This window comes from Rhinoderma darwinii, chromosome 1, assembly GCF_050947455.1.
Source record: "Rhinoderma darwinii isolate aRhiDar2 chromosome 1, aRhiDar2.hap1, whole genome shotgun sequence".
Lineage (NCBI taxonomy): Eukaryota > Metazoa > Chordata > Amphibia > Anura > Rhinodermatidae > Rhinoderma > Rhinoderma darwinii.
In genome coordinates, this window is record NC_134687.1 from 518296659 (window position 1) to 518368747 (window position 72089).

The following is a 72089-nucleotide window of genomic DNA, read 5'->3' on the forward strand; positions in this document are numbered from 1 at the left end:
TTGCCATCTTTAGTAAGGGTTGAGATTCTAATTGATCTTGTCGTGATGTCTTCATCATCAAATGGGGCTCCAGCTGGTTTAACCATATAAACATTGCTCTTGGTACAGATGTGGCCGCGATATTCGTAGAGATCAAAGCGGATGAAGATTCCCAAGCTCTTTTTAGCAGCCCCTCTGCCTTCAGGTCCATGGGGTCCTTTAACTGAGAGGAATCTTCAAATGGGATTGCGTTTTGTTTTTTTTAGCAACCCTGGCTACTGGGACATCTACTTTTGGGATCTCATCCCGAGATTTAGTTTCTTCTGGATGAAAGAGAAGTTGGTTTTTAAATTCTCTTGAAATGAAGTCTTTTTTCCGAATACTCCCATTCAGCCCGATAAGCCCCCAAACATCTCATCCTGGATGACTGGATTAAGGTATCGGACATCTCAGAAGAGAATAAAAATTCTCTCTTGAGTAGATGAGGTTTAAGGCAAGAGTTTCCTTCTAATTCACCCTCCGATAAGTAATAACAGTCCTGCTCCGAGTCAGACCCCTGAGATGGTGGGCAATATTTTGGTTCCACTTCAGTCCGGGGCCTTTTTGCCCGGGAGTGTGAGGGAGTCACTTGAGGAGGGACGAGAGAGGCTACTGACTCACTTCTTCGCCCTAAGTTCAGACATAAATGTCGGTTGTTCCTCTTTTAGTAATTTTGCAATACAATCTTGACACAATTGTTTTCTATGTGACACTGGCAATTTTTTCGCACAAAAGTCGCACATTTTTTAACCTTTTTATCAGTTTGTCTCTGAGGAATCTTTATCCTAAAGAAAACAGAAGGTAGGTAAAGTATGGTGTACTTCAAACGGAGTCATAACCCTTACCCCAAGGGTGAGACTTACGTGACCCTGGGACATATCCGGAGTTCCATCAGAACGAGGAAGCTCCATTACCGCAACAAGTAATACACAATGCAACATCCACAAGATATAAATCCAAGTTAGAGGTATCAGCTCTAACTACATACCTGTGCGTGTCCCTTTAAATGTGGGTGTTTTGAATTTCCCGCCTTCCAAGATGGCCACGGACCGGAAGTAGCCTGCCATTTCCGGTCGCGGCTATTTGGTTGAGGTGCGGCCGCGTCATAGCCGGCAACGGAGATTTCCAGCTATGTGGTGCTACGAGGAAGTTTTGCCGACGCTTCCAACCATATGGAGCAGCCGGTCCCCGCATGGTCACGCAGCCAGGCCGAAGCCTGCTTGGGTATCCCAAACCCGACATACACCAGAATCCTGCCTAGGACTCCTAAGGTAGGTGTTTTAGGTTGGGAGCTAAGAGACCTCTCGTTAGAGGGGTATTAGCCTAGGCTTTAGAAGGAATAGAAAGGGGAGTGCACGGACTCCCCGATCTTGCCCGAGTTTTCTCCTGACAGCACCACAGGAGAGACGTCTCTCTGCTCCTGACTCTGTAGGGACAGGAAGAACACTGGCAAGTGGGTGGTGGGAGGGGCCTTTTAACCTCTGTCTTCCTGTCCCTATAGAGGTCAATAGGGTAACCTGTGGTGCTGTCATGAGGGATGTACTGGAAATTGCTGCTAAACTTCTAGAAAAATAAAAGAATGTTCAAAAAATGATGCCAAACTAAAGTAGACATATGGGGGATGTAAACTACTAACTATTTTGTGTGGTATTACGATCTGTTTTACATGCAGACATTAAAATTTAGAATTAAAAATGGACATTTTCTCAATCTTAGTGAAAAAAACTTGGTGGATAAATTCAATATTTAGTTCTAAAAAACACCAACAAAGTACAATATGTCATGAGAAAATCTCAGAATCACTTGAATAAGTAAAAAGCATTCCAAAGTTATTACCACAAAGTAACACGTCAGATTTGAGAAAAAAATCTGCTTTGTCCTGAAGGCCAAAACAGGCTTAGTCCTGAAAGGGTTAATGTCGTGGCTTAACAATGCCTGCATACAAAGCCAGATTTAAATTAGAACATTTTTTTAAAAATTTGGTCTAGAATCATAGAAATGAATGAGTAGCTTAAAAAAAAAATCTATTACAAATTGCTCCACTCAAGCGAATTGCTAGTGATTTTTTCGTTTTGTACTCACTACATGCTGGGGATCTTCAGAGCAAATTAAAAAAGTATTAGCAAATTTTTTTTCCTCCACAGAGTAATATGAAAAGCTCTTGTAAATCACTTGTTAAAGGTATAGATTACGCAATAGAAAAAAATAAATAAAAATCTTACCACAAAAAGTCTAGATGTAGTCCTAACTTTAGATGTGTCTATAGGTGGCCCTGCTTTAGGGTATGAAAGCGCACAGCGTAATCTGGGGCGGATACACTGCGTTAAGCTGCGCAGCATATCCGTCCTGAACACCAGGATAGCCGTCCGAAATCCCGCACCACGCTGTGGTGCGTTATTTCGGGCGTACATACCGCACCGTAAATTATCGCGCATACTTCCCCCCTCCCTCCTCGGACGTCTGCTCCGGCCTCCCTGGGTGACGTTGCAGGCCCATGTGACACTGCAGCCTGTGATTGGCTGCAGCCGTCACATGGCATGCAATGTCATCCAGGGAGGCCGGACTGGAGCAAAAGCTTAGTCTGGGTAAGTATAACTTATTATTTTGTTTTCTTACTTGCAATTACAGCGATGCTCCGCAAAAATCGCAACACACACTGCTTTGTTGCGGGTTGAAGCACCCCATTGAATTCAATGGGTAAACCCGCAACAGAAGAGTTGCGTGTCCGCAGCATTAATTAACATGCCGCAGTTGAAGTAACCGCACCGCAGGTCAATTTGTGCGTTTTTTTTCGGCTGCATTTTTCTGCAGTGTGGGGATGAGATTTGTTGTAATCTCACCCACACTGTTGCTACTGTAATACCCTGCAGATTTTCTGCAATTAATCCGTTGCGGAAAATCCGCTGTGTTTACGCTATGTGCGTTCCTACCCTTAAGGGCTCCAACAGAAGCAATCACAGCAGGTAGAGAACCTTAATGCTCTCCATTCATTGATGCAGGAATCTATATACACCAGCTCTAAATAAGCTGCGCACGTAAGGGACACGTGCGCTCTGCAGTGACTATTTTGGGAAGAGGGAGACTCTTCTGTGAACAGGAAACTGTTGAGGACTTCCTGTGGATATACCATAAACCTATAAGGCTCCATGCACACGACCGTAGATTTCGCCTGTAATCACAGACCCATTCATTTCTATGGGCGACTGACACCTTCCAGTATATTTACGAGAAGGTGTCTGTGTGACAAAAGATGGGACATGGCCTATTTTTTGTTTTTTACGGAGAGTGCTCCCATACTTTGTGAGCTGCCAGTCTTGCCCGTAATCACGGACTGCGGTTACGGGCACGGTCGTGTGCATGGAGCCCAAGATGGGAAAAACCCCTTTAAAAACTATTTTTTTGTTACAGGAGGATTTAATTCAACAGACCAATATAAAAGAAACACTGAAAAGCTGAAGAATGGTTTTACAAGTTTGGTTTATTGCGGTTTAGTAAAATGTAATTTCTACACAGACCGAATACAACAAGGAGACAAATCATTAGCAATAAAACCTAGGTCTGCATATGTAAAACCTCACTAGGCAGATGCCACTTGTACAAAGCTTCTGACAAGACAAATACAGTTATGTGGCATGAGTAAAACAAAACCACAATGGGCAATCAATAGAACTTGTGTGTGTAGGTTTCTCAAACTTTTCTTAGTCTCTGTCCAATAAGGTAGAAGGCTTAAATCACACTACTATTGTCACTGCCACTTGGTTTTTTTTTATACCTAATTATTGACATTTATAACCAAACGCAAAGGTTAAAAAAGAGAACAGGGTAAAACAAGATGGTATTCCCTACAGGAAATATATATATATATATATATATATATATATATATATATATATATATTTTAGCGGGAAGCTAGTGATAAAACCAGTAAACACGTGTGATTCACTGCTGTTTCCTGTGCAGAGCAGCTTTATGCTAGAACTCTTCATATAGAAATGGATACAGTCAATGGGGTAAAGGAACTTCACAGTATCGCTATCCAACAAAATTAAAGAGTAACGCTCTAGATAATTACAAAGGGGCACTGCTGCCAGAACAGGCTTCAACAGTATAGATCACAGCACTTGATTGAAAGGTAATGCTGCATTTTTAACGTAGAAAATATAAAAAAAATAAAAAAAAAAACAGTATGGAGCAGCCACTGGCTCCAATGCCAAATGCTGCGGTTGATCAATCTAGGACAACTGTGGGTGGAGGGAACGTTCAGGACCACAGAAGGTAGCACTAAACCCATTATAAGGTGACCTCAGACAGTTTAAAGCCACAATTCACAGATGCCCCGACTCTCTCACAGGTCACATTCTACCCCTTTCCAGACTTGTTTTACAACAGAAGCTGCCTGTGCCCAGTTCACCATCTGGAAAATGTGAATGCACCAAGTAGAAGTGGTATTAGGGCACTGTGAAATGCAATCAGCCAGGCAGGCATGTGGAGAATGGACGCCTACACCACACATTCAGTGCACTAGAGAGATGTAAGCCGTTTCTGAAACCAATAAGGGTACAAAACAGCTAAAAGGGACATGATGTTAAAAAGGACACCTTGACTTCCACTAACCCAAGTAAAATCCTACTACTACAGCCACTAGGACGCAATGGGCTCTTTTATGCTTAAAGAGGCTCTGCCACCACATTATAAGTGCCCTGTCTCCTACATAAGGAGATGGGCGCTATAATGTAGGTGACAGTAATGCTTTTTATTTTTTTTTAAATAACGATCTAATTTTTACCACTTTATTAGCGTTTTTTAGATTTATGCTAATGAGTTGCTTAAAGCTCAAGTGGGCGTATTTTTACTTTAGACTAAGTGGGCGTTGTACAGTGGAGCGTATGACGCTGACCAGCGTCATGCACTCCTCTCCATTCATTTACACAGCACATAGGGATCCTGTTAGATCCTTATGTGCGGTCTTATACGAACACATTAACAATACTGAAGTGTTTAGACATTCCACGGAATGTCTATTCACAATCTCTGCACTTCGTTACTCTATCTGTGGTAGTTACAGCAGAGATCGCGAGATTACACAGTAAATGACAGGTTACAGCGAGATTACGCTTCCTCTGCTGTAACTACCATAGAAACAGTAACGAAGTGCAGAGGTTGTGAATAGACATCCCGTGGAATGTCTATTCACTGTCTAAACACTTCAGTATTGTTAATGTGTTAGTATAAGACAGCACATAAGGATCTAGCAGGATCCCTATACACTGAGTAAATGAATGGAGAGAAGTGCATGATGCAGATCGGTCCGCGTCATACACTCCCCTGTACAACGCCCACTTGGTCTAAAGTAAAAATACGCCGACTTGGGCATTAAGCAACTCATTAGCATAAATCTAAAACCGCTAATAAAGTGGTAAAAATAGCAGTGCTTTTTATTTAAAAAAGCGATCTGACACCTACATTATAGCGCCCATCTCCTTATGTAGGAGATAGGGCACTTATAATGTGCTGACAGAGCCTCTTTAAGTCAGGAGCGGACATACCATTGGTGCAACCTGTGCATCTGCACAAGGGTCCAGTAGGTAAGGGGGCACACTGTCACTTTAAAGCAGCCTTCTCTCGAATAGATTTTATCTAAATGCCTGAGCTAATGTATATTATGGCTAACAATTACTGATGGATTGTTAGCTCACCACCTTATGTCTCTCTATGACGAGATATTGGAGAACAAGGGCCCATATACGGTTCTTGCGGAGGGGCCCTCCGCTGTCTGTGTCCGCCACTGGCTTAAGTTACATAACTTACAGGCTATGTACACCTTTGAAAAAGGTTTTTTTGTTTTTTTTTAATAAATAAAACCATGTATCAGTGTGGTTATTGCAACTTGGTAAATAAATTGTATTAAATATTATTTGTACTTTTTGAGATACAGCTGCTTTTGTATACTTTAAACAGAGCAGCTATATCTAGCGCTGCAACCTGTATCCGTCAGGTTAGCGGAGCGGACGGGTTCAGTGTCAGCGGGTCATCGTGTCTCAGATGTGATGGATAACACATCGATCCTGTGTGTTAGAGACACGAGGACCCGCTGACACTGAACCCGTCCGCTCTGCTAACCTGACGGATACAGGTTGCAGCGCTAGATACAGCTGCTCTGTTTAAAGTATACAAAAGTAGCTGTATCTCAAAAAGTTAAAATATTTAATAACATTTAGTTACAAAAGCTGCACCAATTACACTGATACCCTTTGTTTTTTAAAAAAAAAAAAAAAAAAAACGGTTTTCAAAAAGGTGTACACAGCCTTACAGGGTTCCAAACTATATAAATTTAAACCCAAGGCTATGTTCACATGGAGTTTTTTGCAGGCAATCCGTCTGGAATTTTGAGGCAGATTTTGATCTGCCTGCACACCGTTTGCAGCGTTTTAATCCTGCAGCCATTGAGCGCCGCAGGCAAAAAGCGCAGCAAAATACGCTCTCTGCCTCCTATTGATGTCAATGGGAGGTCAGACGTAAAACGTCTGAAGATAGGGCATGTCGCTTCTTTTTCCCGCGAGACGATTTTTCTGCTCGCGGGAAAAACCCGCCTCTGCCTCCCTTTGAAATCAATGGGAGGCATTTTTGGACGTTTTCAGACGTGGTTTCCGCGTAAAAAAACGCATCAAAACTCTGTGTGAACTGGCCCTAAATTTCACGGTGCGTTGCTTTCCAGTTCTCTGAATGCAGCCAGTAAACAACGGATGTTTTCATTTTGGGAGCTCAGATCTTAAGATATTTGGAATTAAGTAGTGATGATGGGTACATTTCTGTCAGTCATCCCATCAAGAGCACTTTAAGGCTCCTTTAAGGCACAATGCACTTTAAAAAAAAAGTGAGTCACTTTGCAGAGTACTGGTTACAAATTACGAACAAGAACTGGAGCTTATTTATCAAAACTGCCTAAGGGTAGGAATACACACAGCGTGTTCAGTGCGGATACGCTGCGTCAAGCTGTGCAGCATTTCCGCCCTGAACACCTCAGGGAATGCCGTCCAAAAGAAATCGCACCACATTGCGGTGCATTTATCCGGCAGAATTTCCGCTGCGTAAAGCACCAGAAAAAATAAAAAAAGCATTCATACTCCCTCTTCTCTGCGTGTAGTCCAGCCTCCTGGGATGACGTTGCAGGCCATGTGACTGCTGCAGCGGTCACATGGGATGTGGAAGCAGGGAACTCTGGGTAAGTATAGGCTTATTTTTTCTTACGATTTTTGCGGCGGCATTGCTGTGATTCCGTCGCAAATGTTGCAAAACACACCACTTTGTTGTGGGTTTAAGCACACCATTGAAATCAAATAGGGAAAACTCGCAACAGAAGTACTGCGATTCCACAGCATTAATTGACACGCCGCAGTTAAAGACGACGCACTACAGGTCAATTTACTTACATTTTTCGGCTACTTTTTCCCCCCCACAGTGTGGGGACGAGATTTGTTGAAATGTCACCCACACTGCTTCTACTGTAATACGCTGCAGATTTTTTTTCAATTAAAATCAGTTGCGGGGAATACGCAGTGTTTAGGCCGTGTGTGTTCGTACCCCAAGAGAGAAACTGGTCTTGTTGCCCACAACAACCAATCAAAAAAACTCAGCTTTTATTTCTTAACTGGTTTAGAACCATTAGTTTAACAGCTATTATTTTTTACTTAATGTATTTTTTCAAAAAAGGTCAGAAAAATCCTTTAGGAAACTTTATTAATTTATTAAAAAATGTTTACACTATACTTTTTCGCTGGAACTAGGGCATGTTCACACGCAGTGACCAAAAAAAGTCTAAAAATACGGAGCTGTTTTCAGGCAAACACGGCTCCTGATTTTCAGACATTTTTGAAGCAACTCGCGTTTTTCGCTGCGTATTTTACGGCCGTTATTGGAGCGGTTTTTCAATGGGGTCAATGAAAAACAGCTCCAAAAACGTTTCAAGAAGTGACATGCACTTTTTCGCGAGCGTCTTTTTATGCGCCGTATTTTGACAGTGACGCGCAAAATAAAGGTTAGCGGGAAAAGAACATTGTAATTCCCATTGAAAGCAATGGGTAGATGTTTGTAGGCGTATTGGGGGAGTTTTTTCAGGCGTAAAACGGCCAACTTACGACTGAAAACACTGCGTGTGAACATACCCGTAGAGGGGAAAATCAGCCCTGTAATAATGTGACCAGTCACAGGATCACGGAGACCAATAGAAGCACTGGCGTTGCTGCTGCCTCTATTCTATACGCAACGCTCATTAAGCGCAGTGTACGTGAGAACAAAGACGACAGAAGGTATCTTCTCTCCAGGGTCCTCGGCAGTCTCGGAATATACAGTGGGCAGTAAAACCGCTCTGTCTGCTATTAGGCATAGGGCTAGTTTTTCCTCTTCGAAAGTTTGATACATTCTGCAGTCCTGTTACTACACTTTCTAACCAATGGACACTGCCAGAAGGGACACAAGCACATGACTGCAGGAAAAGTCTATACAGAGTTGGTCTGTGGTCTGAAGGTCTGTATAGAATCTGTACTTCAAAATTGTAAGACTTACAAAGGTAATACGTTCTTTAAATTTTACATGCACTGGAGCAATAAGAAAATGGTTGCAAAAGAGCCTTTAAGCCCTGTAAACAGCATATTTTGGTGCAGTATTTAATGCCTCTAAAACTACAATATCGCCATAAGCCTCGTTCACATCTGTGTTAGGGCTCTGTTCATGGGTTCCGTCGGACCTTTCTTTCAGGGGAACCCATGAAGAGAATACAAACTGAAACCATAGGTTTCCGTTTGCATCACCATTGATTTCAATGGTGATGGATCCGGTGCAAATGGTTTGTGTTTGTCACGGTTGTGTAAGGGTTCCGTTGTTTTGACGGAATAGCGCAGTGTACTACGGTACGGATTCTGACACGACAATTTGCACCAGATCTGTCACCATTGAAAATCAATGGTGATGCAAACGGAAACCTATGGTTTCCGTTCATGGGTTCCCCTGACTGAAAAGGTCAGACGGAACGCATGAACGGAGTCCCGACAGACGGGAACAGAGCCTTAGCCCTCATACTATAAAATACTAAAAGGTGTTGTTTCCCTTTAATACGGCAAAATGTGCGTGGTTACTAATCTTGACATATGCAATCTAGTAGATCTGATTATTCTGGTGAAATTGTGCTTACATTTCATATATACATAGCCCTGGACATAGACACATCCCAATTTACACCAGAAAACAACGCACAGCAGAAATTACGTTAATAATACAAGGTGATTTTTTTACTTCATGACAAAACAGCGAAAAAATATATTTGAGTTTAGAACTCGATTAAAAACAGAAGACTGAGAATAAATCATACAATGAGCAAACACGATTGAACTTGTAGTATTCATTCTATATAAGAAGCCCGTGCATTTACATCAATGATCGCTCTGATCAACATGTGGCGTCACGGAAGTCATGTCTCTAGGAACGTCCCTCCTCTGTAAAGGGAACCAAACAGTTCTTACATGGTCCTAAATCCTTTTGCATAAACAGGTTTCAAGTATTCTTTTTCTAGAATCATCTTATATTTTATTATAAGAGGCCATTTAACATTTCTGCAAAACTAACTAGGCAGTGGGATGCATGTTCATGTCATGTTACATCTCTATTTAGGCCAGGCCCTACCACAACGGATTTGCTTTTGCAAATGTCACTCCTATTAGGCACAAGAGGAAAAAGATCATCTCCCAATGTTAGTCCTCCCAGGTCCCACATCCCTACATAAACATCACAGTCCTGAGAGTAAGCAGGAAAACCTAGAAGATCACAAGTCAGCATGTAGTGCTGCAGTCCTAGTGAGCCTCAAAAGATATGATCAGAAGTTACTGCTGTTCTAAGATAGTACATGGCTTGCCAGTGCAGGACTTTCTTGTACGTCCCATTTAAGGGACAACGACATACATTAAAATAAGCCTTACTTGTCAAATTATACGGTCCTCATTTCCAAATTAGAAGTGATCACAATGAAAAGTGGTCCTGCCACCCAAATGAGTTGACTTTGGTTTCTGCCCCTTGATTTAACAAAGTAGCATTAGGGTCAGTTCACAGTGTTTTTTTGGCAATGATTTTGATAACGAAAAGCGCAAGGAAATCATCGCCATGAAACGCCCCAAATTGCCCTCCATTGCTTTCAATGGGAGGCAGAGGTTTTAGTTTTTTTTCGCATGCAACTTTTGGCCGCTCGTAGAAGAGAAAAAAAAAAGCGGCATGCCCTTCTTTCAAGCGGTCTCCACCTCTGTCTCCCAATGAAATCAAAGGGCATGGCATTCATTTCAAGCATTATTTGCAACAGATTTTTCAATTAAATGTAAAAAAAAAAAAATCGGCCAAGGACAAAAAACGCAGGGAAAAAAAAAAAAAAGCAAAAAAGCCGCTGGCAATTCAAAATCAGGTTTTTTTTTTCTGCATGTCATAAAACGCAGTGTGAACATACCCTTACATGCAGCATTTATTTTGCCAACACTAGAAAACAGTAATGAGGGAAACAAGGTCTGAAACGATTTCACACAGCAAAAATGAGATAGAACAGGAGAACACCGGCTCAGTCAGAAAAAGGTGAATAGTTAACACCAAAAACAACAAGAGGATACATATACCTTGAAATGAAATTGTGTAATGCAAGCAAAAAGGCATATAATCCCCTACTAAATACATTCCTCATAAAATCGTATTCACACCTCAGGCTGTCCAAATTATGAACGAGCAGCGGAAAAATGACATAAGGTAGAAGCCTGAGGAAAGCAGAATAGTGTGCTTACACATTAGCATGAAGCCTCTAAATTCTAAGGAATATCCCGTCCCTCCTTCCGTCGTACGGTTTGTAGACTTACAGCCACTAGTCACTGTAAATATGCTACAGTAGATGTCACTGCTAACAAGCTGCATTTATAGGGACAGACATTGAAGGACACAGTAATGCAAACCTTTCAACCCTGAATATTACGAACCCTTCAGACATGAAGGGGTTTAATTCGGGTAATGTGCAGTGCATACTATACAAGGCAACAAAAATACAGACGCCCAACAAGTGGTGTGCAGCAAGGCGGAAGTCAACGTTTGACAACGCATTCATATTACATTCAAGCTACACCAAGTAAGAGCTATATAGTAAACCAAGTGTCACATCTATGTCAGGGAGCTGAAGCCCGAGAACAGTTTGTTAAGACAAACTACATCTAGGCAATGCCCACTGAATCCGTATGACAGAAGAGTAACACTGAAAAGGTACTAGTGGGTAAAAAAACGGATATTGCAAAAACAGTGCAAGAAGGAAAGATAACCCCCTCCACCACATAAAATTACATAACATGAACAGAACCAAGTAGCAAGCCCTGTCCACAGGACAGACCTTCTCCGAACCCCCAGTAAATCCCTGCACGTCCTTGAAAAAAACCTGAGGAAGGTAAGGCTTGAATAAAACACGCTCTTGGCTGCGACACGGCAGCACCCATGAACCTTGTGCAGTTGCTGGTAGGTCAGAAATCCAAGGATTTCATGATGGCATCCCTGTCAAATTGGAAGCCCAGAAAGGCTTTGGAAGAGAAGGGGTAATCCAGAGTCCCATTGCAAGCTTCATCACCAGCGTGGTCAGACTGCTGTTCTTCTGAGGGGACGCCAACACCAAATTCAGAATCTGAGGGAAAAAATACATACATTTATTATATAGGCTTGACAGTGTATAAGTTCTGCAAGAAGGATTCCTTTAATTGGTTCCCGACCGCTGGCTGTGTTTTTACGGCTAGCGGTCAGGGTCCTTAAAACCCGAGCCATAGACTTTTTACGGCTCGGGTTTTAACTTGCTGCCCGAGCGATCGGGCAGCTGAATCTCGGGTCTCCGGCTGTCAGTGACTGCCGGGGACCCTGAGGAGAAGATAGAAGCAGCTTTCGCTGCTTCTGTCTTATCCGATCTCTTTACACAGCGCTCAATGAACGCTGTGTATAGGAATAGAGGCAGCGGCCGCGCCACTATCTCTATTGCTCCCGGTGATCATGTGACTGGTCACATGATCGCAGGGTGCCGTTACTGACAGACTGCTGCTGGGTCTTACTAGACCCAGGACTGCCCTATTAGTGACAATCGTCACTATGAGAGGGCTGATGTGCAGCTCCAGTTACAGTGGAAAAGCATGGTGTAAAAGAAAGAAAGAAAAAAAAAATATATATATATATATATATACATGTTCCCCAAAGGTCTTTTTTGACCTTTGAGGGATAGAACATAGTAATAAAAAAATAAAAAGTAAAGTAAAGTGCAAAAAAAATTAAATAAATGCACATAAAATACCCACGCCAAAAAAAAAATGCCCCCCCCCCCCCCCCGCCAATCATTGTAACGCTAGCCCGGACCCAATTACCCTAATATAGACATGTAATATATTAAAATTTACGATAGACAATGACCATCACAAATAAAAGGTCTATTTTAGGGTAAAAGTATGAATACCAAAAAAAATAAATTAATTAAATAGTAAAAAAATAAGCTTTTTTACGTTTCAGCTATTATTTTCAAACTTTAAGAATAAAAATTCTAAAATAACAAAAAGGATGTGTATAAAAACGATTAAAAAAAAAAAAAAAAAAAAGAAACCTGCATTGTCTACAGAAAAAACATCGCAAAAATCACGTCGTTAGCCCAACAAATAAAAAAGTTACAGCCATTTTACGAACACGTGCTAAAAAGGGCTAAATGATGTCGGGTCCTGAAGGCTCAAAATAGCCCGGTCCTGAACTGGTTAACCCCTTGGAGCCACAACCACTTTTACTTATTTTTTTTTTCATTCTCGTTATTTCCTCCCCACCTTCTAAAAGCCATATTGGTTTTAATTTTCAGTTGACATAGCCGTATGAGGGCTTGTTTTTTGTGGGACACATTGTCGTTTTTATGGCACCATATACTGTACTGGGAAACTGCAAATGAATTATATTGGGAATAGGAAAAACTAAATTTGAGGTTTTGTTTTTATGGCTTTTACTGTGCGGTAAAAAACAACAACAAGGTAATTTTATTCTGCGAGTCAATACAACTACAGCAATACCAAAATTATTTACATTTTTTTTATGTTTTACTAATTTTACAAAGAAAAAACTGAAGAGGTTAATGTTAAATTATACTAGTTCAGACTTACGGAACTAAACCTTGTAAACAGCTTAAGTACAGAACTACAACACAACATAAAAGGAAATCTAACATTTAGTTTTTATATTATGAAGTTTATTCAATTTCATGGGGTAAAAAAAACACATCGAAACCACAAGTAAGATACGAACCCACGTCGAAAGCTTCATTCAGCCTCCTGGGGCTCAGTTTTCGGTCAGATTTCTATAAAGAAGAAAAAAAATAAAAAATAAAAAGACAGCAAACACATTGTCATTGTATACAAAACTTCTTTGTCCGAATGCGATTAATTAAGCACTACAGAAACACGTTGGCTTCATTCACAGCTTTATATATTACCCAAATTTTATGTAAAACGACGTTTAAAATATAAAGAGGCCTCATGTATCAAAATTCTTTCAAGATCACTTTTTTTTCCCTGGGCCAACGTTGATACAAGAGGCCCAACCATGGCTGTGATGATGGTTTTTACAAGATAGCCTCACAGATAACGCCACAGCTTACCAGAACACTATTCTGCTGCTGTTTAACTGGATTGTGGACCCCATTTGCTTTCTTCTTCTGGTTTTGATTTGGAGAATCTTGATGTTGCTTCTTACCGTTACTCTTAAGATTTTGATTCTAACACATAAAAAACACTCACACTTTAATACAAGTCTGCTACATTGCATGTTCAGGAGTGAGAAAAAGAATGGCAGACAACTGAAGACACATGCTCTTATATTACGATACTGAGGTGGTGTTGTTCTTTAAAGGGGTTGTCTAGTTTAGAAAACAAGGTTTTTGTATTCATCGTAAAATCCATTTCTCATTTAATCCATTTAGAGACACAGCACCATGAGTATATTTGATCTTGCCACTAGGAGGCAACACTAGGTAGGACAAAGTCTTGGCTCCACCCCCAGAAAGGCCATACCCTTCCTACAGACACTAAATCAGTTCGTACAAAAACAGTAGAGAGAGAAAAAAAAAAACACCACAACACAGAACATATCCACGGCCCCAGAAGAAAACCCAACAAACTATAGGTCCCTTTGCCTAGAATAAGCAACACAAAAACACGAGGGCGGGAACTGTGTCCCCCAATGGTTTTAATGAGAAATCAAGATTTTCGTAAATCATTGGGGAACACAGCACAATGGGACATCTTAAGCAGCCCCAGAGGGTGGGAAAAAAATTATTATTAAAAGTACAGCCATGTGACCGGCCTAACACACCGCTTCCTGCAACACTCATTCTTTGGCTTCTGCTGAGTCACAATCTGGTAAAATTTTGTGGAAGTTTGCAACAAAGCCCAGGTAGCAGCCTTGCAGACCCGAGCAACTGAAGCTTGATGCCTATCCACCCAAAGACAGCAACACAAAGGGGGAGGAACCTAACCCTTGGACTGACAGGTTTCCAAATTCACAGACCGGATCAAACACGCAATTAAGGCCTTCGATGCTGCCAAACCCTTGCATGGCCCTTCAGGAACAACCAAAAATCGGAGAACAGAAACAACTGTCGGAGCCAGAAAGATTTGTGCTGCTCTTACCAAGTCAAAACAATGAAGTCCGAGGGAACGAGGTTGAGATGGTGAGAGGCAAAAAGAAGGGAGAAGAATCTCCTCATTAATAACGCAGAGACGACCTTTGGTAAAAAAAGGACAGACCATTTTTCTTATGAATGACCAAAAAGGTGACTTACAGGACAAAGCTGCAAGTTCTGAAACCAGCATGATGGAGGGGATAGCCATCAAAAAAGCTACCTTCAAGGAAAGGAGACGCAGCGAAACATCTCTCAAAGTTTAAAAGGAGTCACCTGAAGAGTTCTAATAACGAAATTAGGATCACAAGGCTCAATGGAACATCTGAAAGGAGGGACCGCATAAACAGCCCCCTGCAAAAAAAGGGCAGAGCAAAGATATGACCCCTAAGGGAAGGTAAATCAAGTCCCTGTTCAAGGCCTGATTGCAGGAAAGACAGAACTCTAGGTGTGGAACTTTTCATAGAATGGAAATAAGCCTTCCACAGTCGGTGGTACATCTTGGCTTATTCAGGTTTTCTGGCCTTCAACATGGTCTGGATGACGCCATGGCTCGTCTGCGAAGGTAGATTAAGTCTGGGTACCAGGCCCGATGGGAGCCCTCCGGAGCAACCAGAATCGCGGGAACACCCTCCCCCTCTTGAGCACGTTTGGCAAGAGTGGAAGTGGAGGAAAGATACAGGAGAGAGAACTTTCTCCATGGAGTGACTAGTGCATCGACTGTGATGTCCTTGGGATCCCCTGCACTGGCCACGTAGGTTAGAACCTTGTGGTTGAGATGGGATGAAAAAGAGATCCACATCCGGTTAGCCTCACCTCTGGCATAGTTGATGAAATACCTTTGGGAGAAGAGACCATTCTCCCGGTTTTAGTCTCTCTCGGCTGAGAAAATCTGCAGCCCAATTGTCGAGTCCTGGTAGGTGGACCACTGACCGTTCTGGAATATGTGGCTCCAAAAATGAATCCATGGGGAAGTAAAAAGACACAAATACAGCCAAAAAGCTGGCCTACCAGACCCTTGCAGCGGTGTACCCGTGTGAATAGAGACAGAGGGAGGATGGCCCCAGGAATTGTGCTGCAGCAGAGCTGAAGTCCTCAAGCCCATTTTGAAAAAAAAAATGCTCAGGAGAGGACGCCGGCGTTATAAAGTAGTAAGACCCACTCCAAGAAGAGTCACTTCCCAATAATAAACAGTCCCTAGAGAAGAGACTCATAGCACTTCCCTAGACAGCAGAAGAAATAGATGGGGGATGGGAACATACTTACCCTGAGACTTCTTCGGGTGCACGAATCTCCTCGGTAACCTCGCACATATAGTGGGATACTGGCAATCTGTCTGCATTAACAGAAAAGTTAGGTGACTGGCGGAGAGGGAGAAACAGAACAGAGGAATGCCTGGTTTCCTCACACCCACAGAGGGTTGACATAAGCTGTAAACAGATTGAAAACCCACCTGCAGGAAAGAAAAGAAACAAAAATAAACAAAAAGTAGAAGCAGACTCTTATCTTGTCAAGTCTGCTTCCTACACGCTAAAAACGGATTTAGCCGGTGTCTGTGGGAAGGGTATGGCCTGCCTGGGCAGAGTGTCGCTCCTTCATATAGCCATGCTGCTGTGTCTCCCAATTATTAACGTGAAAACCAAATACCCTATTAGGATATTCGGAGTTAACAAGTGGAGGTCCTCTGTTTAGGGCTCCTCTATAATCCAGAGCAGAGAGCAGCTACTACAAAAGCATCCATGCATTATACGAAGAGCCCATTGATTTCAAAGCGAACGGTGTAATGTGTCATCACTTCTATGGCAGCGATGCCCGGAAACTGAATACTTGTTGCAAGGTTTCCCCAGAGACTACAGTTGATTACTACGGGGTTCAGCAAAGAAGAACCCTGTGATCAGTTTATCGTGGGGACAGTCAACCTCTTTAAAGATCGCACTAAAGAAAAAAAAAATATATATATATATATATAATATAATGTACCCCGTGTATGAAATCTTTCATGAGATCCACACACCATATGCAATACTATAATAAAAAGCCATCTCATCTATTAGTAACGACAACAACTCACCATCGAAAAGTAACATCATGGATAGAAAAATAACCGCGTTGTATCCGCACATGCAGTACAACGGAAGGATATATTGACCCAATTATCTTAAAGAACATTTCCCCTCGAAAGTGAAAATTTGCCATGTGACTTCTGCATATTTACTATTGATTAGCGTTCATCTCCACAGGAAGGCTCAATAAATGACTAGATGACTACTGCTGTACCTTAGGCTTGGCCCACTGTTCCCCTGGAGAAAGCTCGGAAAACTGAGGCATACAGCGCATTCTGGGTCTACAAAGAAACAAGTGTTAAAAGCGTTACTATAAAATAAAACAATATGCATGTTGTAGAATTGCATTACACATACAACATAATATATCCCCGCCTCACAAAGAAGTCACGTTCTTCAAGTTATTAGCACATATAGAACAACGATTCTTTATTGCATTGGGAAAAGCCTTGAACTAGTTAAACACCGATCAGACAGATTTTAAATTAGCATCAAGTCCATATTAAATCCGTGATCAACTGTAAATATATGAACACATGGGTTATATGGGGACGTTAAAAATTATCTTCCCCCCCCCCCTTGTATTCACTGCTAATTAGCGGAGGTTAGGTTTTAATTAAGGCATCATTAGCAATTGTTAAGCAGGGGATTGTTTGTGTAGTGTCACCAGAACAAGTGTTCTAATATGGGAGAGGTCCAGAGATACAAATATAAACATCAGTTACAGGTTTTGGACATTTTATTAATATTCTGTAAAATAAGGCAGCCTAAACTTAGACGAGAAAGGCAGAAGATGCGCCAAATTTACAACAGTAGTGCACGCTGTGTGGCAGATTTGGTACATCTTGAGACATGTTAGACAGTTTTTTTTGTTTTTTTTTTAACTTCTTCCACCTTTTGGTTGGCTTACTATAGACCAGTATTTTGCAACAAAATTGTGGTGCACAGTATTAATAAATTTGGCGCATTTTAGGACTCCACTTAGCCACACCAAGTTTGCACCATAAGAATGTACTCCAATTCTTATGGTGCAATTTGCCATAAAAAAAATCTGTCCCAATTTTTATTAGTTTTTACATAGAGTGCCCTCCGCAAGGTCCATGAATAATGCCATATTTAAAGAGGCTGTCACCAGATTCTCAAACCCCTATCTCCTATTGCATGTGATCGGCGCTGAAATGTAGATAACAGTAAAGTTTTTTGTTTTTTTTAAACGTTCATTTTTGGCCAAGTTATGAGCTATTTTATATTTATGTAAATGAGGTTTGAAATGGACAACTGGGCGGTTTTTTTTCGTTATGTCCAACTGGGCGTGTATTGTGTTTTTAACTGGGCGTGTTTATGTGTATGACGCTGACCAATCAGTGACCAGTCAGCATCATACACTCATCTCCATTCATTTACAAGCAGCACAGCGTTCTTACTAGAACGATGTGCAGCCACATACACAAGTGTCCTGATAATGAATACACATGACCTCCAGCCTGGACGTCATGTGTACTCAGAATCCTGACACTTCTGAATCTTTTCTGTGAGATTTCCAGCAAGGGAAACAAAATCTCGTTTACCTCCGTAATCTCGCGAGATTGTTTCCCTTGCTAGAAATCCCAAAGAAAAGATTCAGAAGTGTCAGGATTCTGAATACACATGACGTCCAGGCTGGATTTCATGTGTATTCATTATCAGGACACTTGATTAACGTTAATCTCTGTATGTGGCTGCACATCGCTGCTGTGTAAATGAATGGAGAGGAGTGTATGATGCTGACTGGTCACTGATTGGTCAGCGTCATACACGTAAACACGCCCAGTTAAAAACACAATACACGCCCAGTTGGACATAAAGAAAAAAAAACGCCCAGTTGTCCATTTCAAACCTCATTTGCATATATATATAAAATAGCTCATAACGTGGCCAAAAATGAACGTTTAAAAAAAACAAAAACAATGTTACTGTTCTCTACATTGCAGCGCCGATCACATGCAATAGGAGATAGGGGTTTGAGAATCTGGTGACAGAGCCTCTAAGCGTAAATAGAGGAATATGGGACAAAGCATCTTGGTTATGATTCTGGAGCTGAAGCTACTTGGAGACAGGCTTCCTTATGTACTCTACAGAATCAAATCCGCTAGTGGCCTTTATATGGCTACAGTACATAGAGCTCAGTATGGACAAATCCATGTAGAAAAGACTCTCCAACCAATACCGCATGAAATGCATACAAAACACAAAGCCTGGGATCAGCATTCAGGGGGCCTAGTATAAAAGAAAATTCGAGCACTACATGTACGCAGATCATTTACCTCTTCACAGACAAACATTCTCAATATTCTACAGATTTTTTGATACAGCAACGTCATCTTACTTGGATTTCTCCGCATTAGGTTTTGATGGTGTACTTCCAGCAGAGGGCAATCCATTATCACTGTCAGATGACTCGCCTAGTCTCTTTTTAAGCCAATCCCGCAATGGCCTAAGGAAAAGTAGAAAGAATATCAAACACGAAGGGAAGTAAATGAAATAACTAAATAAGTGACTTAAGGAAATAGACCTATATTTTTGCCCTGTGTTGAACATGTATGTTTATTTCCATAGGCATTGGGAGATAAGTGACTGCCAGACACATCAGTTGCTGAACTTCTCATTGGGAATAAATGATTCGGCGTACTAAAAGCCAACATGCCTGATCCCGGTTTACTCTGATGGCAGACAGTTGGGCTGCTCCCATAAAGGACTAGATCAGAAGAACCCACCAACAATAATCCATTGTGTATAGCCAGCTTAAAGGGGTTGTCCGACTAGAACAACTTACCACTGCTGGGACCCCCACCGATCAAGAGAACAGGGTCTAAAACCCCTGTATGAACAGAGCAGCAGGTCACGCGTGCTTTGCTGCTCTATTCTTTATGGGACTGCCGCAGATAGCTGAATACAGCGCACAGCTATCTCTGGCAGTCCCATAGAGAATGAATAGAGTGGCAGCGCGCATTTGTGACCTGCCGCTCAATTCATACATGTCTTTGGGACCCCCATTCTTTTAATCGGTGCGGGTACCAGTGGTGGGAGCCCCAGCGATCAAACACTTATCACCTATCCTGTGGACAGGTGATAAGTTGTTGCAGTGGGACAACATCCATGTGTGTATTAATGCATACGTAGATCAGTGTTATAACTAGTAACCGAAGATATACATTTATACCAAAAAATGACATTTCCGGAGGGGATATTTTGATCTAATGCATCAGACAGATTACATGGTAAACCATGCACTGCCACATCTCCACTGAGAACAGGGCTCAAGACCCCTCGTTCTTAAGAGCTGTAGAAAAATCCAGCTACAGGCTTCTCAACTGCCCAATTCTTCTGATGTCTGACTGACCGGATACAAGGGACTAGCGCTTAGCTTTTATTTTCCAGAGCAGTTTAGGAAATGAAAGTGGAGCGCTCATTGGATGCTATGGGCAACAGCGCCAGTTTTTCCATAAGACAGTTTTAATAAATGATGCCAATGTCAGAAACCCACTTTATCGCTAAATGACAAATCTTTCTTTTTTCTCATTTTACTTACCTTATAAAAGGTATGACCATGAAAAACTTGTTTGGAGCCAGTCCTAGCTTTGACTTGGGGGTCATATCATTTTTATGGCAGGGCAGCTTTTCAATTGGAAACCATTCTATGTTCTAAGACAAAAAATAAACAAAACACACAAATAAGAAACTATCTCATAAAGAGCTGAATTAATGTGAAAAATAAGAAATTATGAAGTAGTAATTGGATTTATGAAGCTTGTTCCTCCTGAATTAAAAACAGGAAATATATGTTCATGAGGGATAAGTTAAAGGGATTCTCCAGGATATAATTTTTTTTTTTTTCATTTTGCCCTTAAAAGAATAAGAGGACCCTCCAACTTCAAATTTGTAAAAAATAAAAACGGACACCTATACATTGCATAGAAGGTACATTGTACATATGTGACACTGGTACAGCGGGAAAACCTCACTGCACAATGTATAGACTTTGTATGCAGGGACGCCAGTTCAAGGGGAGCAGTAGAGAGGGATGGAGGGGAAGCCCTCTTATTCAAGAATAAGGGAGATTATTATATTATATATATATATATATATATATATATATATATATACACACACATTTTGGAGAAAACTTTTAAAGGGATATACCAACGGATGCCCGAAATTATACTCTGGTTTCATATTAATTCCCAAACAAAAGAATGTCTGCATTGATCATTGGTAAAGAAACACAGATAAATGACCCATTCCAGATCCCAGACTGTCCTCCTGTGTTCCTCATCAGCACGTCTGTAGTGGGCAGGCTTCCTGGCACAAGCGCTGATGATTATACTGCAGTTCCCAAGGTTTGCACAAGGTTACTCAGATGCCATAACTGATGGGTCTCAGCTGAAAGCATTGCATGCACTGCCACCTTTGAATTGCCTACAGGCTGTACCCAGGAGCAACCATGGGTACACATGCCTATATGGGTTGATTTCGGTAGTTTTATAACTCTTGAAAATCCCCAAATGAGTAAGGTATATTGAGGAAATAGTTAACTAGTAAGTCACTGCTAATCGATAAATTTACTAAATAAGTGGCCATTGAGAGGCCAGTATACTTACTCTGATTTCTTTTCTTGTTTTTGGATTAAACTTTGTGTCTTTCGGGACCCCAGGAATGATATACAGACGGGCTAACTGGTCATTGATCCTCAGCTCAATGTAATCATTATTGCACATACGATCTTTAATATCAAAGCTAGTCTCTTCAAGTACCTGAAAGTAAATCAACAAATAAGTCAGCATTTGGTTAGAGGCCCTTTTACATAAGCCAATAAACGGGTGAACGAGTGCACGTATGAGAGCTCTTTTCCAATCATTGCCAGGTGTAAACTGGGCAAAGATCAGCCAAAGAATGAGCAAATACTCATTCATCAACTGATCGCATCTTTTATGCCACGCACAAAAAAAAAAAAAAAGTAACAATCACTTATCCCATACATAAAATCGACAATTGCGCCCTGTGAATTGAGCCGAGCGGCAATCGACGTGCTGTATCAATCGGCGCTCTTTTTCACGGCTAGTATCGGGCCGTCTAAAAGGACCTTACCACAACAAAATATAATTGGAATTATATTGGAACTTTATAATAGTACAACCTCAAGATTACAATAGTGGTGTATACAAGGCAACAAAATCTAATATCTAAAGTACATTTACAAGAACGCAGCAGATTAGTACCAAGGACATAAAAACAAAAGGATTGCCTTGTACAGTCAGATCATTACTGTGGTTGTCTACTTTAGACAAACCCTATAAAAATACTGTATTAAAGAGGCTGTCACCAGTTTATTAACTGCCCCATCTCCTACCTAATCTAACAGGCATGTTATGATCATTTTTAGTTTTATGCTAATTTGTTCTAAATCCCCAACTGGGCGTTTTTTTTACTTTTCACCAAGTGGGCGTTGTAAAGAAAAGTGTATGACAGCGTCATACATTTCTCTTCATTTATGCCCAGCCTGTTTCACTGCACAGCGTCATCTCGTGAGATCACGCTGTGAAGGGACATTGTTCCTTCTGTTCCAGTTTAGGATTTAGGGACTCGCAAGTCTGGGGATCCTTGTCGTGGATTGCGAGCTTGCGTCCTTTTGGCCAAAATGATTACCAATACCCCAGGTATTTTTCATTATTATGTATATTCGCTTCTCTTGGACACAGCCGGGTCTTTGATGCTGGGAGAGCATGGTGTGTTGTTGTTTGGCATAGCAAGCAGGGTAGCCCGCTCTATGAATTATCAAGGCGTCACAAATAGGCTTCTACCTGGCTATACACGTTGTGCCTCATGACGTACACACTATCCCTCCATGTTTCACTCACTTGCACCCCATTATCCATTTATTTCTATTGAGGCACTTCATTTATTACTGCCCCCTATATTTCACTTATAGTATTACACTTGCACACACACTATTCATTTATTATTTCTTACTACACATCCCATGCACCACACACCACTCCCCTCAAGACTAGTGGGAGTGGCTATTATTATTTAAAGCACCTGCTCGCCCTTTCATCAGCATTTCTGGCCTGGCTGTGTCCATTTGCAAGTATGGCCTTTTTCGGTGTTTCTGTATATGTCCCTGTGTTTTTATCGGTTCTGAAGGGACATTGTGAGCAAATTAGCATAAAACTAAAAATGATCACAACTTGGCTAAAAATAAACGTATTCTACATTAACGCGCCTATTAGATTAGGTAGAAGATAGGGCAGTTATAAACTGGTGACAGAGCCTCTTTAATGCATATAGATGCAGGGCCTCTTTAATTAGAGAGAGCACGAACCGGCACTAGGCACCATATAATGTGTCAACTCCACTGCAAAATGTACCTCAGAACCTGCTGAGGTGTCATAGGGAGAGGCTGTCCAAACCGGACATAGCCAGCTAAAGACAGCACATGAGAATGAAGTAAAGGAAGTCGATCAGGGCTTCACCTCTCTTGCAGCACAGTCATGAGGAGCTTCTTCTTTATTCACTTTTCCTTTTGGAAAACCCCAACCAGACTTTGCTAAATAACCTTGGACGAGTAGCACCTGGGAAAAATAAAATCCCAAAAGAGGAGTAAATCATTACATTGGGATGATGCACATTTATTTCAGATCGTAGAGCATATTTATAAAGACATACTCTTTATGGCACATGTACATTTTACTATTAACTATAAAACCAAAGCCTATCTGGGTATGTTCAGACGGTGCATAGAAAATCTGGATCAGTGAATAGAAAAATTGCAATTAAAAATCAGGTCATTTTGGATGTATATGGTAAAGTTCACAGCAAAACTCCAGAATTCATCCAGATCATCAAAGACTGCAGCATGCGGAATGAAAAAAAAGAAATAAATATATATATATATATATATACCTAAACTGCAAATGTTGGCCTCTAACTTTCACCAAGTAGAGTTTAAAAATATTTAGTATGTGTTACAGCAGAATGTTCATGCATTGACTATTCAGCAACTTTGATCACATTACGTACTCCCAATAAAAATAAATGTCAGTAAAAACACATTTTACTGGAGAATGATTGTAAGAAAAGAGATCAGAGCTGTAATAGTACTAGTGTATTTAGCAGCCTGCTCTGGGCAGCTTCTATTCTGGTCAGATTTACTAAAATGTCTAAGATTTAGGCAGCATAGACTTAGATCAGGCAGCCTGGAGATGTGCCAAATTTACAATTTTTCTTACACCAACTCTCGGTTGGATTAATTATCGTTTGGCGCCTATGCGTGATAAATTAGTCTAAAAAGAATGGACACCACCCACAGCCCCATATTAGCCCCTCCTCCTTCATGCGTTAGCAGGGGAAGACATATTGCCCTGCTGTAGTCCATGCAGGCGTCGGTGTGACATCTATACTGGGTTGACAGGACACGAACATCTCAGAGTAAAATCACTTACATTTTCAAGTGTCTCATCCAGAATAATGGCACCATAGGTGGGTACTCCCATCTTATATTCCTTCCACTCATCCAAAACCCTTTGTACATCTTCACCATTGGGAAGTAAAAACGGGCAATGCTGGAAAAGTGCAAGGATTGTGAAGGAAAATAGTGCAGCGTCATTGGGAAGACAATACTAAACATATCTTGTGGTTAGACTACAGGTGCGAAGTATTGTGCCCTTCAAAGGTCAATGAAGCAGTTACATATATGCTCTTTTCAACATGCCCTGGATTTACATATAAGTCCACCAACTGTCTTATATCACATTCTTAAAGGCTATGCAAACCTTTGCCATTTTTTTTATTTATTTATAACAAAAATATCAGTGTGATAAGTGCAACTTTATGAATAGTTTTTTATTAATAAATTTGTATTAGTTCTGGAGATACAGCTGCTCTGTATTCTGTATACAGAGTGGATGTATCGTTCGCAGAATAAACTGCACTTCTTTTTCGCGGGCATCTTTATGTGCCGTTTTTTGAAAATGAGGCGTAAAAAAACGCCCCGTCGGAACAGAACGCCGTATTTCCCATTGAAATCAACGGGCAGATGTTTGTAGGTGTTCTGCTTCCGTTTTTTCAGGCCTAAACGCCTGAGAACACTGCATGTGCACATACCCTAAAATTCTCACTCTAAATATTCCATTAGTAAAGAGTGATTGACATGAGCAAAACAACCATTTTTTTTTTCTACATTTATGGTATGCCAAGTAGTATACTGGTATAGATGATTTACTGTGCCACTGGGTGACCAATACGGCTACTTAAGTCTAGCCCCTCACCACTTTGGAAGCTGCCATGGCTCTAGTGAGAGGCAGTCAGCAGTGCCCACTAGGGTTGTCACGATACCAGAATTTGGACTTCGATACCGATACTTCGTATAGTATTGCGATACTCGATACCAAAACGATACTTTGGCAACAATAATAAAAGAAGAAAAAAAAAAAAAAGTTCTTCCATTTTCTGCTGTGAGGCACGTGGCGTGATTAATTTTGAACCTCCATGTGCCTCACATTAATAGTAATTAACCCCATCATGTTACTCAGTAATAATGGACAACATTGGGTTAATCTGTGAGGTACACGATTGGGTTAGTTACTATTAATGTGAGGCACATGGAGGTTCAAAATTCATAATACCTCGTACCTCACTTTAAGAAGAGAAAAAAAAGCAGATTTTATTCTATTTTAGAACAGTGTACACATCACACTATTAATTTGTTATTACGGTCGCGGCTATACCAAATATGTGTTTATTATGTATTGAGACTTATTTTAACCCCCTTCCCGACATTTGACGTATCCTTATCCAAAGACGGGTAGGGGAAGTTTTGAACGGGCTCACGGAGTGAACCCGCTCCATACGATGCCGGTGTCGGCTGCATGTTACAGCCGACACTTCAGAGAAACTAGCAGAATCACGCTCGAGTGCGATCCCGCTCGTTTAACTCGTTAACTGCCGCGGTCAATAGCGACCGCAACATTTAAACAGATAGAAAGAGGGGGCGACCCCATCTAACAGCTCATCGCCCCCCACAATACAATAGCGGGGTTGCGATGGCTGCCTGTGGCCCTAATGAAGGCCCCCAGGTCCGCCATCTTTGTGCTCCTATTAAGCGCTGCCTCCGGCAGGGCTTGATAGTTCCCTGTCAGAATCGCGATATACTACAATACATTAGTATTGCAGTATATCGTGCAAGCGATCGAATGATCACTGGTTGAAATCCCCTAGGGGGACTAATTAAAAAAAAAAAAGTGAAAATTGGTAAAATAAAAAGGTGTTTTTGTTTTTTTTTATGTAAAATGACAGAATCTCTATTTTTTGGTCACCTCATCTCCCACAAAAAATGAAATAAAAAAAGTGATCAAAACGTTGCATTTCCCCCTAAAATGGTATCATTAAAAACTACAGCTTATCCCGCAAAAAATAAGCCCTCATACCACTTAATCGACGGATAAATAAAAAAGTTATGGCTCTCGGAATTTGGCGACACAAAATACAATTTTATTTTTTACACTTAGGTTTTTACTTGTAAAAGTAGTAAAAAATAGAAAAAACTATATATATTTGGTATCGCCGTAATTGTATTGACCCGCAGAAAAAAGTTAACATGTTGTTTTAATTGCACAGTGAATTCCGTAAAAACACGCAAAAAACAAATGGAGGAAATCTGTTTTCCCATTTCCTAGTACATTATATGACAAAATAAATTGTGCTACGAAAAATCAACTCGTCCCGCAAAAATCAAGCCCTCATAGGACTATATCGACGGAAAAATAAAAAAAGTTATGGCTTTTGGAAGGTGGGGAGGAAAAATCTAAAATTAAAATCTGAAAAAGCGCTGCGGCCGGAAGGAGTTCATGTTTATTGTTAAAAAAATGTGTGTATTTTTTTTATTATTTTTTAACATTACTTTGTTGTTTTTTTTTTTTTAAACTTTAATGTACTGCCAGATATCTATATTCCAGTACATTAGCATGTGTACTGATTGTACAGTTGTTAGGACACTTATGCCCTAACAGGAAATTTGGTCAGTCAGCACTGGGGTCCTTCAATGGACCCTGGGCTGTCTGCCCATATATGGTATGTCCCTCGATCCAAAAGGGCATCCCCCTTCTCATTTACCCCTTGAATGTTGCAGACAGCTTTGATTGCAGCATTCAAACGAATAGCGGCGGAGAGAAGCGGTCAGCACTGCACTAATGAGAGGCGGCACAGGCACTGAAGACAGAACATGGAGGTGTTTTGCAGTGCGCCCCCCATGTTCTGTCTTCAGTGCCGGCAATCATTAGTGCAGCGTAGGTCGCATCACATCATGCTGACCCCGCGCGCACTTGTCAGGACTCCGGAGCAGGGCAATGACTATTACACAGTATCGAAATACATGAATTAATGGTATTGAACCGTTTGAGGGTGCACGGTATCTAAACTGTATCGAAGTTTCGATGCATCGTGCAACCCTAGTGCCCACGCAATGGGACCTGGGCACCCTGTGTCTGCAAGAACAATCGGTGATCATTTCTGCGGGGAAAAAATTAAGATGGACACAGGAGGATGGAGTTACACAATAACAGCCACTGATCAGCCCCTCACATCTACCCAACATCCTTATGTCAACTACAGAGTGGCACTAGATCATGTTGGAAGACGAGTAATGTGGGACTCTTCACCCCTTCCCACTGTGGCCACTTTTGACCTTCCTGACAGAGCCTCATCTTTTAAACCTGAAATGTGTCACTTTATATGGTAATAACATTGGAATGCTCCTGACACATTGTACTTTAAAGTGGTTGATACATTGTGTTTATTTGTAAAAAACAGAAACAAAAAAAAACACCATAATGTAACAGAAAATCTGGAAAAAATAAATTGCATTTTTCTAAATTTTATATTAATCTACTTTAAAGAGGCTCTGTCACCACATTATAAGAGGCCTATATTGTACATGATGTGATCGGCGCTGTAATGTAGATTACAACAGTGTTTTTTACTTAGAAAAACTATCATTTTTGACGGAATTATGACCTATATTAGCTTTATACTAATGAGTTTCTTAATGGACAACTGGGCGTGTTTTACTTTTTGACCAAGTGGGCGTTGTGGAGAGAAGTGTATGATGCTGACCAATCAGCGTCATACACTTCTCCCCATTCATTTACACAGCACATAGTAATCTTAACTAGATTACTATGTGCAGCCGCATACACACACATGAACGTTACTCAAGTGTTCTGACAGTGAATATACATTACATCCAGCCAGGACATGATGTCTATTCACAATCCTGACACTTCGCTAACGTTTGTGTGAGCTCTACAGCAAGGCAAGCGTAATCTCGCGAGATTACGCTGTAAACTGTCATTTAAAACGAGATTACGCTTGCCTTGCTGTAAGTCTCACACAAATGTTACCGAAATGTCTGGATTGTGAATAGACATCACGTCCTGGCTGGAGGTAATGTATATTCACTGTCAGGACACTTGAGTAACGTGTGTGTGTGTGTGTGTGTGTGTGTGTGTGTGTGTGTGTGTGTGTGTGTCTGCACATTAGTGTTCTAGTTAAGATTAGACAAGGTGGTAAGAAATGGATCCAGCGCTGGGTTTAGTGCATCTGTTATAGCAAGCCATGACTAACGACGCAGTAAGCGTCTGAAACGCGTAGGCACCGCCTATACTGCTAATCACCTATTGTACTCTGGAAAAACCCATACATATCTTTTCACTGTTTTAAACTTATTGGAATAAAACTTGGAAGAAGCTTCCCGTTTTAACAGATGCACTAAACCCAGCGCTGGATCCATTTCTTACCTTCTTGTCTATACAAATCAGTGTACCGACACGAGGACTCGTGCGCTAACTACAAACCATAGCTGTGATAAGGTGAGCTGGAGGAACCCTTCTATTTTTTGTTCTAGTTAAGATTACTATGTGCTGTGTAAATGAATGGGGAGAAGTGTATGATGCTGATTGGTCACTGATTGGTCAGCGTCATACACTTCTCTCCACAATGCCCACTTGGTCAAAAAGTAAAACACGCCCAGTTGTCTATTAAGAAACTCATTAGCATAAAGCTAATAGAGGGCAAAACTCTGTCAAAAATGATAGTTTTTCTAAATAAAAAAACACTTCTGTAATCTACATTACAGCGCCGATCACATTATGTACAAGATAGGCCACTTATAATGTGGTGACAGAGCCTCTTTAAGACAGATAGTTATACTACGTAGAACAGTTACTAATTAACATTTCCCATACGTCTACTTTGTAATAGAAGCGGAGATATGCTGCATGACCCGGATAGGAGTCATACAGCCAACACAGACACCGCCCCCCAGTGAAACCTCAGCGTTACCGCCCCTTAGGCTAGTATTGCCTAATTAGAAAATGGCTCATAACTCGGAAAGTAAAAAACGGATAGGAAAATAAATTACACGGACATCAGCGTGACAGCGGACAGTTTACTGAACTGGTGAGAGGTCCTGTTAAAGGAAGCAAGGTAACCAAAAAACAGCTATTGTGGCATTATTTTTTTAATTAAAAAAAACAAAAAACTTATGCTGTTTTACCGTGGGATAGAAAGGACATGTTAACCTTAGTTGGAGGGTCAGTAAGATTACAACAATACCAGATTTATATGGTTTTTTTAGGTTTTACTACTTTGACACAAAAACAGTTTTGTTTTTTTTTTAAATCATGTTTTTGTGTCGCCAAGTTCTGAAAGCCATAACTTTTTACATTTTCCATCGACAGAGCTGTGTGAGGACTTGTTATTTTTTTGTAAGACAAGCTTTCGTTTTTAATGGTACTGTTTTGGGGTAGAAGTGAATTTTTTTTATCACTTTTGATTCCATTTATTGGAAGGCGAGGTGACTAAAAAACAGCAATCCTGGCTTTAGTTTTATGGGGTTTATTTTTTACGGTGCTTTCATTGTGCGGTATAAACGACATGTTATCTTTATCCTGTGGATCAATACGATTACAGAGATACCGAAGTTATACAGTTTTGTTTTACAGCTTTTGCACAATAAAATAAAAAATACATTTATTTTTTGTGCTGCCATATTCTAAGAGCCATAACATTTTTATTTTTCCATCGAAACAGCGGTGTGAGGGCTTGTTATATTTTCCCAGCACGGGATGTAGTTTCTATTAGTGACATTTTGTGTTACACATGACTTTTTATACCATTTTTGAAGAATTGACCAAAAAAACATTTTTTTATTTTATTTTTTTGCTGCGTTCCCTGTGTATGATAAATAGTGTGATAGTTTTACATTTCAGGACATTACGTACGATACCAATTATGTATGTTTTGGTTTGGTTTTTACAATAATAAAACACTTAGGGTACGTTCACACGCCCCATTTACAGACGTAATTCAGGCGTTTTACGCCTGGAATTACGCTCGAAAAAACGGCTCCAAACCGTGCGTCTTAGGCTGGATTCACAGGAGCATGTTACGTCCGTAATGGACGGACGTATTTCGGCCGCAAGTCCCGGACCGAACACACTGCAGGGAGCCGGGCTCCCAGCATCATAGTTATGTACGACGCTAGGAGTCCCTGCCTCTGCGTGGAACTACTGTCCCATACTGAAAACATGATTACAGTACAGGACAGTTGTCCCGCAGCGAGGCAGGGACTCCTAGTGTCGCACATAACTATGATGCTAGGAGCCCGGCACCCTGCAGTGTGTTCGGTCCGGGACTTGCGGCTGAAATACGTTCCGTCCATTACAGACGTAACATGGTCGTGTGAATCCAGCCTTACGGTGTTCTGTGCAGGCGGGCTTTTTTTTAATTTATTTTTTAGGCGCCGCTGTCAAAAGACGGCCGCCTCAAAGAAGTGCATGTCACTTCTTGGGACGTAATTGGAGCAGTTTTTCATTGACTCCAATGAAAACCAGCTCCAATTACGTCCTTAAAAGACGCCACTAAAAACGCGTGCACTTGTAAAAACGTCTGAAATTCAGGAGCTGTTTCCGCCTGAAAACAGCTCCGTAATTTCAGACGTAATTGGCGTTGCCGTGTGAACACAGCAGAACGCCTCTAAACATCTGCTCATTGATTTCAATGGGAAAAACGGCGTTCTATTCCGACGGGCCGTTTTTTTGGAGCGTTTTTCATAGACTATTGAAAACAGCTCCAGAAACGGCCGTAAAAAACGCCACGAAAAACGTGAGTGGCTTAAAAAACATCTGAAAAATCAGGAGCGGGTTTCCCTTGAAAACAGCTCCATATTTTCAGACGTTTTTGGTTAAAGAGGCTCTGTCACCAGATTATAATAATGTGATTGGCGCTGTAATGTAGATAACAGTGGTTTTTATTTTGAAAAACGATAATTTGAGCAAGTTACGAGTAATTTTAGATTTATGCTAATTAGTTTCTTAATAGACAACTGGGCATGTTTTTACTTTTTACCAACTGGGCGTTGCACAGAGGAGTGTGTGAGGCTGACCAATCAGTGACCAATCAGCGTCATACACATTGTTCCAGCCCAGCTTCTTTCACTGCACAATCACACTGACAATGGGCTGGAACAATGAGAAGTGTATGAGGCTGATTGGTCACTGATTGGTCAGCCTCATACACTTCTCTGTACAACACCCAGTTGGTAAAAAGTAAAAACACGCCCAGTTGTCTATTAAAGAGGCTCTGTCACCAGATTTTGCAGCCCCTATCTGCTATTGCAGCAGATAGGCGCTGCAATGTAGATTACAGTAACGTTTTTATTTTTAAAAAACGAGCATTTTTGGCCAAGTTATGACCATTTTCGTATTTATGCAAATGAGGCTTGCAAAAGTACAACTGGGCGTGTTGAAAAGTAAAAGTACAACTGGGCGTGTATTATGTGCGTACATCGGGGCGTGTTTACTACTTTTACTAGCTGGGCGTTCTGATGAGAAGTATCATCCACTTCTCTTCAGAACGCCCAGCTTCTGGCAGTGCAGATCTGTGACGTCACTCACTTCCTGCCCCAGGTCCTGCATCGTGTCGGCACCAGAGGCTACAGTTGATTCTGCAGCAGCATCAGCATTTGCAGGTAAGTAGCTACATCGACTTACCTGCAAACGCCGATGCTGCTGCAGAATCATCTGTAGCCTCTGGTGCCGATGTGTCCTCGCTCGTCTGACACGACTTTAAGATAGTGGTAAAATTTGGTCGATACATTCAGTATTTAATTGTGAAAAACACGAAAATATAGTGAAAAATTGCAAAAATTAGCATTTTTCTCAATTTAAATGTATCTGCTTGTAAGACAGGCAGTAATACCACACAAAATTGTTGCTAATTAACATCACCCATATGTCTACTTTAGATTGGCATCGTTTTTTGAACATCCTTTTATTTTTCTAGGACGTTACAAGGCTTAGAACTTTAGCAGCAATTTCTCACATTTTCAAGAAAATTTCAAAAGGCTATTTTTACAGGGGCCAGTTCAGTTGTGAAGTGGTTTTGAGGGCCTTATATATTAGAAACCCCCCAAAAGTCACCCCATTTTAAAAACTTCACCCCTCAAAGTATTCAAAACAGCATTTAGAAAATGTCTTAACCCTTTACACATTTCACAGGAATTAAAGCAAAGTAGAGGTGAAATTTAAAAATTTCATATTTTTTTGCAGAAATAAATTTTTAATACAATTTTTTTTATAACACAGAAGGTTTTACCAGAGAAATGCAACTCTATATTTGTTGCCCAGTTTCTGCAGTTTTAGGAAATATCCCACATGTGGCCGTAGCGTGCTACTGGACTGAAGCACCGGCCTCAGAAGCAAAGGAGCACCTAGTGGATTTTGGGGCCTTATTTTTGTTAGAATATATTTTAGGCACCATGTCAGGTTTGAAGGGCTCTTGCGGTGCCAAAACAGTGAAAATCCCCCAAAAGTGACCCCATCTGGGAAACTAGACACCTCAAGGAAATTATCTAGGGGTGTAGTGAGCATTTTGACCGCACAGGTTTTTTACAGAAATTATTGGAAGTAGGCCGTGAAAATTAAAATCAACATTTCTTCAAAGAAAATGTAGGTTTAGCGATTTTTTTTCTCATTTCCACAAGGACTAAAGGAGAAAAAGCATCGCAAAATTTGTAAAACAATTTCTCCCGAGTAAAACACTACCCCACATGTGGTAATAAATGGATATTTGGACACACGGCAGGGCTTAGAAGGGAAAGAGCGCCGTTTGGCTTTTGGAGCTCAAATTTAGCAGGAATGGTTTGAGAGGCGATGTCACATTTACAAAGCCCCTGAGGGGACAAAACAGTGGAAACCCCCCACAAGTGACCCCATTTTGGAGACTACACCCATTGAGGAAATTATCTAGGGGTATAGTGAGCGATTTGACCCCACAGTTTTTTTGCAGAAAATATTGGAAGTAGGCCCTGAAAATAATAATCTACATTTTTTCAAAAAAAATCTAGGTTTAGCTAATTTTTTCTCATTTCCAGAAGGACTGAAGGAGAAAAAGCACCACAAAATTTGTAAAGCAATTTCTCCCGAGTAAAACAATACCCCACATGTGGTAATAAACGGCTGTTTGGACACATGGCAGGGCTTAGAAGGGAAACAGCACTATTTGGCTTTTTGAGATCACATTTAGCAGGAATGGTTTGCGGAGGCCATGTCACTTTTGTAAAGCCCCTGAGGGGACAAAACAATGAAAACGCCCAAAAAGGGACTCCATTTAGGAAACTACACCTCTTGAGGAATTCATCTAGGGGTGTAGTAAGCATTTTGACCCCACAGACGTTTCATAGAATTTATTAGAATTAGGCAGTGAAAATAAAAACAGTCCTTTTTCTTCAATAAGACGTAGCTTTAGCGCAATTTTTTTCATTTTCTCAACAAATAAAGGAAAAAAAGAACCCAAAATTTGTAAAGCAATTTCTCCCAAGTATGGCAATACCCCATATGTGGTCATAAACTGCTGTTTGGGCAAACGGCAGGGCTCAGAAGGAAAGGACCGCCATTTGGAGTGCAGATGTTGCTGGATTGGTTTCTGGGCGCCTGTGAGCCCAAAACAGTGGAAACCCCCCAGAAGTGACCCCATTTTGGAAACGACACCCCTCAATGCATTTACCAAGGGGTGTAGTAAGCATTTTAACCCTGCAGGTGTTTTGTAGAAATTAGTGTTCACTCGATGTTGCAGAGTGAAAATGGGATTTTCTTCCATAGATATGCAAATATGTGGTGCCCGGCTTGTGCCACCATAACAAGACAGCCCTCTAATTATTATGCGGTGTTTCCCAGTTTTAGAAACACCCTACATGTGGCCCTAATCTTTTGCCTGGACATATGACAGGGCTCAGGAGTGAAGAGTACCATGCGGAGTGGAGGACTAATTTGGCGATTTACAAAGTATTGGTTCACAACTGCAGAGGCTCAGATGTGAAATAATAAAAAGAAACCCCTGAGAAGTGACCCCATTATGGAAACTGCACCCCTCAAGGCATTTATTAAGAGGTGTAGTGAGGATTTTCACCCAACAGGTCTTTTCCATAAATGAATGCACTGCGGATGGTGCAAATTAAAAATTTATATTTTTCCCTAGATATGCCATTCAGTGGCAAATATGTCATGCCAAGCTTATGACGCTGGAGACACACACCCCAAAAATTGTTAAAAGGGTTCTCCCGGGTATGACGATGCCATATATGTTGAAGGAAACTGCTGTTTGGGCACGCTGTAGGGTTCAGAGCCGAGGGAGCACCATTTGGCTTTTGGAGAGCGGATTTTGCTTGGTACTATATTTGTTTGAGTATTGCTGGTGTTTTATAATGTGGGGGTACATGTAAGCGGGTCGGAGTATATAAGGGGCATAGTCAGGTGGTATGAAAAAAAATTAATAATCCATAGATGTGTGTTACGCTGTGAAGCAATCCTTTCCGCACAGGCCAGTGTAGCACTGATAAATGGTGTAATTTCTTATCCCCCTTTTGATCCACACTCTGCACCTTTGTAGTTTGAGGAATTTTGCTGGGAAGTGTTGTCCTGGTATAATACGGGCACCGTCGCTTCCAGCGGATATGTTTGGGCCCTCCCTTTCCTGGTTCCCTAATTTTAGGTCCTTGATAAATCGCCTCTTCAAACAGAAGAAATGTTCCCCTCGGGCACAACTGCATATTTTTTTATTTCCTGACTTATTGGAGCCATAACTAATTTTATTTTTCATAGACGTAGCAGTATGAGGGCTGGTTTGTTGCGGGATGAGCTGTAGTTATTATTGGTACCATTTTGGGGTACATGTGACTTTTTGATCACCTTTTATCCTATTTTTTGGGATGCCAGGTAAACAAAAAAATGCAATTCTGGCACAGCTTTTTTCGTTTTTTTTTATACAGCGTTCACCATGCGTTATAAACTACATGTAAACTTTATTCTGTGGGTCAGTACGATTCTGGCGATACCTAATTTATAGCATTTTTTTATGTTTTACAACTTTTTTCACAATAAAATTACTTTTGTAAAAAGAATGTATTTTTTTTCTGTCGCAAAGTTGTGAGAACCATAACGTTTTAATTTTTTTGTCGACGGACGTGTATGAGGGCTTGTTTTTTGCGGGACGAGCTATAGTTTTTATAGGTACCATTTTTGGATACGTGCGACTTTTTGATCACTTTTTATTCTAATATTTGTAGGGCAAAGTGACTAAAAAACAGAAACTCTGGTAAAGTTTTTTACGGTTTTTTTTACGCTGTTCACCGCGTGCAATAAATAATACAATATTTTGATACCTCATGTCGTTACGGTCGTGGCGATACCAAATACATATGGTTTATTATTATTTTTCAATAATAAAGGACTTGATAAGAGTAAAAGGGGGATTGTGTTTTATTTGATTACTTGAAACTTTTATTGTTTTCAAACTTTTATTTTTTGCACTTTTCTTCAAGTCCCACTAGGGGACTTGAAGGTCCAACGGTCAGATTTTTTTTTTTCTAATACATTGCACTACCTATGTAGTGCAATGTATTAGATCTGTCAGTCATTCACTGACAGCAAGCCGATTAGGCTTCGCCTCCCGGCGGGGCCTAATAGGCTTCCGTAATGGCAGAGCAGGAGACCATTGTGTCTCCTGTTGCCATAACAGCAGTCGCCAGTCCCGATTGCCTGTCAGGGCTGGCGATCTGCTAGTAACCGCTACGATGCAGCAATCGCTTTCGATTGCTGCATCGAAGGGGTTAATGGCAGGGATCGGAGCTAGCTCCGGTTCCTGCCGTTACAGGTGGATGTCAGCTGTAACATACAGCTGACTTCCACCGCTGATGACGCCGGATCAGCTCCTGACCCGGCGCCATCTTGCCGGCAGCTACGGAAGCCGATCAGGCTCCGCCGCCGGGCGGATTTTGACCGGCTTCGGTGCTAGGCAGACCGGGAGGCCAGTATTAGGCCTCCGGTTGCCATTGCAGCCACCGGAACCCCGGCAATTTCATTGCTGGGGCTCCGATGAGCTGCAAACACCTTAAGTGCAGCGATCGCGTTTGAGCGCTGCACTTAAGGGGTTAATGGCGGGGATCGAAGCTAATTTCGGTCCCCGCCGTTACAGTCGGATGTCAGCTGTAAGATACAGCTGAGATCCGGTGATGATGGCACCGACTCAGTTTCTGAGCCGGTGCCAAACATTTGACGTACATGTACGGCATTTTGCGGGAAGTCAATGCTTTCCATGACGTACATGTACGTCAAATGTCGGGAAGGGGTTAAGGAACTAAATAGCATAAATATAAACTAGCTCATAACTTGCTAAAAAATGATCGCTTTTCAAAATAAAAACCACTGTTCTCTACATTACAGCGCCAATCACATTATGTAGGAGATAGGAAACTTATAATCTGGTGACAGAACCTCTTTAAAGGAACAGTGTCACCACAAAAAAAAAAATTCATGTCAGTTTAATGTTAGTGTTTTATTAAAAACTTTTATATTTATTTGTGTGTTTGTGTGTTACTTTTTTCTATTTTTTCACTTTTTCTTCCCTATGGGGGCTGCCATTTTTTTTTCCATTTCTGTATGTGTCGATTAACGAATGGAATACGGCAGCCACAGTCCCATAGGGACTGCGAACGGGGCCCGTCCCATCCACTTCTGTGTACGCCGTCTGTGTGGGAACTGCGCATGCGCCGCTCCCACACAGTCCAATTTGAAATGCGCGCCGTCCGGCGCCATTTTCCTGTGGACCGGAAGTCGCGGCCGGACAGTAAGATTACTACTTCCGGTCCCGGCTTCCGGACTTGTGCACTTGGACCAGCGGCAGCAGACGGGCCGGAGGGAGCCGCGGCGGCAGGAGCAGGTAAGAGATTTCTATGTATGTTCGTGTTTGTGTGTGTTTACTACTGTATGTAAACCTACTACACTGTGTGTTAGCTCAAAAAATGGCGACACACAGTGTAGGAGGTTAGACCGTTCAATCCCCTCGTTTATCCCGGCACTAGCCAGGATAAAGGAGGGGGGGGGATTCTCAGAGCTCACTAGAGCGAGTGCTTTTTTTCCAAATTTTGCAGCAAAAAGCAATGTGGTTGCTTTACCACATGCAATGCTGCAATTTTGGGAATAGCTCCATCTAGTGACCAGCACTGGGAAATATTATAAATTAGAATCTAATTTATAATATTTCCTGACTCGTGAAAAAAATAAAAAAATTTGAACAATGTTTAATCACCTACACACTAAATGTTTAATTAAAAAAATAAAAAAACATGTTTTGCTGGCAACACATTCCCTTTAAGCGTGTGAACATACCCTTACAGGGAAAAAAGGCTATTTGTGTTTTCTTATAGTCCTACTAGGAGGGGACTTGAAAGTCCATCTGCCTGATCACTGTTAGAATACATTGCAGTACTTATGTAGTGCAACGTAATATAAAACGGTCAGTTTGAGGGTATGTGCACACAAAATAAAAAACGTCTGAAAATACGGAGCTGTTTTCAAGGGAAAACAGCTCCTGATATTTAGACGTTTTTTATTCAAAGTCGCGTTTTTAACGGCCGTTTTCGGAGCGGTTTTTCTATAGAGTATGAAAAACTGCTCCAAATACAGCTGAAGAAGTGACATGCACTTCTTTTTCAGATGTTTTTTTTTTTTTTTTACGCGGCCGTTTTGAAAAACGGCCCCATAAAAAACACCTCATCCGGAAGAGAACGCCGTTTTCCCATTGAAATCAATGGGCAGATGTTTGGAGGCGTTCTGCTTCCGATTTTCGGGAGGTTTACAGCCCGAAAAACGGCTGAAAACAGTCTGTGTAAACATACCCTTACACTGACAGGCAGCCTATTAGGCCTTGCCTCTGGCAGGGCCTAATAGGCTTCTGTAGATGGCAGACCTAGAGGCCATTTTTATGCCTCCGGTTGCCATAGCAACTATCAGGACCCCACAAACGCATCTCGGGGAGGACTGGCTACAAACCATTTGAAAGCCGCAGTCGCTATTGACCGCGGCATCTAATGGATTAAACAGCTGACACCCGCTGGTGATGGCGAAACTCTGCTTCTGAGTCTGCACCATCACCACAGCGTAGGTATACGCCAATTTGTGGAAAGAACTTCGACAGCTTCGTAACTGTACGGCGCTTGTCAGGAAGGGGTTAAAGGGGGTTGCCTCTTATGCCCCATTTAGAGTGGTTTCAGCTCCTGTGGACCTTTCCATCTATGCATTACAAGGTCAGCCATTCATTTGGTTTTATGCAGAATAATTTTACACAAATTGATTAACGTTCAGGTTAAAAATCTCAATGATTACAGTTGCCATGGAAGTTGATCTAGGCTCATTTCTTAGAAGAGAATGCATGTACGTGACACATTACTGCCAAAAAGTCATCCTGAAATCAGCTCAACAGCAGCCAGACGAATGACCATACATTGAAAAAGGATATCTGCTTTAGCAAAGTCCCTTATCCCACACTGAGGCAGGCCTGGAAAGTTCTGCATGCAGAAATCTAAGTAAAACCAGTGGGCCAGTTCAATCTGGAAGCAAACTCTGATGGCGTTATCTCTTTCCTCACTGGGAATGTGTAAGATAAATCGGCTGTAAAAAGAAAAAAAAATTAGAAAAATAAAAACACAAAAGTAATCCCCCCCCCCCCCCTAATATTAAAGGGGTTTTCAGAGTTAATAAAAAAACTTGTCCGGGACTGGCAGGGAAGTCAATGCAAAAAGGAAGCATTACTCACCCTACAAATCATTTGGCTGCTCCTGTTCTCCCCACTCCGGTGCAGCAATGATGATGTGCCCGTATACCTACATGATGGATGCAGCAAATCACTGGCCTCAGTGGGTATACCGCACGGCATCGCTGCAGCCATGTCACAAAACAGAGGCTGGAACAGCGCGTCTACGCCATCTGTCTTGTGATTAAAGAGGCTCTGTCACCAGATTTTGCAACCCCTATCTGCTATTGCAGCAGATCGGCGCTGCAATGTAGATTACAGTAACGTTTTTATTTTTTAAAAACGAGCATTTTTGGCCAAGTTATGGCCATTTTTGTATTTATGCAAATGAGGCTTGCAAAAGTCCAAGTGGGCGTGTTGAAAAGTAAAAGTACAACTGGGCGTGTATTATGTGCGTACATCGGGGCGTGTTTACTACTTTTACGAGCTGGGCGTTGTGTATAGAAGTGTCATCCACTTCTCTTCAGAACGCCCAGCTTCTGGCAGTGCAGATCTGTGACGTCACTCACAGGTCCTGCATCGTGTCGGCCACATCGGCACCAGAGGCTACAGTTGATTCTGCAGCAGCATCGGCGTTTGCAGGTAAATCGATGTAGCTACTTACCTGCAAACGCTGATGCTGCTGCAGAATCAACTGTAGCCTCTGGTGCCGACACGATGCAGGACCTGTGAGTGACGTCACAGATCTGCACTGTCAGAAGCTGGGCGTTGTGAAGAGAAGTGGATGACACTTCTATACACAACGCCCAGCTCGTAAAAGTAGTAAACACGCCCCGATGTACGCACATAATACACGCCCAGTTGTACTTTTACTTTTCAACACGCCCAGTTGTACTTTTGCAAGCCTCATTTGCATAAATACAAAAATGGTCATAACTTGGCCAAAAATGCTCGTTTTTTAAAAATAAAAACGTTACTGTAATCTACATTGCAGCGCCTATCTGCTGCAATAGCAGATAGGGGTTGCAAAATCTGGTGACAGAGCCTCTTTAATGCCTCTTTTTATATTTTATTGCATTCCTCCATTGGCCGCATTTTATTTTAACCCGGGTTGTAATTTATCAACCTTTCGATGCCAGTTTCCTGGCGTATAAAAATTATGAGAAGGCCCAAAAGTTGCAATTTGTCTTTGCGATTTTTGCACCACCCTCCTCACTTTTGTGGCCCAACCGATTTATAAGAATTCACGCCAGAAATGATAGTGGATTAGCCTCATACATTGCATTGTTATGGACTCCTTTACTGGTGTTGGAAACGAGTTTCTTGTTTTTTTTTTTATATATATATATATATAGTCAATGTCAATTAATGCTGAGCATCTTTACAAAGTATATAGTGAATATATTACTCTGTTTAATGTACAGGGTATCTACAGTGGATATAAAAAGGCCACTTTTTACCAAGTTTTGGTTATATAAAAAAAAAAAAAAAAAATAACTACAAGATGAATCTTTCAGAACTTTTTCCACCTTTAATGTCACCCATAATCTGTACAATTCAATTGAAAAACAAACTGAAAATAATTTAGAGGTTAAAAATAAAACAAAACTACAATAACATGGTTGCATAAGTGTGAATACTCAGTCAGGAGAAGGGTACCAAAGAATTTCCAAGGCATTAGATATACCATGGAACACAGTGAAGATCGTCATCAAGAAGGGGATTACATTTGGCACAACAGTGACATTACCAAGAACTGGACGTCCCTCAAAACTTGATGAAAAGACAATATATGAAAATTGGTCAGGGAGGCTACCAAGAGGCCCACAGCAACATTAAAGGAGCTGCAGGACTTTCTGTCAGGTACTGGTTGTGTAGTGCATGTGACAATCTCCCGTATTCTTCATATGTCTGGGCTGTGGGGTAGGGTGGCAACACGGAAGCCTTTTCTAACAAACATCCAAGGCCGGCTATGTTTTGCAAAGACCTACATCAAGTCTGACAAAAGCATGTGGGAAAACGGGTTATGGTTTGATGAGAACAAGGTTGAACTTTTTGGCCATAATTCCAAATGGTATGTTTGGCGCAAAGCCAAAACCACACATCACCAAAAGAACACCATACCCACAGTGAAGCATGGTGGGGGCAGCATTATGCTTTGGGGCTGTTTTTCTGCAGCTGGAACTGGGGCTTTAGTCAAGGTGGAGGGAATTATGAACAGTTCCAAATATCAGTCAATATTGGCACAAAACCTGCAGCCTCTGCTAAAAAGATGAAGAGGAATTTCACCTTTCAGCACAACATGACCCAAAGCGTACCTCCAAATCAAAAAAAGAATGGCTTCACCAGAAGATCAAAGTTTTGGAATGGCCCAGCCAGAGCCCAGACCTGAATCTCATTGAAAATCTGTACCACCTGAAGAGGGCTGTACACAGGAGATGCCCTCGCAATCTGACCGATTTAGAGCGCTTTTGCAAGGAAGAGTGGGCAACAATTGCCAAGTCAAGATGTGCCATGCTGATAAACTTCTACCCAAAAATACTGAATACTGTCATAAAGTCCAAGGGTAATTCAACAAAGTATTGGTTTAAGGGTGTGCATATTTATGCAACCACATTATCTTTTGTTCTTTATTTTTCCACCCTAAAAGATTTCAGTTTGTTTTTCAATACAATTGTACAGATTATAGGTGACATCAAAGGTGAAAAAAGCACTGAAATGATTCATCTTGGACGGATTTCGTAACATGACAAAAAGCTGGCATTTTAGCAGGGGTGTGTAGACTTTTTATAGCCACTGTATATAAAGATAACGCTGAGTATTTATACTATTGCGGCTGAAACGTGAGGAGCTCATCACTGTCAATCGGTATACATTGAGAATTTGCCCCCATAAGGTTCTTGAAAGTTTGCTCCTTCCTATAGACAGTAAATGGAGTGATGGCCACACATATGAACTACTGCTCCATTCACACAGGGCCCCACATTCTATGGATTGCTGCCGGCCCCACCAATCGGACAGTTATTACCTATACTATCATATATGTTATTTATGGGGAAAACCCATTTAAAGGGAATCCGTCACCAGGTTTATGCTGCCCTATTTTAGGGTAGACTAAAGTGGCGCCAGAGACCCTGATCCCAGCGCTGTATTACTTACTTGTCAATGATCAGTAGTCTTTATAAAAATTACTTTTTCTCATGCTGGCTGTACGTGAGAGCTGCGGCTAGTCTGCCCACCGGCCGCTGATTGGCAGCTTTCTCTGGACTGTGCACAGGGAGAAAGCTGCCAAACAGCAGCGAGTGTGCCTGTTTAGCAACAGGTGGGCAGGGCTGGAAGGACTACACCCAGAGCACTTTGTAGCTCTGAATATTCATGAGCTGTGGCTATCCCTGCCCATATGATTGGTAGCTTCCTCCCTAGGATGACCTATCCTGTGGATAGCAGTAGTTCATATGCATGGCCATCTGTATGAAAAACCATCCCGTGAGCGGACAACCCCTTTAACATTGGCTCTACTGACCCGTCCGTCAGACTGTAATTGGTCAGCACTCGTTTTTCTTCTGTACGTCTCAGGCCCTGTTCACACCATGTTTGTGATGTATGATTAGCATGTAGGCCAGGAAATCTTAAAGTCTTCCTGTGGCCTCCGTTGGTCGGGTATACACCGGTATAACTTTTTTAGGCATACAAATTTTTAACATGGGAGCCATTAAAGTAAATGGCATGAAAAGCTCACATACGTTAATAGTGTATACGTAAAAGTCTACGGGTGATGGACGCCGCGGTTAGACGCACATTGACAACATCTTGGGATATAAAGCACGCACGCTATTAACCGTTCACAAATCACAGCTAAGTGGAGTTATGTTGGTGAGGTGTACGTGGTCACGAGACCACCCAAAAAATACACAATCAGCAAAAAGTAAACCCAGACTCCGCGCGAGATTCCGGTAACAGGTGGCCCCTTTATTCTAGCGATTTGTGAGGGTCACAGGGCTCAGACCCCACTGATGACAGGTCAGAAGATGCCCCAGGTTGTACCTGCCAGTTTAGCACCATTTTTCAAGATGGCAAAGTGACAGAAAACCTTGGTAAAAGTGCCAGGGGCTTGATAAATACAGTGTTCAGCATTTATAGACGTAACCCCAATGAAAAGATAGAATTCACACATCATATAATGGGACAGAGGCTGCTTTTCTACGGTGTACTACAAGTCCCAGCAAGGTGAGAGTTGATGCTGAGGCTTGTAGTACTACGGCCAGAGTTACTCTAACAAGGGGTAACATAGCCGTTACCTGCACAGGTCGTCCAGGACTCCGTGGGGAACCTCCACGCGCTTGCTTTCCATATTGAACACAGGCACATCCCGGAGACAGCGCGATCCAGGAGCCTGAAAGCAGCGGGAGACTCGGAGCGGAGCCAGAAGAAGAAACGAAACAGCAATAATAACACCAGTTCTCCTCCAGCATCAGTCAATCACACTACGTCACCTCCGCTCCCAGGCGCACGGCGGATTGGCTGCGCCGAACATCACCAGTCAGCGGGAAGACGCTTCACCAATCAGCGATGGAAGTCGGACATTTTCTCTCCACCCTCCCGTCATGACGTAAAGGGAAGTGTCGGACCAATCATAGCTAGGCATTCAGTCAATCTCTTTGCTGCCCCTAGCAACAAGGCGTAAGCTGATTGGACGAGGAGCTTTTACGTATAAATTAGATTGGCTTTGTGATTTCAGGTGATCCGTTGTGCATGCAATCAGCGTACACCGCGTGTGGGGACAGTTTTATTGGAACTTTAGAACTGAAGTAAAAAGGTTTCTCTGCAAAGCAAGATTTTTCTAAAATGTGGGGGTGAAATGCGCCTTGTCGTGTCACGTGTCTACCTGCAATGTAGTGAGAAGTCCCTGACATGTTATGGGTGAAGGGTCAGGACCTATTTGATATTGGTTGGAGATTTGCACAATCCCTAACATCACTTTCTTCTGGAACACCAGTGATCTGCTCACCCAAGGTCCGTGTTCTGTAACCCCCAGCGACAGCTCTGCATTGCGCGGGAAATATAATATGGCACCCAGCAACACAGCAGTTTTTTTGCACCAGTTCTCCATAATATTTCTTTACACCAATAGGAGCTCCGATGTTCTCATACAGAGCTGCAAATCCACTGCAAAGATATACGTTTAAAACATAATCTAATGGGAGCTAACCGCATACTGTTAACCCCTTAAAGAGGATCTGTCACCAGTTTATTAATGCCCTATCCAGGGGCGTAGCTAAAGGCTCATGGGCCCGGGTGCAAGAATTCAGCTTGGGGGCCCCCCTACCCCTCCCCAGCACCACCACCATCATCATCAGACCCCTGCGCGCTCCTATGCCCAGACGCCTTGCCCAACAGCCCCCATAGTATAATGCCCCCACACAGTTAATGCTCCCATAGCTGCCCCCACACAGTATAATGCCCCATAACGTATACTGCCCCCCATAATAGCCCCATACCGTATACTGCCCCCCCATAATAGCCCCATACCGTATAATGCTCCCCATATCAGCCCCCCATACAGTATAATGCCCCCCCCCCCCGCAATATCAGCCCCCCCATACAGTATAATGCGCCCATATGTGCATAATTACTTACCTATCCCCGTTCCCACGTCGAGTGGAGGATCCTTCGCCTCCTCCGGTGTGTACTATGAGTGACTCAGCGCAGGCAGGCGCGATGATGTCGCTACATCCCGCCTGCCTGCGTCGAGCCGCTCACGGCACAGGGAATGCTGGATCAAGGAGATGTCAGCTCCTTGCTCCAGCATTGATTGGAACCGGGACCTGGAGTGACTCACGAACCCCCAGGGGGACGCGATCCAAGTGTAGGGATGTCACGATACCAAAATTTGGACTTCGATACCGATACTTCGTTTACTTTGCCAACAGTAATAAAATAAAATAAAAAGTTCTTCCCTTTTCTGATGTGAGGCGCGAGGTGTGATGAATTTTGAACCTCCACGTGCCTCACATTAATAGTAATTAACCTCATCATGTTTCTCAGTCATAATGGGTTAATGTGTGAGGTACATGATGGGGTTAATTCCTATTAATGTGCGGCACATGGAGGTTAAATTCATCATCGCACCTCGTGCCTCACAATTAGGCCCCATGCACACGACCGTAAATAACCTCCATTCACTTTCATTGAGCGCGGACACATTTCCGTAGCGCTACGGATGGGTGTCCGTGCCGTAGAAATGTTCCGAAAATTATGGAACATGTCCGTCCTTTTGCATTTTGCGGGCACGGTCGTGTGAATGGGGCCTAAGTGATAGAAAGCAATTTTTATTTTATTTTTTTACAGAGTACACATCATAAATGATGCAAAAAAATTGTTGTGCAGGTTATTACGGGCGCGCCAATACCGGATGTGTATATTTTATGTATTGAGACTTATTTTAAAGTTTATTATAAAATAGGTGTATGTGTAATTTTTTTATTTAACATTACTTTGTTTTTATTTTATTTTTAAACTTCAATGTACTGGCCTATAGCTATACGCCAGTACATTAGCCTGTGTACGGATAGTACACAGGCAGTTGTTAGGACATACCTCAGTATGCCCTAACAACAGGAAATATGGTAGGACAGCCCTGGGGTCCTTCAACAGACCCTGGGCTGTCTGCCCATATATGGCATGTCCCTTAATCGCGTCACAGGAATTCCCTGTGACGCAATCCAGGGGCATCCCCCCTTCTCATTTTCCCCTGAATGCTGCAGTCAGCTTTGATCGCAGCATTCAGGAGAATAGCGGCGGAGATGAGCGGTTTCTTTGATCTCCGCCGTTATAGAGCGGGGCTGCAGCTGTGTAATACCGCCAATGCCCCGCTCCTGATATAAGTGCGCGCGCGGTCAGCATGAGGAGATGCGGCCGGCGCTGCACTAATGAGCGGCGGTTCAGGCATTGAGGACAGAACATGGGGGTGTTTTGTAGCGCGCCCACCATGTTCTGTCTTCAGTGCCGACGCTCATTAGTGCAGTGCCGGCCGCATCACATCATCCTGACAGCGCGCACTTGTTATCAGGACTCAGGAGCGGGGCAGTGACTGTATTACACTACCGCAGCCCCGCTCTCATACACTCATGTGTATTATACTGTATTGTGCAGTTTGCGGTGGAGGAGAGGGGGGCTGTGATTTAACGCTCCCCCCTCTCCTCCGCATACAACACAATACATTACAAGGCATCACATACATTACATTACAATACATAACGTTACAACACAATACATTACATTACACTGCAGCTTACCTGGAGTCCTCCGCACCGACTCTTCTGCTCTGTCTGGAAGCCGTGTCACGTGACAACACGGTCACACGGTACACTAAGTGTACCGTGTGACCGTAACCCGGAAGTGCCGGCTTCACGGCACAGAAGATTTAGTTAGAAAACATGCTGTATGGCAACGGGGGCCCGTGGGCCCCCCCAGGCTTAGGGGCCCGGTCGCAACTGCGACCGCTGCGACCCCTATAGCTACGCCACTGGCCCTATCTCCTAACTAATCTAATAGGCGCTATGATGCTGATCACTACAGTGTAAATTCTTTTCAAAAACGTTTATTATTTGCAAAGTTATGAGCATTTTTCTAAATATGCTAATATGGCTATACTTGCCAAATGGGAGGTTACTCTTTTCACTCTGGGTGGTGTAATGTTTTCTGTATGACCCTGTCCAATCAGCATCATACAGTTCTCCTTTCCATGCCCGGTCGTGTGAATGGGGCCTAAGTGATAGAAAGCAATTTTTATTTTATTTTTTTACAGAGTACACATCATAAATGATGCAAAAAAATTGTTGTGCAGGTTATTACGGGCGCGCCAATACCGGATGTGTATATTTTATGTATTGAGACTTATTTTAAAGTTTATTATAAAATAGGTGTATGTGTAATTTTTTTATTTAACATTACTTTGTTTTTATTTTATTTTTAAACTTCAATGTACTGGCCTATAGCTATACGCCAGTACATTAGCCTGTGTACGGATAGTACACAGGCAGTTGTTAGGACATACCTCAGTATGCCCTAACAACAGGAAATATGGTAGGACAGCCCTGGGGTCCTTCAACAGACCCTGGGCTGTCTGCCCATATATGGCATGTCCCTTAATCGCGTCACAGGAATTCCCTGTGACGCAATCCAGGGGCATCCCCCCTTCTCATTTTCCCCTGAATGCTGCAGTCAGCTTTGATCGCAGCATTCAGGAGAATAGCGGCGGAGATGAGCGGTTTCTTTGATCTCCGCCGTTATAGAGCGGGGCTGCAGCTGTGTAATACCGCCAATGCCCCGCTCCTGATATAAGTGCGCGCGCGGTCAGCATGAGGAGATGCGGCCGGCGCTGCACTAATGAGCGGCGGTTCAGGCATTGAGGACAGAACATGGGGGTGTTTTGTAGCGCGCCCACCATGTTCTGTCTTCAGTGCCGACGCTCATTAGTGCAGTGCCGGCCGCATCACATCATCCTGACAGCGCGCACTTGTTATCAGGACTCAGGAGCGGGGCAGTGACTGTATTACACTACCGCAGCCCCGCTCTCATACACTCATGTGTATTATACTGTATTGTGCAGTTTGCGGTGGAGGAGAGGGGGGCTGTGATTTAACGCTCCCCCCTCTCCTCCGCATACAACACAATACATTACAAGGCATCACATACATTACATTACAATACATAACGTTACAACACAATACATTACATTACACTGCAGCTTACCTGGAGTCCTCCGCACCGACTCTTCTGCTCTGTCTGGAAGCCGTGTCACGTGACAACACGGTCACACGGTACACTAAGTGTACCGTGTGACCGTAACCCGGAAGTGCCGGCTTCACGGCACAGAAGATTTAGTTAGAAAACATGCTGTATGGCAACGGGGGCCCGTGGGCCCCCCCAGGCTTAGGGGCCCGGTCGCAACTGCGACCGCTGCGACCCCTATAGCTACGCCACTGGCCCTATCTCCTAACTAATCTAATAGGCGCTATGATGCTGATCACTACAGTGTAAATTCTTTTCAAAAACGTTTATTATTTGCAAAGTTATGAGCATTTTTCTAAATATGCTAATATGGCTATACTTGCCAAATGGGAGGTTACTCTTTTCACTCTGGGTGGTGTAATGTTTTCTGTATGACCCTGTCCAATCAGCATCATACAGTTCTCCTTTCCATGCCCAGCGTGATCTCCGCTTTAACCCCTTCAGGACTGAGCCTGTTTTGGCCTTCAGGACGAAGCCGATTTTTCAAATTTGACTTGTCACTTTATGTGATAATAACTTGGGAATGCTTTTACCTATCCAAGCGATTCTGAGATTTTCTCGTGACATATTGTACTTTATGTTAGTGAAAAAATTTGGTTGATAAATTCAATATTTATTTGTAAAAAACACCAAGATTTGGAGAAAATTTGCAAAAATTTGCATTTTTCTAAATTTAAATGTATCTACGTGTAAAACAGATAGTAATACCACACAAAATAGTGACTAGTTAACATTTCCCATACATTTCCCAACATTTTTTATTTTTCTAGGACGTTACACGGCTTAGAACTTTAGCAGCGATTTCTCATATTTTCAATAAAATTTCAAAAGCCTATTTTTTCAGGGTCCAGTTCAGTTCTGAACTGGCTTTGAGGGCCTTATATATTAGAAAGTCCCCATAAATCACCCCATTTTGAAAACTGCACCCCTCAAAGTATTCAAAACAGCATTCAGAAAGTGTTTTAACCCTTTAGGCGTTTCACAGGAATTAAAGAAAAGTAGAGGTAACATTTTCAAATTTCATTTTTTATTTACAAAATTCATTTGTAATACATTTTTTTCAGTACCACAGAAGGTTTTACCAGAGAAATGTAACTTATTATTTATTGCCCAGATTCTGCAGTTTTTAGAAATATCCCACATGTGGCCCTAGTGCACTAATTTACTGAAACACCGGCCTCAGAAGCAAAGGAGCACCTAGTGGAATTTGGGGCCTCCTTTTTTTTTAGCATATATTTTAGGTACCATGTCAGGTTTGAAGAGGTCTTGTGGGGCCAAAACAATAAAGACCCCCAAAAGTGACCTCATTTTGGAAACTACACCCCTCAGGGAATTTATCCAGGGGAATAGTTAGCATTTTGAACCCACAGTTTTTTTTCTAAATTTATTTGAATTAGTATGTGAAGATGAAAATCTACTTTTTTTCTGAAAAAACGTAGACATTTTTAATTTTTCCAAGGAATAAAAGAGAAAAAACACACCTACATATGTAAAGCAATTTCTCCCGATTATAGCAATACCCCATATGTGTTAATAAACTGCTGTTTAGACCCACAGCAGGGCTCAGAAGAGAAGGAGCGCCATTTGGATTTTGAAATTCTGATTTTGCTGAAATAGTTTTCAGTGCCGTGTCGCGTTTGCAATGCACTGGAGGGAACAAAATAGTGGAAACCCCCGGAAAGTGACCCCATTTTGGAAACTACACTCATCAAGGAATTTTTCTAGGTGTAAAGTTAGCATTTTGACCCCACAGTTGTTTTGCTGAATTCATTGGAATTATTCTGTAAAGGTAAAAATCTACTTTTTTTCTGAAAAAAGGTAACCGTTTTTAATTTTTACAAGGAATAAAGGAGAAAAAGCACCCCAACATTTGTAAAACAATTTCTTCCAATTACGGAAATACCCCATATGTGGTAATAAACTGCTGTTTGGACCCACAGCAGGGCTTAGAAGGGAAGGAGCGCTATTTGGCTTTTGGAGCTCAAATTTAGATGAAATGGTTTCTGGGTGCCATGTCGCATTTGCAAAGCCCCTGAGAGGTCTGTGGAAACCCCCCAAAAGTGACCCCCATTTTGGAAATTACACCACTTAAAGTATCTATCTAGGGGTATAGTGAGCATTTAGACCCCACAAGTCTTTTGCAGGATTTATTAGAATTAAAGAGGCTCTGTCACCAGATTTTGCAACCCCTATCTGCTATTGCAGCAGATAGGCGCTGCAATGTAGATTACAGTAACATTTCTATTTTAAAAAAAACTAGCATTTTTGGCCAAGTTATGACCATTTTTGTATTTATGCAAATGAGGCTTGCAAAAGTCCAAGTGGGCGTGTTTAAAGTAAAAGTCCAACTGGGCGTGTATTATGTGCGTACATCTGGGCGTGTTTACTTCTTTTACTAGCTGGGCGTTCTGACGAGAAGTATCATCAACTTCTCTACACAATGCCCAGCTTCTGGCAGTGCACGGACACAGCGTGTTCTCGAGAGATCACGCTGTGTCGTCACTCACTTCCTGCCCCAGGTCCTGCATCGTGTCGGACGAGCGAGGACACATCGGCACCAGAGGCTACAGTTGATTCTGCAGCAGCATCGGCGTTTGCAGGTAAGTCGATGCTGCTGATGCTGCTGCAGAATCAACTGTAGCCTCTGGTGCCGATGTGTCCTCGCTCGTCCGACACGATGCAGGACCTGGGGCAGGAAGTGAGTGACGACACAGCGTGATCTCTCGAGAACGCGCTGTGTGTCTGCACTGCCAGAAGCTGGGCGTTCTGAAGAGAAGTGGATGATACTTCTCATCAGAACGCCCAGCTAGTAAAAGTAGTAAACACGCCCCGATGTACGCACATAATACACGCCCAGTTGGACTTTTACTTTAAACACGCCCAGTTGTACTTTTGCAAGCCTCATTTGCATAAATACAAAAATGGTCATAACTTGGCCAAAAATGCTCGTTTTTTAAAAATAAAAACGTTACTGTAATCTACATTGCAGCGCCGATCTGCTGCAATAGCAGATAGGGCTTGCAAAATCTGGTGACAGAGCCTCTTTAAGCCTTGAAAATGAATACCAACATTTCTTCCACTAAAATGTTGCATTTTTTCAATTTCACAAAGTATAAAAGGAGAAAAAAGCCGCCCAACATTTGTAAAGCAATTTCTCCCGAGTATGGCTATACCCCACGTGTGGTCATAAATGTTTTTTCATTAGAAAGTAATTAACCCAGACATTTTTTTCTTTTCCTTTTTAGTTTTTTCCTCCCCGTGTTCCAAGAGCCATAACTTTTTTATTTTTCTGTCAATAGAGCGGTGTGTGGGCTTATTTATTGACGGACGAGCTGTTGTTTTTATTGGTACCATTTTTTGGTACACACAACTTTTTGAACACTTTTTATTACATGTTTTGGTAGAGCCAAGGTGACCAAAAAACAGAGATTTTGCCGTTTTAAATTCTTTATTTTTCACGTGAGACGCTCCATACATCACCCCCCCCCCCACACTAAGACATGCTATGTCGTGGTGCGCGAAGGGGTTAATGTGCAGCGGATGGTGCAGAGTGAAAATTAAAATTTTACACTGATATGCCATTTTAGTGCATAACATGTTGTGCCCAGTTTGTGCCACTGAAGACAAATACCTCATAAAATATTAACCGGGTTCTCCCGGGTATGGTGATGCCATATCTGTGAACGTAAACTGCTGTTTGGGCACGCTGTAGGGCACAGAAGGGAGGGAGCGCCATATTTTTTTTGGGGCGCAGATGTAGCTTCGTAGTAGTTCTGTTTGGGGTTTTACTGGTGTTTCAGTTTATAATGTGGGGGCATATGTAATCTGTGCGGGGTACATCAGGGTATAATAAGAGGGCATACTAATGCAGTAAATAAATAATAATTCATAGATATGTGGCCAGTGTCGCACTGATAAATGGCGCCCAATCTTATCCGCTTTTGGACGCTCTGCACATTTTGCATCGCCATATTCTGAGAGCCAGAAGTTTTTTATTTTTTCTCCACTGGAGCTGTGTGAGGGTTTATTCTTTGCGGAACAATATGTAGTTTCCATTGGTACCATTTTGGGGTACCAGAAATTTTTTTGATCACGTTTTATTCCATTTTTCGGCAAGCAAGGTGACCAAAAACCATCAATTCTGACAATGTTTTTTTATTCTTTTTTTTTTTTATGGCGTTCACCCTGGGCTATAAATGACCATTATATTTTATTCTTCTGGTCGATACGATTACGGCGATACCATATGTATATAGGTTTTTTTATGTTTTGCAGCGTTTGTGCAATAAAATCCCTTATTTATAAAATTAATTATTTTTTGTGTCACCATATTCTAAGAGCGATAACTTTTTTATTTTTCAGTCAAAAAAGCGGTGTAAGGGCTTGTTTTTTGCGGGACGGGTTGTAGTTTGTATCGGTACTATTTTGGCGTACATGCGACTTTTTGATCACTTTTTATTGTATATTTTGGGAGGGTTGGTAACCAAAAAATTGTGATTCGGGCACTGTTTTTCATTTATTTTTTTCGCGGTGTTCACCGTGCGGGAAAAATAATATAGTTTTATAGTTGGGGTCGTAACGAACGCGGTGATACCAAATATGTGTACTTTTTTTAACGTGTTAATTTTTTTCCTATAATAAAAGACTTATTATAGGAAAAAAATCATTTTTTGTTTATCTCACTTATAACTTTTATTTTTACACTTTTTAAAAACATTTTTATTATCTTTTTTTACCTGTCCCACTAGGGAATATTTAGACTTGCAGCTTTGATCGCTGCTGGAACACATTACACTACCTACGTAGTGTAATGTGTTCTAACTGTCATTGTGACGTGACAGTCACACTGACAGGAAGCCTCGGAGGACCAGCCGCCGGCTGCTCCTCCGAGGCTTCTGTACATGGCAGCCCGGAGGCCATTTTCTGGCCTCAGGTTGCCGTGATAAGGATAGCCAGCCCCCGCAAATGCATGTGGGGGGCTGCCGATCCGCTCTAAACCTCTTCAATGTGATCGCAATCGACCAACGCATCGAAGGGGTTAATTGCCGATTTCAGCGGCGACAGGCTGCTGATCGGCAACGGGGAGAGCAGGGCAGACACCCTGCACAGTTAACCGCCGCACGGCGCTACACCGCAAACTGTTAAAGTACAGACGTAACTGCACGCCCAGGTGCGCGAAGTTACTGCTCACCTGGGCATTCATGTACGCCAAGGTGCGGGAAGGGGTTAATCATGAGATCAGGCTGTGTTGCTGGGCTGCGAAGAGTAGAACTGTATGATGCTGATTGGACAGCGTCATACAGAAAACATTACACCGCCCAGAGTGAAAATAACGAGTAACCTCCCATTTGGCAAGTATAGCCATATTAGCATATTTAGAAAAATGCTCATAACTTTGCATAATAAACGTTTTTTAAAAGAATTTACACTGTAGTGATCAGCATCATAGCGCCTATTAGATTAGTTAGGAGATAGGGCATTAATAAACTGGTGACAGATCCTCTTTAATGACTTGCTATTCCAGAATGCCAAACCCCACAAGCGTTCTTTAACCCTTTCATGCCGACAATCTGTACATAGACGTCCTTTTCGCACATACCCCGTGCTGCCAGGACGTCCATATACAGATGTCTGTTCCAGCCGGCTGCAGAGAATATGATCACCGGTATTAACCGCTTCCTGACCGCCCACAGTAAATTCACGTCGGCGCTTGCTGGGCTCTGTGCAGCGCCGACGTGAATTCACAGTGGGTGTTAAAGGCGCGATCCGGGTGTCTCAGAGTAGTGCTGACACCCGGATCGTGCTGTCAACCCCTGCCTCTGATCCCGGAGACATGACCGGGACCTGATTGGTTCAGGTCCCGATCATGTGATCGCAGGGAAAGTTTGTTGTAGCATCAAACTGGAAAGTTATAAACATAAACAAATTATTACAAATGAATTTTGGCAAAAAAAATTAAAATTTGTACATTTCACCTCTACTTTGCTTTAATTCCTGTGAAGCATCTAAAGGGTTAATAAACTTTCTGAATGCTGTTTTGAATACTTTGAGGGGTGCAGTTTTTAAAATGGGGTGATTTATGGGGTCTATCTAGTACATAAGGCCCTCAAAGCCACTTCAAAACTGAACTGGTCCTTGACAAAATAGCCTTTTGAAATGTTCTTGAAAATGTGAGAAATTGCTGCTAAAGTTCTAAGCCTTGTAACGTCCTAGAAAAATAAACTAATGTTCAAAAAACAATGCAAATATAAAGTAGACATATGGGGGATGTTAATTAGCAACAATTTTGTGTGGTATTACTATCTGTTTTACAAGTAGATTACATTTAAAATTAGAAAAATTAGAATTTTTGCAAATTTTCTTTACATTTTGGTGTTTTTCACAAATAAGTTATGAATTTATTGACCAAATTTTTCCACTAACATAAAGTACAATATGTCACGAGAAAACAGTCTCTGAATCGCTTGGATAGGCAAAAGCATTCCAGAGTTATTACCACATAAAATGACACATGTCAGATTTAAAAAAATGGGGCTGGTCATTGAGGTATCGATGACCCTTGGTCCTTAAAGGGTTAAAGAGACTCTGTCACCACATTATAAGTGCCCTATATTGTACATTATATGATCGGCGCTGTAATGTGGATTTTTATTTAGAAAAACGATTATTTTTGATGGAGTTATGACCTACATTAGCTTTATGCTAATGAGATTCTCAATGGACAACTGGGCGTGTTTTACTTTTTGACCAAGTGGGCGTTGTGGAGAGAAGCGTATGACGCTGACGAATCAGTGACCAATCAGCGTCATACGCTTCTCTCCATTCATTTATTCAGCACATAGTCATCCAGCTAGATCACTATGTGCAGTCACATACACACACACTAAAGTTACTGAAGTGTCTTGAGAGTTAATAGACATCACTTCCAGCCAGAAAGTGTCGGCAGTGATGAATAGACATCCCGTCCTGGTTGGACACAATGTCTATTAACTCTCAAGCGTGCGTTCGTGCGTGCGTGCGTGAGTGCGTGTCTCTGCACTTTAGCAAGATCACTATGTGCAGAGTAAATGAATGGAGAGAAGTGTATGACGCTGATTGGTCACTGATTGGTCAGCGTCTATTAAGAAAGTCATTAGCATAAAGCTAAAATAGGTCATAACTCCGTCAAAAATGATCGTTTTTCTAAATAAAAACCACTGCTGTTATCTACATTACAGCGCCGATCACATCATGTACAAGATAGGCCACTTATAATCTGGTGACAGAGCCTCTTTAACATAAAAAAAAGTGGGCATTAATGCATCAGAGGTGGACTTTATTCAGGTAGTGACGACAAGTTCTGCATCTGCCACTAGACCCCTTAGCCCTATGGTGGAAAAAGCAGTCGTCACTGTCAAATTGTCAGGTGCAGGGACCAGTCTCTTTCCCACAATGCGGGATCCCACACTTTTTTAATCCCCCACACAAGTACCCCACATCTACATATTCTGCATAATGAAACCCCACAAAATGTTTGTGAATTAAATTATTAGTGTGTTTGGTAAACAAAACAATCTGGGCAACTACTGCTGTCCACACTACCCTGTATTTGCAGCAGTGATGTCCCAAACCCGATATGATATACCCGTTTCAGCGATAACTCACAAGCTCCACCTAAAAAGTGATTCAGGATACAATCACCTAAATAGTTAATTGCCCTTCTAAAAGATCATTTTTAAGTTCATACACCCCTGGCCAAAATGTATCAGTAAATGAATCCAACGAGTGCAGCTCACGCCACCCCTGTATTTACCTCATGTGGTTCATGCATTGTAGTGATAATTTTCTAGTCCCCATGAGAAAACCCAGGTTATGATTACCAGAATAAATTGCGGCCCATGATCACCCTCCTGGATGAATAAGGGTATGTTCACACAGCCTATTTTCGGATGTTTTTCGGGCCGTAGACGCCCGAAAAATCGGAAGCAGAACGCCTCCAAACACGTTCTGTTTCAATGGGCCGTTTTTTTTATGCAGCCGTTTTGAAAAAGAGCCGCGAAAAAGAAGTTTTTCATAGACTACTTGAAAACCGCTTCAAAAACGCTGCGAAAAACGCAGCGAAAATCGCGAGTGGCTTAAAAAACGTCTGAAAATCAGGAGCTGTTTTCCCGTATTTTCATACGTTTTTGAGGTTGCGTGTGAACCTAATTACTACATTCCTACACCCCGGATGTGAATTTATCAGTGGATGAATTCTTGATTTGATTTTTAGGCCTGATTTACACGAGCGTGTGCGTTTTGCGCGCGCAAAAAACGCTGCGTTTTGCGTGCGCAAAAGGCAATTGACAGCTCCGTGTGTCATCCGTGTATGATGCGCGGCTGCGTGATTTTCGCGCAGCCGCCATCATAGAGATGAGGCAGTAACTGATCGGCAGTAACTCTTTCAGCACCCTCGACAGTGAATGCCGATCACAATATACACCAACCTGTGAATCAAAAAAGACTTTCAAACTTACCATGAACTGCCTGCTTCCTCCAGTCCGGTCTCCCGGCCGTTGCCTTGGTGACGCGTCCCTCTCTTGTCATCCGGCCCCACCTCCCAGGATGACGCGGCAGTCCATGAGACCGCTGCAGCCTGTGATTGGCTGCAGCCTGTGCTTGGCCTGTGATTGGCTGCAGCTGTCACTTGGACTTAATTGTCATCCCGGGAGGTCGGACTGGAGGAAGAAGCCGGGACTTATCGGTAAGTCCGAACTTCTGTTTTTTTTTACACGTATATGTATATTGTGATCGAAAGTCACTGTCCATGGTGCTGAAACAGTTTAAGTCTTTCAGCACCGTGGGCAGTGACTGTCTCCTGACGTCGCGTACCCGAACATTTTTTGCCGGGTTCGGTCAAAACGAGTTCGGCCGAACCCGTTGAAGTTCGGTGCGCTCATCTCTAATTTGACACTCCGTTTGGATGTTTGTAAACAGAAAAGCACGTGGTGCTTTTCTGTTTACATTCATCCTTTTGACAGCTCTTGCGCGAATCACGCAGTTCGCACGGAAGTGCTTCCGTGCGGCATGCGTGGTTTTCACGCACCCATTGACTTCAATGGGTGCGTGATGCGTGAAAAACGCACGATTATAGAACATGTCGTGAGTTTTACGCAACGCACTCACGCTGCGCAAAATTCACGCATCGTCTAAACTGCCCCATAGAGTAATATAGGTGCGTACGACACGCGTGAAAAGCACGCGCGTCGCACGCGCGTGTATTACGCTCGTGTAAATGAGGCCTTAAGATGGTAAATAACATTTATCAAATTTTTCAGTTTTATAATTAAATACAACATTATATAAAATATATTCATTGAATATATTTCATTTTTAATATTTTTTCTTTTGACTGCTCTCATGACTATGTTCTGTCACACAAAACTGTATTTCCATTTGTTTTACTGTATGGTGATACCTGCTTGATCTTTTTTATTTGGGGAATCTCTAATACCCAAGCTGTTCCTTATCAATGCACTATGTGCTTTATTACATTGAGGTTTTTGCTGGATCTCTTAGGCTGGATTCACACAAGCATGCTCGGTCCATAAAATACGGAACGTATTTCGGCCGCATTTCCCGGACCGAACACGCTGCAGGGAGCCGGGCTCCTAGCATCATAGTTATGTATGACGCTAGGAGTCCCTGCCTCTCTGCGGGACAACTGTCCCGTACTGTAATCATGTTTTCAGTACGGGACAGTAGTTCCATGGAGAGGCAGGGACTCCTAGCGTCATAGATAACTATGATGCTAGGAGCCCGGCTCCCTGCAGTGTGTTCGGTCCGGGAAATGCGGCCGAAATACGTTCCATATTTTACGGACCGAACATGCTCGTGTGAATCCAGCCTTACACTCGACAACACTTTAACATTATTTTGGAGACTAGTGACCCTTTACTGTTCCTATAGAACGTTTTGGACACTGTCCCTTTATATATTCTGTAGGTGATTGGTTGCTGAGACTTGGTCCCCACATAGTGTAAATGCTGTGGAATTTCCGCAACAGATTTCTGTGCGGAAATTCCGCAGCATTTACAGTAGCAGCAAAGTAGATGAGATTCAGAAAATCTCATACCCACACTGCGGAAAAAAACGCAGTGTAAACGTTAATAAATTGACCTGCGGGGAGTTTAATTCTGCAGCATGTCAATTTATGCTGCGTTGTTGATTTTCTGTTGCGGGTTTTCTCCATTGAATTCAATGGGGATGCAAAACCCACAACAGAAAGTCAAGTGTTGAGACTTTTGCTGCATATTCGCAACGATTACGCCGCAAAAATCTCAACTACGGAAAAAAAAATCATACTTACCCGGAACGCCCTCCTTCTTCCTGATGCTGCATCCCTTGTGACCGCTGCAGCCAATCACAGGCTGCAGCAGTGGTCACATGGATGATACGTCATCCCAGGAGGCCGGCCTTGATGAAGTTACATCCCATGTGACTTCTGCTGCAGGGAGGCCGGACCGGACTGCGCAGAAGGGACGCGTTGCCTGAACAACGGCCTACGTAAGTATGAGCAGTTTTTACCGAAAGCAGCGGAAATTCAGTTTGAAAAAATGCACCACTATGTGGTGCGCTTTTCGGACGGAATGTACGGTGGGTTCCAGGTCGGACACGCTGCGTGGTTTTTACGCAGTGTATCTGCCCCGTAGGAACCCAGCCTTCGGCCTTATTCACACGACAGGGTCTGAGTGTCGGCCGATAAAAACGTCAGTTTTGGGCCGTTTTCCACAGCCGTTTTGCACCCGTTTTGCATCCGTTCCGGGGAGTGTTGCCGTTTTTAACAGCCGATTTTGACCTGTTTTGCATCCGTTTTTTTCCCTGTCCGTTTTAAAATCGGATGAATTTCATTTAAATTTGTTGCCACACACAGTCCCCTGTAGATAATGCCACAGCCCCCCTGGTAGGTAATGCCACCCAGCCCCCTGTAGGTAATGCCACCCAGCCCCCTGTAGGTAATGCTACCCAGCCCCCTGCAGGTAATGCCACCCAGCCCCCTGCAGGTAATGCCACCCAGTCGCCTGCAGGTAATGCCACCCAGCCGCCTGCAGGTAATGCCACCCAGCCCCCTGCAGGTAATGCCACCGAGCCCCCTGCAGGTAATGCCACCCAGCCCCCTGCAGGTAATGCCAACCAGCCCCCTGTATGTAATGCCAGCCAGCCCCCTGCAGGTAATGCCACCCAGCCACCTGCAGGTAATGCCACCCAGCCCCCTGTATGTAATGCCACCCAGCCCCCTGTATGTAATGCCACCCAGCCCCCTGTATGTAATGCCACCCAGCCCCCTGTATGTAATGCCACCCAGCCCCCTGTATGTAATGCCACCCAGCCCCCTGTATGTAATGCCACCCAGCCCCCTGTATGTAATGCCACCCAGCCCCCTGTATGTAATGCCACCCAGCCCCCTGTATGTAATGCCACCCAGCCCCCTGTATGTAATGCCACCCAGCCCCCTGTATGTAATGCCACCCAGCCCCCTGCAGGTAATGCCACCCAGCCCCTGCAGGTAATGCCACCCAGCCCCCTGCAGGTAATGCCACCCAGCCCCCTGTATGTAATGCCACCCAGCCCCCTGTAGGTAATGCCACACAGCCCCCTGTAGGTTGCACCCATCCCCCCCCTCTTCCAGGAGAAGTCACTGATTTCAATATCCATATATGGACAGTGTAGTCACTGACTTCTCCTGGAGAGGAATCCCCGGCCACAGGGTCGGGGATTTCGCTTCAGAAGGGAATGACGTCATTGGGTCCATATATGGACAGTGTGGTCACTCCTGTAGCGGAATCCCTGGCCACAGGGTCGGGGATTCCGCTTCAGAAGTGAGTGACGTCGCTGTGTCCATATATGGACAGTGTAGTCACTCACTTCTCCTGTAGCGGAATCCCTGGCCACAGGGTCGGGGATTCCGATTCTTAAAGAGGCTCTGTCACCAGATTTTGCAACCCCTATCTGCTATTGCAGCAGATAGGCGCTGCAATGTAGATTACAGTAACGTTTTTATTTTTAAAAAACAAGCATTTTTGGCCAAGTTATGACCATTTTTGTAGTTATGCAAATGAGGCTTGCAAAAGTCCAAGTGGGTGTGTTTAAAAGTAAAAGTCCAAGTGGGCGTGTATTATGTGCATACATCGGGGCGTTTTTAATACTTTCACTAGCTGGGCGTTCTGATGAGAAGTATCATCCACTTCTCTTCAGAACGCCCAGCTTCTGGCAGTGCAGACACAGCCGTGTTCTCGAGAGATCACGCTGTGACGTCACTCACAGGTCCTGCATCGTGTCAGACGAGCGAGGAAACCGGCACCAGAGGCTACAGTTGATTCTGCAGCAGCATCAGCGTTTGCAGGTAAGTAGCTACATCGACTTACCTGCTAACGCCGATGCTGCTGCAGAATCAACTGAAGCCTCTGGTGCCGGTGTCCTCGCTCGTCTGACAGGATGCAGGACCTGTGAGTGACGTCACAGCGTGATCTCTCGAGAACACGGCTGTGTCTGCACTGCCAGAAGCTGGGCGTTCTGAAGAGAAGTGGATGATACTTCTCATCAGAACGCCCAGCTAGTGAAAGTATTAAACACGCCCACTTGGACTTTTACTTTTAAACACACTTACTTGGACTTTTGCAAGCCTCATTTGCATAACTACAAAAATTGTCATAACTTGGCCAAAAATGCTCGTTTTTTAAAAATAAAAACGTTACTGTAATCTACATTGCAGCGCCTATCTGCTGCAATAGCAGATAGGGGTTGCAAAATCTGGTGACAGAGCCTCTTTAAGTGAGTGACGTCGCTGTGTTCATATATGGACAGTGTAGTCACTCACTTCTCCTGTAGCGGAATCCCCAAACCCGGCCGGGGATTGGGGATTCCGACTCCTACAGGGAGCAAAAAATGACCCTTCTCCTCCTCACATGCACTCTGCACTGTGAGGTGGAGGAGGAGAGAGAACGCGAGCGACGGAAGACACGGCCGTCACTCGGGACACATTCCGGTGATGGCCGTGCATTACCCGTCCCCATAGACTTCTATGGGGGCCGGGTAAATGGCCAAAAATAGGGCATGTCCCATTTTTTGACGGCCAGGTTTCCCGGACCATCAAAAAATTGATCTTGTGAATAGCCCCATTAGGGGTCTATTGTTCCTACTGCAGCCGTGTGACAGCCGTTTTATGAACGGCCGTCACCCGGCTGGAAAACCCTGTCGTGTGAATAAGGGCTTAGAGTTGTTTGGCATGTTCATCCCTTATATAAGGATTGATGGGGCTAAAGAGACGTTGTATGACCAGTCACTTTTCATCTTGTGAACAAACTCAAGTTTGCCACATAGTTGAATACATTTTTCTCAATTTTTTAGATATATTACCCTTCACTCATGTAAAGTTTATTTTTTCCGCTATGATTTATTATATATCATACCAGAATGCGGCTAACAACTGCTTTGTTAGCCAAACATAGGCATATAGTCAGGAAAATTCATTTTTAGGGACATGCTTACCTTATGAAAACAGTGTCATTTTTTTTTAATATGGCACCCAAAGACAAGAATAGGGCATATTTATAACACAGTAACAGATTTATATATTTATATATTTTTTTCATGTGAAAATTATACAAAATTTGAAGAAAACTATATATACCCATATTTTCAGAGATAATTGCCTAAATTTCCTCCAATAAAAATTTTGCGCTCAGCGTGCCCACTACACGCCAAGATGAACACCTTAAGGGCTGTAGTTTTAAAAATGGGGTGATTTCTTGGGGGGTTTCTACCATTCTGGCAGCACAATGCTTCCACAAGTATGGGATGGTGTCTGGCATTAATTAAATAAAATTTTCAAGCAAAATATGTGTCCTGAAATTCACCAGGTACTCCTTTCCTTTTGGGTCCAGGCAGCGCATTAGGGCCACAGTGGGGATATTTCTAAACACAGGAGAAATAGGGTGATAATTTTTGTGCTGTGTTTCTATACTTAACCTCTTCCCGACATTTGCCGTATGGATACGTCATGGAAAGCTAGTGCTTCCCGCATTTTGCCGTATCCATACGACAAATGCTGGGCATCGGCTCAGCAGCTGAGCCGGTGCCATCATCGCCGGATGTCAGCAGTATCTTACAGCTGACATCCGGCTATAATGGCGGGGACCGAAATTAGCTTCGATCCCCGCCATTCAACCCTTAAATGCAGCGTTCAAACGCCATTGCTGCATTTAAGGTGTTAGCAGCTCATCGGAACCCCAGCAATGAAATTGCCTAATACTGGCCTCCCGGTCTGCCTAGCACGGAAGCCGTTCAGGACACGCTCGACGGCAGAGCCTGAACGGCTTCCGTAGCCGCCGGCAAGATGGCGCCGGCTCAGGAGCTGAGCCGGCATCATCAGCGGTGGATGTCAGCTGTATGTTACAGCTGACATCCACCTGTAATGGCAGGAACCGGAGCTAGCTCCGATCCCTGCCATTAACCCCTTAGATGCAGCGATCCCTGCATCTTAGCGGTTGCTATCAGATCGCCAGCCCTGACAGGCAATCAGGACTGGCGACTGCTGCTATGGCAACAGGAGACCCAATGGCCTCCTTCTCTGCCATTACGGAAGCCGATTTGGCCCCGCCGGGAGGCGAAGCCTAATTGGCTTGCTGTCAGTGAATAACCGACAGATTTAATACATTGCACTATGTAGGTAGTGCAATGTATTAGAAAAAAATAAAAAATCAGACAGTTGGACCTTCAAGTCCCCTAGTGTGACTTGGAAAAATTTTGAAAACATAATAAAAGTTTCAAGTAGTAAAATAAAACATATTCGCCCTTTTCAGTTATCATGTCCTAAATTATTGAAAAAAAATAATAAACCATACGTATTTGGTATCGCCGCGTCCGTAATGGCCTGAGCTATAAAAATATTATATTATTTATTGCATGCGATGAACAGCTTAAAAAAAACCCGTAAAAAGCTATACCAGAATTTCTGGTACTTTGCCCTACAAATATTGGCATAAAAAGTGATCAAAAGTCGCACGTATCCAAAAATGGTACCTATAAAAACTATAGCTCGTCTCGCAAAAAACATGCCCTCATACAGCTCCATCGACTAAAACGTTATGGTTCTCACAACTTGGCGACACAAAAAATACATTCTTTTTATAAAAGTAATTTTATTGTGCAAAATGTTGTAAAACATTAAAAAGTGCTATAAATTAGGTATCGCCGGAATCGTACTGACCCGCAGAGTAAAGTTAACATCTAATTTATAATGCATGGCGAACGCTGTATAAAAAAAAATAAAAGAGCTAGGCCAGAATTTGCTTTTTTTTTTGTTATCTGACCTCCCAAAAAATAGGATAAAATGTGATCAAAAAGTCGCATGTACCCCAAAATGGTGCCAATAATAACTACAGCCCTCATACCACTACGTCTATGAAAAATATGCAGTTGTGCAGTTCCGAGGGGAACATTTCTTGAGGCGATTTATCAAGGCCCTTAAATTAGGGAACCAGAAAGGGTAGGGCCCAACATATTTGTTGGAAGCGACGGCGCCCATATTATACCAGGCCAATACTTTCCTAGCAAAATTCCCCAAACTGCAAAGGTGCGGAGTGTGGACCAAAAAGGGGATAAGAAAGGACACCATTTATCAGTGCGACACTGGCCTATGCAGAAAGAATTGCTTCACAGCATAGCACACATTACCACACATTACCCCATTATTATACCACCTGACTATTCCCTTAATATACTCTGCCCAGCTTACATATGCCACCACATTATAAACGAAATACCAGCAATATTCAAACAAATCTACTACCAAGCAAAATCCGCCCTCCAAAAGCCAAATGGAGCTCCCTCCCATCTGAACCCTACAGCGTGCTCAAACAGCAGTTTACTTCCTCATATATATGGCATCGCCATACCCGGGAGAACCTTTTTAACAATTTTTGTGGTGTGTGTCTCCAGTGGCACAAGCTAGACACGACACATTTGCCACTGAAATGGCATATCTAGGGAAAAATATACATTTTTAATTTGCACCATCCGCAGCGCATTCATTTATGGAAAAGACCTGTGGGGTGAAAATGCTCACTACACCCCTTAATAAATCACATGTAGGGTGTTTCTAAAACCGGGAAACACAGCATAATAATTAGAGAGCTGTCTTGTTATGGTGGCACAAGCTGGGCACCACATATTGGCATATATATGGAAAAAAATCCCTTTTTCACTCTACAATATCGAGTGCACACTAATTTCTACAAAACACCTGCGGGGTTAACATGCTCACTACACCCCTAGGTGAATGCATTGAGGGGTGTAGTTTCCAAAATGTGGTTACTTCTGGGGGGTTTCCACTGTTTTGGTACCACAGGTGCCCAGAAACCAATCCAGCAAAATCTGCACTCCAAAAGCCAAATGCCGCTCCTTCCCTTCTGAGCCCTACTGTGTGCCTGGGCACACAGCAGGGCTCAGAAGGGAAAGATGAGGGGGATAAGCTGTGCGGAGTGCATCATGGTAGATTAAAAATCTAAGGGATGCTAGATCCTGGAAGTCCTCGTCACCTTTGGTTCTTCAGTTACTCACTAACCAGGTGCGCTTGGATTGGTTAATGGAAAAAATGCTGGCAATACGAACCTTCCGATAATCTGCCTTTGCCTTACGTTGGTCTCTTTGGTCAGACTTTCTAGACCAACTTCCTGATATACGCTCGCAAGCTCCTGTGGTATCTGTCTGCTGAGATATTTCCATTATATTTGTTTTTCGATTCTGTGAAGTATAGTTTCTGTCTCTCTGCATATAGGATTTAGACCTAATAATGTTTGCACATTCTGTTAGCCAGAATATCTGTTTGACACTCAATAGATATGTATAACATTTACACTCCTTTTCTCTTCTGCAGTCACGGTTTCCTTTTTACTGTCTGTTTCTTATTGTTCTTCTGTAATTCTGTACTAATGATGTACCTCATTATCCTTTGGATTAAGGGTGTGAGGATTGTTGTAAACGCTCATGTTTTTTTTCTCAAAAAATAAAAACTTTAATTGGAAAAATAAATCTAAGGGATGATAAATTTTAAAACACTATCCTACAGAGCCCTGGTTTTTCGGGACACGTGTCACATTGATATATTGTGTACTCCCTTATCCCTCTCTTATAGCAGACTTTGCACCTCTTTTGACTTTTTCCCTTCTTGCCAGTTTGGGGAACTTCTTCTGGAAAGTGTTGCCCAGGTACGATGCATGTGGCCTCGCTTCCAGAAGTACTGGGTGCCCCCCCTTCTTGGTCCCTTAAGATTAGATTTTTGATAATGATGTGCACGGCCAGCTTCTTATATCACACTGCATGGCGCTTTAGGGCTTCACGACTTGATCTGACAAGTCCACCCCTCCCACGACCTATTGTAGTCCAGGATGCAGTCTGGTTTGGGGGTCTCCAGGGAGACGCCGGCACTTTCTTCCGGGTCCTCAGACTGATTCCCGCAGGGCGCGCACGCACGGCTTTAAAGGGCCAGTACGCGTCCAGCTGTCACCCATCAATTATTAGCCCAAGTGGGTGCTGGACTATAAAAAGGGGCTCTGCCCACTGGTTCCTTGCCTGAGCGTTATTTTATACCTAAGTTTGTCTTGCAAATGGTCTCCCAGTGTTTTCCAGTTCCCAGTGTTACCCGTTCCTGCTGTCTGTACCCTTTATCCCGTGCTATCGTATCTACAGTGAAAGTTAAGTCGAGTCTTCCGCTGCATCTACTGTGCTACCTGCTGAGAAAGTCAAGTCGTGCCTTGCGCTGCACCCACAGTGCCACCTGCTGTGAAAGTCAAGTCCTGCTTCCGCTACTGTTTACATTGCCTCAGGTACCCGTTCCGAACTATAGACATTGTTTTGTACCTTGTTCGCCAGCTGCTACCCCGCTATGCGGTACGGCCCAGTGGGTCCACACCCTGCGCCGTGACAGGTACTTGTGTGGTCATGAATTGTTCTCAATAAAAAAGCCTTCTCCCTTGTACTTGATACACAATATGTTGCTGCAAGATTCTGCCCTGCTCTCACCCCTTCTGAGTGTTTGCCCAAGCAGAGTCTTAGGGAGGCCTCTCAGATTTCTTCTAGCAGTGCCGCATGCCGCAGTACTTCAGGTAGCGAGGCACTTAAAGAGTGGGACGCTGGTATAAAAATTATCCAGGTAGAGTTGGTAACCCTGGTCCAGCAGTGGGTGCACCAAATCCCACACGATTTTTGCATTAACTCCCAGTAAGGGGGGGGGGGGCAATCTGGGGGCTAAATACTGGTGTCATTCCCTTCATATATCCTAAATTTGTAGGTATGCCCTCATGCACTCTCGCACAGCTTATACATCTTCACGCCATACCTTGCCCTCTTACTTGGCAGGTACTGGCTCCCTTTATACAAACGGTCAAAACTGGGGTCATCTCGGGGTGGGCACTGCTCATTATCAGTATAATGTAAGAATCAAAGTATTGCCTCATTTTTTTTTTTTTAGGTTCCAGTTCAGTTCTGAAGTTGCTTTGAGGGGCCTATATATTAGACACCCCCATCAAACACCCCATTTTAGAAACTAGACCCCTCAAAGTATTCACAACAGCATTTAGAAAGTTTATTAACCCTTTAGGTGTTTCACAGGAATTTAGAGCAAAGTAAAGGTGAAATTGAAATATTTCTTTTTTTTTTGTCAGAAAATCCTTTTTATTCAATTTTTTCCTGTAAAACAAAAGGTTTTACCAGAGAAACGCAACTCAATATTTATTGCCCAGGTTCTTCAGTTTTGAGAAATATCCCACATGTGGCTCTAGTGTCGTAAAGGACTGAAGCACCGGCCTCCGAAGCAAAGGAGCACCTAGAGGATTTTGAGGCCTCCTTTTTATTAGGCACCATGTCCGGTTTGAAGAGGTCTTGTGGTGCCAAAACAGTGGAAACCCCCCAAAAGTATTTTGGAAACTAGACCCCTTGAGGAATTCATTGCCATGAAAACATGGGGTGCATGCGGCTTTTTGATCAGTTTTTATTCTATTTTTAAGTGGCGTAGTGACAGCGATTCTACTATTGTTTTTTATTGTATTTTTTTTTTACAGAGTTCACCGTGCGCTATAAATGACATATTCACTTTATTCTGCGTTGCGATACGATTACGGCGATACCATATGTTTAGAGTTTTTTTTATGTTTTTTGGCGTTTGCACAATAAAATACTTTTTGTAAAAAATAATTTTCTTTTTGTGTTGCCATATTCTAAGAGCCAGAACTTTTTTATTTTTCCATCAAGAAAGCCGTGCGAGGACTTGTTTTTTTGCGTAACGAACGGTAGTTTAGATCAGTACCATTTCTAGGTACATGCGACTTTTTGATCTCTTTTTATTCCACTTTTTGGGAGATGAAGTGACAAAATTTTTTTTAATTCTGGTATGGTTTATTGGTATTTTCTTTTATGGCGTTCACCGCGCGGGATAAATAATGAAATAATTTTGTAGTTCAGGCCGTTACGGACGCGGCGATATCAATTATGTATAGTTTATTTGTTTATTTATCTATTTTTATTAATAATAAAGCACTGATAAGGGAAAAAGGGGGATTTTTACTTTTATTACTTTTAAAACTTTTATTTTCTTATTTTTACACAACTTGTTTTTACTTTTTTTTAAACTTTTTTACTTTGTCCCACTAGGGGACTTGAGGACAGGAGGCCCTGATCGCTATTCTAATACACTGCACTACATGCGTAGTGCAGTGTATTAGAGCTGTCAGCTACTCACTGACAGCAAGCATAGTGGGTCCTGACTTTGTCAGGACCCACTAGGCTTCCGTCAATGGCATAGCCGGACGCCAATGTTATGCGTCCGGTTGCCATAGCCACCATAGCCGGCCGCTATCATGTAGCGGGCCGTTGATGGTGGTTTAACCCCTAAAAAGCCGTGACCGCTATCGAACGCGGCCTCTAAGGGGTTAATCAGCGGGGACATAGCGATCGGTCCCCGCTGTAGGAGCTGCGGCAACTGCTGTACGAGACAGTAGCTGTCACAGCTCCTGTATGTGTCGGGAAGACGGCCGAAATGGCCGTTACTCCCGTGACGTACTATTAGGTCATGGAGCGCGAACGATACAGCTGCCATGACCTAATAGTACGTCCAGGAGCGGGAAGGGGTTAAACCTGACATGGTGCCTAAAATATATTCTAATAAAAATAAGGCCCCAAAATCCTCTAGGTACTCCTTTGCTTCTGAGGCCGGTGATTCAGTCCAGTAGCACACTACGGCCACATGTGGGATATTTCCTAAAACTGCATAACCCGGGCAATAAATATTGAGTTGCATTTCTCTGGTAAAACTTTTTGTGTTACAAAAAACATGGATTAAAAATTAATTTCTGCAAAAAAATATGAAATTCGTAAATTTCACCTCTGCCTTGCTTTAATTCCTGTGAAACGTCAAATCTGGTATGTGTGACTTTATCAGAGTATAACTCTGTGAAATTTTTGAATATCCAAGTAATTCTGACATTGTTTTTTCGTCAGATGTTGTACTTTATTTTAGTGGTAAAAGTAGACTGATACAATTTGCGGAAATTAATTAAAAAATAGAAAAATTGAAGAATTTTTGTAAAAATTAAAATTTTTCCCTATTTTTAACTGCAATATGTCACATATGTACACACATACTATACAATTTTTTTTAAATTAAATATATATTTCCATCTCTTTACTCTATTTTGGCAGCACTTTTGAAAAAATAAAATAAATGTTCAGCAATTTAGAGGATTTTGAAGTACATTTTGTTTTCCTGCACCAAGCCAGGTTTTCAGAGGGTCATAGGTCTCAGAATGATGGAAACCCCCACAAATGACCCCATTTAGAAAACTAGACCCCTTAAGGTATTTATTTAGGGGTATAGTAAGTATTTTGACCCCACAGTTTTTTGCTAAATTTAATGCATAACAGGTGAAAAAAAATATAATTTCACTTTTTTCTCCCGAGTACGGAAATACCCCATATGTGGTCATACGTTTTTTTCATTAGAAATGAATTAACCCTTTCAGGACTGATCCATTTTTTGCTTTCTTATTTTAGATTTTCACTCCCCGCCTTCCAAGAGCCATAACTTTTTTATTTTTCCATCAATAGAGTGGTGTGAGGGCTTATTTCTTGCGGGAGGAGCTGCAGTTTTTATTGGTACCATTTTTTGGTACATAAAAAGTGATTAAAAAGTTGTTTTAATTTTTTTTTATAGAGCTAAGGTGACAAAAAAAACAAACAGCGATTTTGGCGGTTTCAATTATTAAATTTTTTTAAGGTGTTCACTGTGCAAATTAAATAATGGTATATTGTAATAGTTCGGACTTTTATGGACGTAGCAATACCAATTTTGTTCATTTTTGTACATTACTTTAGAAGAAAAATGGGAAAAGGTTTTTTTTTTACTATAAAAAACAAAAATTCTCTCTACTAATAACTTTAATTCTTCTACACATTTTATTAATCCCTTTAGGGGACTTGATGCAGTGATCATTGGATCGCTGGTACAATACACTGCAATACTAATGTATTGCAGTATATTGTTATTCTTACAGGCTTCTGTAACAGAGCGATCGCTGTACCTGTCCGTTAGTCCCGGGTGTCAGCTGTAATACACAGCCGACATCCGCAGCGTATGGAGCGGGCTCAGCACGTGAGCCGGCTCCATACATCAACCCCCGCACCATGACGGGCAATTAAGTCATAGTGCGCAAAGCGGTTAGTGCACAGCGGATGGTTCAAAGTGAAAATTGCAATTTTCCACTGATATGCCATTTTAGTGCATAAATATGTTGTGCCCAGTTTGTGCCACAGAAGACAAATACCTCATAAAACATTAAGCGGGTTCTCTCGGGTATGGCAATGCCCTATGTGTGGGCGCAAACTGCTGCTTGGGCACGCTGCAGGGCTCAGAAGGGAGGGAGCGCCATTTTGCTTTTGGAGAGCAGATTTTTCTTGGTAGTAGTTTTGTTTGGGGTATTGCTGGTATTTCAGTTTATAATGAGGGGGCATATGTAAGCTGTGCGGAGTACATCAGGACATAATAAGAGGGTATAATAATGTGGTAAATAAATAATATTTCATAGATGTGTGGCCGGTGTCGCACTGATAAATGGCGCCCAATCTTATCCGCTTTTGGAACACTGCACATTTTGTATCGCCATATTCTGGGAGCCAGAACTTTTTTATGTTTTCACCACCGGAGCCGTGTGAGGGCTTATTCGTTGCGGGACAATCTGTAGTTTTCATTGGTACCATTTTGGGGTACATGCAATTTTTTTTGATCACTTTTTATTCCATTTTTTTGCAATCCTGACCAAAGAACAGCAATTCTGACACTGTTTTTTAGCGGTTTTTTTGCGGCGTTGACCGTACGCTATAAATGACATTTTTACTTTATTCTGCGGGTTGGTACGATTACGGCGATACCATATGTATATAGGTTTTTTTCCTTTTTTTTTGCGTTTGCACAATAAAATCACTTATTTATAAAAAAAATAATTTTCTGTGTCACCATATTCTGAGAGCCATCATTTTTTTATTTTTTAGTCAAAAAAGCTGTGTAAGGGCTTGTTTTTTGCTGGACGGATTGAAGTTTTTATTGGTACTATTTTTGGGCACATGCGATTTTTTGATCACTTTTTATTCTTTATTTTGGGAGCGGTGGTGACCAAAAAAATTGCGATTCTGTCGTAGGTTTTTATTGATTTTTTTTTGGGGTGTTCATCGTGCGGGAAAAATAACATTATAGTTTTATAGTTGGGGTCGTTACGAACGCGGTGATACTAAATATGTGTACTTTTTTAACGTATTCATTTTTTTTCTATAATAAAAGTCTTATTATAGGAAAAAAAAGCATTTTGTATTTATGTAACTTATAACTTTTATTTTTATACTTTTTTTCAAACATTTTTATTACTTTTTTTTACTTTTTTTTATTTGTCCCACTAGGGGACATTTGGACTTGCAGCTTTGATCGCTGCTAGAGTACATTACACTACACACGTTGTGTAATGTACCCTAACTGTCATTGTCACGTAACTGTCACTCTGACAGGAAGCCGAGGAGGAGCGGCCGGAGGTTGTTCCTCCGAGGCTTCCGTACATGGCAACCCGGAGGCTATTGTCTAGCCTCCGATTGCCACAACAAGCATCGGCAGCCCCCACAATCACTTCGTGGGGGCTGCCGATGTGCTTCAAACTACTTAAATGCGGCGACGGCAATCCGGCGAGCAGCGGCGATGGTCCGCTGACCGGCGAGACAGATGTGACAGCTGTCTAGGACAGCTGTCAGCGCGGGCTTGTCACTCTGTGTTTACACAGAGTGACAGTTTGAAATACTGATGAAAATGAACGTCATGATGCGTCTTTTCCTGCACCAAGCCAGGTTTTCAGAGGGTCATAGGTCTCAGAATGATGGAAACCCCCACAAATGACCCCATTTAGAAAACTAGACCCCTTAAGGTATTTATTTAGGGGTATAGTAAGTATTTTGACCCCACAGTTTTTTGCTAAATTTAATTAGAAGAAACTCATTAGCATAAAGCTAATATAGGTCATAACTCAGTGAAAAATGATCGTTTTTCTAAATAAAAAACACTGCTGTAATCTACATTACAGCGCCGATCACATAATGTACAATATAGGCCACTTATAATGTGGTGACAGAGGCTCTTTAAAGGCACAGTGTCACCAAAATTATTTTTTTTTATATCAGTTTTATGTTAGGGTTTTATTAAAAACGTTTATATTTATTTGTGTGTTTGTGTGTTACTTTTTTCTATTTTTACACTTTTTCTTCCCTATGGGGGCTGCCATTTTTTTTTCCATTTCTGTATGTGTCGATTAACGACACATACAGACATGGAATATGGCAGCTCCAGTCCCATAGGGAATGCGAACGGGGCCCGTTCCATCCACTATGGTGTACGCCGTGTGTGTGGGAACGGCGCATGCGCCGCTACCACACAGTCCAATTTGAAATGCGCGCCGTCCGGCGCCATTTTCCTGTGGACCGGAAGTCGCGGCCGGACAGTAAGATTACTACTTCCGGTCGCGGCTTCCGGACTTGTGCACATGGAGCAGCGGCAGCAGACGGAGCGAACGGACCGGAGGGAGCGGCGGCGACTGGAGCAGGTAAGTTATTTCTATGTATGTTCGTGTTTCAGTGTGTGTTTACTAGTGTATGTAAACCTTCTACACTGTGTGTTAGCTCAAAAAATGGCGACACACAGTGTAGGAGGTTAGACCGTTCAAACCCCTCGCTTCTCCCGGCACTAGCCAGGATAAAGGAGGGGGGGATGCTGAGAGCTCACTAGAGCGAGGGATTTTTTCCCAATTTTACAGCATAAAGCAATGTGTTTGCTTTACCACATGCAATGCTGCAATTTTGGGAATTGC

The 72089-nt window shown here is 42.4% G+C and overlaps 1 protein-coding gene across 2 annotated transcripts; it reads right to left on the reverse strand.

The window, feature by feature from the left end:
• Window positions 1-11005: 11005 nt before the first annotated feature.
• Window positions 11006-43470, reverse strand: DCP2 (decapping mRNA 2). 2 transcript variants are annotated; one of them, XM_075836642.1, is made up of 11 exons: window positions 43188-43469; window positions 38656-38807; window positions 24249-24376; window positions 23280-23378; window positions 21408-21560; window positions 20339-20451; window positions 19136-19243; window positions 16985-17051; window positions 13688-13804; window positions 13336-13387; window positions 11006-11701 (listed from the first exon to the last, which is right to left on the reverse strand). In XM_075836642.1, the coding sequence occupies exons 1-11, from the start codon at window positions 43238-43240 to the stop codon at window positions 11544-11546; spliced, it is 1200 nt and encodes a 399-aa protein (XP_075692757.1). In that variant the 5' UTR covers window positions 43241-43469; the 3' UTR covers window positions 11006-11543. The 2 variants fall into 2 exon arrangements, with proteins under 2 accessions (XP_075692757.1, XP_075692762.1); XM_075836647.1 differs by lacking the exon at window positions 13688-13804 and having other exon boundaries at window positions 43188-43470.
• Window positions 43471-72089: the final 28619 nt, after the last annotated feature.

Coding starts and splice junctions, on each gene's coding strand:
- DCP2 (XM_075836642.1), bottom strand. CDS start 43,240: ATGGAAAGCAAGCGCGTGGAGGTTCCCCACGGAGTCCTGGACGACCTG. Junction 19,244..20,338: donor ATGGTCATACCTTTTATAAG/GTAAGTAAAATG, acceptor ACTTTTCCTTAG/GCCATTGCGGGATTGGCTTA. Junction 17,052..19,135: donor CCTAATGCGGAGAAATCCAA/GTAAGATGACGT, acceptor GTTTCTTTGTAG/ACCCAGAATGCGCTGTATGC.